The sequence below is a fragment of the Artibeus jamaicensis genome, unplaced genomic scaffold, assembly GCF_021234435.1.
Source record: "Artibeus jamaicensis isolate MK-2021 breed Jamaican fruit bat unplaced genomic scaffold, CSHL_Jam_final contig_466, whole genome shotgun sequence".
Lineage (NCBI taxonomy): Eukaryota > Metazoa > Chordata > Mammalia > Chiroptera > Phyllostomidae > Artibeus > Artibeus jamaicensis.
The window spans coordinates 16710653-16782741 of NW_026521844.1; the positions used below are offsets into that span (position 1 = coordinate 16710653).

A 72089-nucleotide genomic window follows, 5' to 3' on the forward strand; every position below is an offset into this window, starting at 1 on the left:
AAAAATCAGCTGACAGTCTTATGAGAGCTCCCTTGTAGGTAACTGTGTTTCTAATGCTGCTTTTAAGACTCTCTCTTTGTCTTTCACTTTGCTATTTTAATTATGATGTGCCTCAGTATAGACATCTTTAAGTGTATCTTGTTTGGACTTTCTGCATTTTTAAGACTTGTGTATCTTTTTTCCATAACCAGGTTAAGGAAGTTTTCAGTCATTATTTCCTTAAATAGGTTCTCCATCCCTTGCTCTCTATCTTCTCCATCTTGTAGTTCTATGATACAGATGTTGTTACACTTCATGTTTTCCCAAAGGTCCCTTAAACTATTCTCATTTGTTTTAATTTTTTTCTTTCTGGTAATCTGATTGCTACCTTTTTGTTCATATCCTTGATTTGATCTTATTACTTCATTTAACCTACAATTTATTTTTTCTAGTGTATTCTTCATTTCAGATATTATATGCCTCATTCCTGACTGGTTCTTTTTTACAGATTTTGTGTTTTTTCCATGTTATTGAAGTACTCACTATGCTCGATGTAGTTCTCACTAAGTTCCTTGAGCATTGTTATAACCATTTTTTGAACTCTGTATCTGGTAAATTGTTTGCCTCCATTTTATTTAGTTTTCTTTCTGAAAATTTCTCCTGTTGTTTCATTTGGGGGATGTTTATCTGTCTCCAAAATTTGGCTACCTCTTTGTGTTTGTTTATAAGTACATATTAGTCAATCTGCAAGTCTCCCAGTATTAGTAGAGTGGCCTCCTATACTGGGTAGCCTGTGGGATCCATGTTGCAGTCCACATTATCACCTGAGCTGGGTGCTCCAGAAATGTCCCTTGTGGGAATTACATGAGCCCTCCTTACAAATTGTGAGACTTGTAAGAACACATTACAAACAACTGTATGCTAACAAATTAGGTAAGGTGAACAAAATGGATAAATTCTTAGAAGGAAGATCAGAACTTGCAAGACTAAATAAAGGAAGATCAGAAAATGTGAATAGACCAATTATAAATAATGGAATTCAAGCAGTAATAAAAAATAATCTAAACAAATAAAAGTACGGGACTGAATGGCTTCACAGTTGAATTTTATCAAACATTCAAAGAAGTACTAACACCATCTTCTTAAACTATTAAAAAAAAGTCAAGAGGGGGGAGGACTCCCAAGCTCATTATTCTAATTCTAAAACCAAATAATGACACTACAAAGAAAGAAAATTATAGGTCAATATCTATGATGAACAGAGATGCTAAAATTCTCAAGTAAATATTAACAAACCAGATCCAGTAATACATTAGAAAGGTTTATAACACAATTATGTGAGATTTATTCTGTGGATACAAGGTTTGTATGATATGCACAAAGCAATAAGTGTGATACATCAGATAAATAAAATGATGGATATAAATCACATGATTATGTCAACAGATAAAAAGTATTTGATAAAATCCAGCAGCCATTTATGATAAAAAATCTCAGCAAAATTGGAATAGGAGGTACTTACCTCAATATAATAAAGACCACACGTGACAAAACCAACAACCAAAATCATTCTCAGTGGGCTAAAACTGAAAATGTTTCCTTAAGATGACAAACAAAAGATAATTTTACCATTCTTGGTCAACATAATATGAGAGTTCTAATCATGACTATTATACAAGAAGAAATAAAAGACAACAAATTAGAAAGGAAGAAAGAAAACTCACTATTTGCAGATGACATGATACTGTACATAGAGAACCCTAAAGATTCCACCAAAAACTACTAGAACTGAAGCAAAAAGAATACAATAGGATCAAGATAGCCTATCAATATATGTTGTTGAGAAAATTGGACAGATATATGCCAAAAAATGAAACTAGATTACCATCTTACACCATACATAAGAATAAACTCAAAAGAAATGAACAACTTCAATGTAAGACACAAAACCATAAAAATCCTAGAAGAAAACACAGTCAGCAAAAAAGAAAACATCTCTTGTAGCAGTAAACTTTTGATATTAGGGCAAGAAAAACAAAAGAGAAAATTAACAGATGAGACTACATCAAGCTAAAAAGTTTTGGGACAGGAAACAATCAACAAAATGACAAGACAATCCAATGAATGGGAGAACATATTTGCCAAAGGGGTTAAGATCCAAAATTTATAAAGAATTTATACAACTCAACACTGAAAAAGCAAACAATATAATTTAAAATGGGGGAAATTTATAGAAGAAAACTTTTACAAAGAGATCATACAGATGGCCAATATACATTTGGAAAGATTCTTAATATTATTAATCATCAAAAAATGTGACTTACCAAAAGATGTGTAAACACTCAATTTAATATCATGCCAGGAAAACAAGTTTTTTAATTTAGAAAACTGATAAATAAAATGAAGGATTTAAATATTTATACAGCTTTTCCAATACAAACTACCACAAGGTAATCACCTAGTAAACTTTAAAAAAATTTCCATAAAACTTTCATGTAATAAAATAAGAAATGACTATTGAATTACAATATTACCATTTTGTAACCACTAATAAAATAATATTTATGGACATCAGTGGCTGTTCACATTGCAGTAAAGAGTAACAACCAGAAATTATGAGCATCTTAATAGAAGTGCAAGTAATATCTGTAGTGTTCTTGACCTCAAGGAAGGAAGGAAAGAAAAAGAGAAAGAAAGAAGAAGAAAGAAAAAAAGAAAGAAAGAAAGAAAAAAAGAAAGAAAGAAAGAGAAAGAGAGAGAGAAAGATCAAACTTAAATGTGATTAAGAGTCCAGATCTAATTACTAAAAGACAGGAAATAAAAGGAACAGAGGAATATAAAACTGCGCCACAGGAATGAAATCAGCAAACTCCTCTCTGGGAGATATCACAGGACCAGCAAAGGACCTAGAAGCTGGGTTCTTCAACAAAGGCATAGGAAGGGAATAAAAAGCAAGAAGAAGCAAGAATTTGTAGAACAAAAATATTTAAGAGACATATCCACTGGTTAAATTATATGGATCTTATTGAGATTCAGATTTGAATAATCCATTAAAAAGTATGAGAAAAGCAGAAAAAAATAAAACATCTATTAGCTATTTGCTGACACTCAGAGATTGTTGCTAATTATTCAAAGTGGGGTAATGGTATTATAGTTATGTTTTTAAAAAAGACATTATCTCTTAGAGATATACAGTGAAACGTACATGTATAAGTAACACAACATCTAAAAATTTCCTTTAGGATAATTTAGGGGGTTATTTGTAGAAAGAAGAGGCAGGATGTCTGTGACATGCTTGTCCATGAGTTGACAATTATTGAAGTTGCACATTGGATACATACACATAGAGATTTATTATACTATTTTCTCTATTTTTTGTAATATGCTTAATTTTTTTCTTGTTAAACCACTTTTCAAAATAAAAAACGTAAATTAAAATCACAAGTAGATGTCATCTCTCACCTGACAGAATGGCTATCATTAATAAATCAATAAACAACAAATGCTGGAAAGGATGTAGAGAAAATAAAACACTTGTGCACTTTTGGTGGGAATTCAGATTGGTGCAGCCACTGTGGAAAACAGTATGGACGTTCCTTGATAAATTAAAAATGGAAACTGGCTTGTGTGGCTCAGTGGATTGAGTTCTGGCTTGTGAACCTAAGGGTTGCCTATTCAATTCTAAGTCAAGGCACATGTGTACGTTCAGGTAGGCCCCCAGTAGGGGGTGTACTAGAGGCAACCACACATTGATGTTTCTCTCTCTCTCCCCCTCTCTCTAGCAATCAACAAATAAAATTTTTTTGAAAAAATATAAATGGAACTAGTTTGTGACCAAGCAATGCCACCTATGGGAATATATCTGAATAAACACAAAATGCTAATTTGAAAGAATACATGAACCCCTGTGTTCATTGCAGCATTATCCTCAGGGCTACTCCCTATGGTCTCTTCAGAGTATACTTGGATTTAGTACATGGCAACTTGGAGCTCCTCAAGAAAGCTAACAGTCTGATGAGACAAAACTCAATACTGCCATAGTGTTAAATCTTCCATGCTCTACTGATTCAAGCAGTCACAGGCTAGCTCATATTCAACGGGACATGAGCACAGGCCTGCCTTTCAATAGAAGGAGTGTCAAAGATTCTACATACACCATTAATCTGCAAGGAGGTTAAATCACATGCAGCACTTTACCCTGTTTTAAAAATTTTAGATTAGAAATCCTGCCTGCTTATTGTCATTCTATATGTCCCATAGGTAATCTGGGACAAAATATAGTCCTTTTCATTAGAAATAAAGTAAAACTAAATTGTATAGAGATGTTAACCCAAGTCCACAAATTCTAGTTTTGGAGGTAACCGTAGAAGGAATTTCTCTGTTCATTTATAATCACAATGATGAAAATAAATGGTTTTCAATACTTAGTGAGACCTGTCTGGTCTCAAGTCCAGAAATTTTACATCAGAGAATCCCATCATATTTAGTTCTGAAACCAGAGGTGATGATTTTTTGGATTTCACAAAATAAGAAATAAGCTGATAGTAAACCATTTTAATTAACCTATCTGCTTTTTTAGTGTCCTTATCTTTCTTCTCATTGAGATAAAAATGATTGCAGTAAGGACTGTGCCAAAGACAGAAGGCAAAGCTAATCTTGCAGATCTTACAAGTGGGACCCCCTGACATTTAGAAGCAGAAACGAGCAAAGGAAACCAAGAAAGTGTGACCTGCCTGACTCAGACAGGAGCCGCATGATTTGGGCTAATGGAAAATAAGCAAGAAAAATTAGTTTTGAGGACAAAAAAGTCAAAGTTCATAATATTTAAGAAAAATTTAGTGAGATTGTGTGTATTGAATTTTTGAACACTGATGTTTTGCCAACCTTTACAAGAACAGTTTAAACATAGTGGTGAGGCAGGGAGCCTCACTGGGACGGTTTGAGGAGTGAACAAAAATGGGAGAAGAGGATCAGAAGGGAGCAATTATTGAAGGTTTCCCTGGGGAGAGCTGAGAAAGAGGTTTGGAGTTGAGGAGCATGAGAGGCAGATAGGATTTTTGAATTATTAAAAAAACTTAAAAATATAAACAAAACCCTACACCTATAAATAATATATTTGGATGAAGGGACAAATAGTACTTCTAAAAATATTAGTTGTCAATATTTTCATAAGAAATATGTTCTATAGGAAGTTAAGTTTCTAAAAAATCAAGAGATACATACCTGCCACTCCTCTGCATGACCCTATTATCCTCAAACTGACTTTATTCTCTTCATTATTTCCTGCTTTCTCGGCAGTTTTCAACTCCTGGGTTAGAATTCTGGTTTCACGGCAGTGACAGTCTGGAATCCATTTTATATCAGAGCTAGGCACACGTATATGCACATATATCTAAAATGTGTGTTACAAGACCATCTATAGTTTTAGGTATATAACAAATTTTGGTAGTTTACTTTTAGTCCCACATTTGTAATCATACTAAGTCATTATTTCCCTTCTCTCACTCTCATTGCCTCGTGAGCATGCACAGAGGATTGGCTTTCATTTTACAGAAGCAATGTGCTCTTCTGAATAATCGAGAGTATAATTGTGCACTGACAATCTGGGCATTTTAAAGTCTGTAGGTATAGGATATGAACATGTGGGCGTTAAAACATTAAGTCACCCTCTCCTGGGTACTTCTGAGTTCTTGCTTACTGTCTTTAGTTATATCTGTTATCATCTCTGCAATCTCACCCTTGTCCAATAAACGTTAGGGCACGGCAATTTTATAAAATAAAATGTATTTGTTATATGGTTTTTCTAATACTTCAAACCAGATTATAGTTTAAAGGGGGAACTAGAAGACTTGTTTTCAACCTATGTCATTCATGTTTACAGATGCTGAAAGAGAAGCATCAGACAGATCATAGATTTTTGACTATGAAAGAGGAACCAATCTATGCTCCTTCCCCCCAAATGGACAAAGTGTGTGAGTGGTGAATACAGACATGACACGTGCTATCACATTTTAAGACTTATAATTGTTAGTAACTTATTCTGTCTTATGCAACTAAAGATTTTTCTAATAATATGCTGCCAGTTTAGTTGTAGAATGATTTTGAGACCACTTGCCTAGACACATATAGAATGGAATTAAATATTGCAAATGTAAACTTCAGGAGCTCTTAAGAAGCCCTAAATTTTATTTTATAATTTTTCAAACTGAAAATAATTGCCCTGGCTGGTATAGCTCAGTGGATTGAGTGCCAGCCTACAAACCAAAAGATCATAGTTCAATTCCCAGTCAGGGCATATGCCTCGGTTGCAGGCCAGTTCCCAGCAGGGAACACACAAGAGGCAACCATACATTGATATTTCTCTCCCTTCCCCTCCCCTCTAAAGATAAATAAATAAAATCTTTAAAAAAAGAAAAAGAAAAGAAAGCAGGCACATAAACATATTATTATGGTAACAAATCATTTACACTTGAGAAATGCACATGGGAGATGAATGAGTAATAAAGCTTTATGAAGCTGGCATTGCTGAATGTCTACTGGAGGAAAGGTCAGTAATAGAATTCACAAAATTATTAAAATATACATAACAATTTCACATAGCTGTCAACAGCTATTAGATTAGTCTTTCCTAAGGTATTGATGCTTCTTAGAAATATTTAAACTTAATATATTAACTTATTTTGTTAAAAAGAATTAACAATACAATAGCTTGTTAAAAGGGATTTAACAAGCTTGGAAATATATAAACTTAATATATTACCTTTTTAATTAAAAGGGGTTAACAATACAATAACTTGCCAAATTAAAGACTTAGCTACAGGCATGAATTGAAACAGTACCTTATCTGCAGAATTGTAACTTTGCCTTAGCAATAGATGAATCCACAGTAATAGGTAGACTAGTTTTAAAATTTGTACCTGCCACTATGAGCTTGACAGCATATCAGTATGTAAATGTTTTCTGCTAATTTTAAAAATAAATATGGCTATGTTGATGTATAAAATATATTATTAGTTTTTCTTTTAAAAATAATTTTAATTTTTCATTTTGAGTTGATATACAATGTTATATTAGTTTTAGGTGTACAACCAAGTTATTACACAGTTATATACTTATTAAGTGATCAGCTCAATAATCTAGTACCCATCTGACACCATATGTAGTTATAACAATGTTACTGACTATATTCCCTATGCTGTAATTTGCATCTCCATGACTATTTTGTAACTGCCAATTTGTATTTCTTATTTCCTCCATTTTTTTCACCCATTCCTCCAGCCCCCTCCCATCTAGCAACTGTCAAAATGTTCTAAGTGTTTCTGTTCTGTTAGTTTGCTTTATTTTGTTCTTTAGATTCCAGGTATAAGTGCAATCATATGATATTTTTCTATCCCTTTCAATTTATTTCATGCACTAGGTCCATTGATATTGTTTCAGATGGCAAGATTTTATTCTTTTTTATGGGTGAGTTGTATTCCATTGCATATATGTCCCACTTGTGCTTTATCCAGTCATTGCTTGATGGACACCTGCTTTGCTTTTACTACTCGGCTACTGTAAAGTAATACTGCAAAGAATATATGGATGTGTGGCAGACCCTGGCCAGGAGAGTCCACCTGTTGTGGCTGATGGTGAGAATGAATGCACAGGCAACAACAATCCTATGTGGAAAAAGGGAACAGCACGACTAACTCTCTCAAGGGGAGAGTCGCCTATGGTGCCTGGGCAACTCCCTCAAGAGGGGAGCGCCCTGACCCTTGCCTAGACAGGCTTTACTGTTTTCCTGGGGTCTTACATCAGAGAAAGATTTATTATCTATTATATAGAATATTATTGTCTACATTTTATGTACTATCAAGAAATGAAAATAACATGCAGAAGGGAATGGCGATGAGTTGATTAGCTCTGTCCTTGGGAAAACTCATAAAGGCTTTGGATATTACCTTGAAGATAGACAATACACATTTGCTGTTTTAGACCAGGGTGATGGAGTTTTAGCAAGAGCAAGCCATAACAGTCTGTATGCATTTTCTAGGCCTGATTCCCACAGGCGAACTCAGTTTGAAGGTCTGGCTCCCTGCCCACCACCTCACTTCTATAGGTTTTCTATACAGAGCTGAGTCACATTTGCCAGGCCAAAACAAACTGGTCCCCTACATGGATGCATAAGACTTTTTCAATGTATTGTTTTGAATTTCTTCAGGTAGATAACCAGAAATGTAATTGCTGGGTCCTTTTTTGTCTCTGTTTTACAGTCTATTTTGTCTGTTATAAATATTGCTATCATTTTTTTGTTTGTTTGTTTCCATTATCAGGAAATATATTTTTCTATCCCTTTACTTTCAGTCTGTGTGTGTCTTAAGTTTTAAATTATTTGCTCTTCTTTTCCTCCTTCCAGCACCCATTGATACAAATGTTATGATGCTTGTAGTTGTACCAGAGGCTCCTTACAGTAGTTTTATTTTTTGGATTTCTTTTCCTTCTTGCTGCTCTCATTGGGTGTTTTCTGCTTCCTTATCTTCTAAATCAGTGATTTTACCATCTGTTCCATCTACTCTGCTTTTGATTCTATGTAAGATATTTCTCATTTCAGTTACTGTATTCTTCATTTCTGACTGGTTGTTTTTTATATTTTTACCTCCATTTTTATGTTTTTTATATCTTTGTGGAAGTTCTCACTGAGTTCCTCTACTCTTCTCCTAAGTTCATGGAGTATACTTCAAACCAGTGTTTTGAATTTTGCATCTTGTAGATTGCTTATCTCTATTCTGTTTAGCTTTTTTTTCCTGAAGTTTTGTTCTGTTCTTTTTTGGGGACATGTTTCTTTTTCTTCTCACTCTGCCTGCCTCCCTGTGTTTGTTTCTATGTATTAGATAAAGCTGCTATATTTGTTGGTCTTTATAGAGTTGCCTTAGCTAGTAGATATCTTGTAAGGCTCAGTGGTGCAGTTTTCACGATCACTTGAGTTGGATGATCTAGGTATATGTGCCTGTAGGCTGTTGTAGCCTTCAGTATGGATGCTGCATCAATAGGAGGAATTTTTCCCCAGGCCCATATGCTAGAAGAATCAGCTATGTCCACTGTGAAGGATCTGCTATGCAGGCGCCAATCCCATGGAGGAAGTGTTATTACAGAAGACCTCTGGAGCCTACTGTGTCTGCCCCTTGAGTGTGTCACTTGTGGATGTTTTTTGGCATGGTCTGAAGCTTTCCACTGTGTATGCTGACTCTGAGGCCTTCCAAGGGATGTGGGATAAGGTCAACTACCACCTGTGCTCTGCCCAGGGCCATTTGGCAGAAGCTACAGGGTGATCTGAAGATGGTTACTATCTGTGCTAGGCTGAAAGGTGGCCAGGGGAGGCCAATCTGCAAACCAATGCTGGTGCTACTAGTGTTAGTCTTTTGGGCCACTTGGCAAGAGGAACATGGCACCATAAGGCCAGATGTTGCTTGTTTAAAATATTTTAAGAAAGCCTGAAGCATGAGGCAACACTGCACATTTGTAGGAAAAGCTGCTGGAAATAGCTTGAGTGGGACCAAAATTTGGGTGGGGCAGTGTCTCAGGGAGTCATCAAGGTAGAATGAGCAGCATCAGCCAGGTTGGTGTAGAGTCATATATGGTGCTTGCCTGCTGGCTCTGTGGTGGAGGGCTCAGCAAAGAAACACTGGTCTCTACCCACTTCTTTCGAGGAGAAAGCCATCCCTCCAGTCCTTGCTTAAAGCCAGTCAATTCAATTCCTTCCTCTCCATCCCTGATGTGACTGTTGATCTTCTGCTTCAGTGGTGGAGATCAGAAAAATTGAGTCTGAGTAAGTACATGCAATGGCCCTTTAAGAGGAACTCCTGGGAGTCTAGAAGCTCATCACTTCACTCAGCCACAATCCCTACTGATTTTCACAACCAGAAGCTATGAGCACTTCTGTTTTTGGCACTGAAACTCTATACTGGGTATCTGGTATGTGGGTGGAATCCCTTGCTCACCTTTGCAGATGAGATAACATTCCTGATTTTCAACTGCCACTGGTTGGTGTAAGATTAGCTTGTTCTGCATCTCTGTCCCTCCTACTAATCTCAATGTGTCTTCTTTTTATATCTTTAGTTATAGGAATTATCTTCAGCTGGATTTCAGGCAGTTCTCAGTGATGGTTGTACCTTAGTTTAGCAATAATTTTGATGTGGCTGTGGGAGGATGTGAATACTGTGTTTACCTATGCTGCCATCTTCACCTGAAATCCGGATTCTTCTAATAATTTAGACTGATGTGAGAATTTGTAAGAGTCATCCAACTCAGAAACATTTTTGCAATAATAGAAAAATAACTGAAATACTAATCTACTATGCCTGGAAAGATTGTAAAATTAAAAAAAATAGATATTCAAGAAACTAAAAAGAAGCAAATCTGTAGCTAGTTAGACTATATGAGGCAAGTGAAAATATTCAAAATATAAAAAGTAAAAACTTAGAGAAGAAAAAAGAAGAATCTACTACATAGAATTTCACAACACTCAGCAAGGAGAGTAACATTTTATCACTTAACCTTGGCTAAAGAACAATCCTAAATCCATATTCCTGAAATTCTTTATTATTGAATAATTATACACTTGGAATGCAGCACTAAAAACTTATTCAAAAAATTACTTATAGTTGACACCTTTTAGTTTTAACCAACTAAGAATCATAGAAGAAAAGTTAGATGTTACTTAAGTTTTCCTTGAACTTCTATTACTTATTACCTTCAAAACACCTATAAGTTTTATGAAGCACTATTTATATTCTCTTTGGAGGAACAACATCATTGACATGGCAAGTATTAGGACATATTTTAGAGGTTTTTTTTCTAGAGTAAAGAAGACTTGATACTAGGCTGTCAAGTTAATTTTCTCTCCGTGCTCACATATAACCCTGTTAAAATAGTGATTGTGACTGTCAGCTTGGGTATTATCAGGAGTGGTTTCCAGTTGCTATGTTGTTGATTTTCAAAGTAATGGTCAATATTAATAAACAAAATATAATAAAAGATTATTATGTTCAGTCATGTTTCCTGGTAGATCATTGAGGCCTATACTCTGAGCTGTGTAGAATTACTCACACAGTGGATGCAGAATGAAGAGTGAGACCATGGACTGTGCTTGGAAATTCGTCAACATACCAAATTCCCAGGAGTAACAGGCAGAGTTTTATTTTCATTTTTTAACTTAAATATGACTTGAATATTAGAGGATAGGGAATTACCAAATTTAAAAATGGCTTCAAGGTGAATTTCAGGACAGAAGCAATTTACTTATGCTAATGTCAGCTAACATATACATAAGCAGTTTCAAATGACTTTCAACACTTATTACCATAATGCTATCTTTAGGCATTGATGCTGCTTAACAATTTAAACTTAATATATTAATTTTTTGTTAAAAGTGATTAATGTGTAAATATTCAATGCAACTCATATCTATATTATTTTATGTAACATAAATATCTTTTATATCACTGTCAACTTTTCCATTTTCTTTTTCTAATCTTGTATCTTCATTGTCACCACAACACCTGCTTCTGAAATAAACCTGATTTGGGAGGTTTTTTTTCCCAAAATAGAGAAATCTGAAAACACTACTATAAACCTATCTGCCTTAATTTATGTACTGCATGTTCCCTCTTCCACTGAATGAATGTTTAATTTGAGTAAATAACTTATTTTCCTAATTCCAAATTTTCTTTAAATTAATTGGGATTATTTGATGGAATAAATTAAGATATCTTTCTTCAAATAGAAACAGGAAACTGTTCAAATTCAAATTAAATCCAGGATTTTGTTCAGTGTAAGGTAGCAATGTTTGCTGAATTTTTGATGAATGTATCTTAATCATTAACACTGGTAGAAATTGGGTGATTTGTTTATAGAAATTCTCTGTACTATTACAAAAGAAAGCATTTGAAAAATAAGTGTGTAAGGAATAAAATTAAGGTTTCTTGTTATAAAAAAATTTCTACATGGACCTATAAGCATGACTGATAATTAAAAATTGCTATCAAAGATATTTATTGCTAATTTCCACATGTACATTGTCTGTTTCTCATGATGTGTGGTGGTTCAATACTAACCGAGAAATCTTAGAATTTTTTGAGAATTGACAGGTTATAAAGCAAATGGGTATAATATTATAAAAAGCAGTTTATATAGCACTTATGAAACTGAAAAATGGCCCTGGATGGTGTAGCTCAGTGGATTGAGTACTGGCCTGTGAACCAAAGGATCACCAGTTTGATTCCTAGTCAGGGCATGTGCCTGGGATGTGGGCCAGGTCCCTAGTAGGGGACATGTGAGAGGCAACCACACATTGATGTTTCTCTCCCTCTCTTTCTTCCTTCCTTCCCCCCTCTCTAAAAATATGTGTACAAAAAAGACATCTGTAATTATGATTTGTTGCACAATTTTTAGTTATGAAAATATAAAGTCTAACAGTAGTTGACACAAAGTCTATCAAAGTCTATTAATAATCAGCAAGTGTTGAACATCAATTAAATTTTAAAGTTTCCTGACATAAAATTTACCACTTAATATCTTCAGAACTTTTGTTGGAAATTAATTGGGAAAAGATGAATTTTTTGAAGCTAGGTATAAATAATTTAAAATCACTTTCATAATCTAAGAGAATATTGTTTAAAGTTATACAAAATAAATATACCTAAATAATTATTAAAAAATCCTTAGCATAATCTCTAGTACATAATTTATCATAATATATAGCTCATCTTATATTCTGAAGTGGGTATGTTTACTAAGATAAAATCAAAGATTACAGGTAACTAGTAAATAAAACCACAGATTATAGGTAACTAGTTTTAGGTAATTATAGGTAATGAGTCTATTACCTAAACTCATTACCTTGAAGGATATTTCTGCTATTTGCATATTTAAAGATATACATTTTCTATGTGAGATTAACAAAACAAATATGCACATTTTTATTTGAAAATAATTGCTTAGCCATGCAAACTTTACAGTTTAAATCTTTTTAGTAAAGGTTTGTGTGGAAAAGACTACCCCAAACAAGGGGAAATAGCTTACATGTGGTGACAGAATATCAATCATTATGAAAGTTCTTGAATAATTCTTTTATGTTTCATACATATACAGTTGTATGTGCATAGATTTACAGTATATGAAGAACTATTCTAATCATTTCTTATTATTTAAAATAAGTGAAATGAATAAGAAATAAAGAATATTTAAATATGGAATGGATCTTAGTTTCTTGATCAGTTAACAATTGCAGAGTAGAAGAGGCAACAAAGGACTGCTTACATTCTTGAGTGTTCGTTGGAACTCGGAATTAAATTTCAGGTGTTTGTTTCCACCACCATCTAAAAGAGAGATTAACCAGGTTCCGTCAAACCACAGAAGCCTCCACTTCTTATTTACATATGAATTTTATCATCTGTTACCCAAGGCTATGTCACAGAAGCAGGCACTTTTTCCTATGGACTCTGCATTTATCCTAGAACAATCCCTTCTCTCAGCTTCTTCCACCCCATTTATCTGAGGCCAATGTAAATTCTTTCAAAACAATTTTCTATACCTACTTGATGTATAAAAACACTCGCCAACTAAGAGACAATGGACGTGCTTGCCTTTTCCACCTGACAGTGCTGATGGTGGTTCAGAGTCCATGCCTACCAAGCTGTGTTCATATGTTCGTTTGTTTTTGCTAACAATGTCCCAATAAAAATTTTATTTTCAAAGGATTTTTAGTCACGGAACTTAAAAGTTTGTTTAAGACTAGTTTCTGGACTTCTGCCAAGATGAAGGTGTAGGTAGAATCAGGATGCTTACAGAACTGGTTGATTTTAGTCACAAATTAGAGGAACATATGAAGGATAAACTAATTGAAATGAAGAGAAATGCACAGGAAACCAATAGTAATGGAAAGGAAACTGGGACTCAAATCAAAGGAGTGGACCAGAAAGAGGAAAAATATGACCAAACAGAAAAGGATGAAGAAACAAGAATTCAAAAAAAGGAGGAGAGGCTTAGGAACCTTCAGGACATCTTTAAATGCTCCAACATCTGAAATACAGGGCTACCAGAAGGGGAAGAGGAATAGTCACGAGTGGAAACCTTATCTGAACAAATAATAAAGGAGAACTTCCCCAATCTGGCAAAGGCAATAGACTTCCAGGAAATCCAGGAAGCTCAGAGAGTCCCAAAGAAGTTGGACCCAAGAAGGAGCACACCAAGGCACATCATAATTACATTAGCCAAGATTAAAATGAAGGAGAGAATCCTAGAAGCAGCAAGAAATAAGGGGACAGTCACCTACTAAGAAGTTCCCATCAGACTGTCAACAGATTTCTCAGAAGAGACCTTACAGGCAAGAAGGGGCTGGAAAGAGGTATTCCAAGTCATGAAAACCAAAGACCTACATCCAAGATTGCTCTATCCAGCAAAGCTTTCATTTAGAATGGAAGGACAGATAAAGTGCTTCCGATAAGATCGATAAAGATCTCCGATAAGATCAAATTCAAAGAGTTCATCATCACCAAGCCCTTATTATATGAAATGTTAAAGGGACTTATCTAAGGAAAAGAAGATAAAAAGAGGAACAGTGAAAGGACAGCAAACTCACAGTTATGAAGAACCACACCTAAAACAAAAGCAAACTAAGAGGACAGCTAGATCAGGAGCAGAACCATAGAAATGAAGATCTCATGGAGGGTTAGCAACAGAGGAATGGGAGAAGGAGAAGGGTGGATAAGGTACAGAAAATAAGTAGCATAGATGGTAGGTAGAAAATAGATAGGGGAGGGTAAGAATAGTAGGGGAAATATAGAATCTAAAGAACTTGAGAGACATGGTCATAAACTAAAGGGGGGAATGGTGGGGGCAGGGGTGTGCAGGGTGGAGGGGAATGAAGGGGGGAAATAGAACAACTGTAATGGCAAAATCAATAAAATATATTTTAAAAAAGACTATTTTTAGACTTTTCAAAGTATATTATGTTATTTTAACTTTTTATTCCAAATGAATTAAATTTTAGTCACATATCATCCTTTTCTTGAACATTTATAATTGAGATCATTTGTAAAACCTTGACAATTCATTGTCATTAAACCTTTACTTTCTGTTGCTTAACCTTTAAAGCAAAAAACTTATGCCCTGACCAGTGAGGCTCAGTTGAGTGGGTGTTGTCTCACAAAGCAAAAACTTGCTGGTTCTACGCCTGCTCATGCTTCATTAGCAAATTCTGTCTCCCATCACAGGGTGTAGAAGAGGCTATCAACTGATGCTTCTCCCATTGATGCTTTTCTCCCTTCTTTCTTAAACAAATAAAATCTTAAAAAAGGGTTTTATTGAGGCCAAATTACTTTTATCACACCTTTGGACCTAAAAGTATTTGCCTACTTTTTTAAATGTTTATATATGCTATGTTTTACTTTGTGTTTTGAATTTAAATAAAACATTAAAGCAAAGTAAAGATGATGAAAAACAGCTTTACACCAATGTGATATCTCTTATGGGCCTAATAAAAATAAAAAATTAGATTTATGATTTTAAGAACTTACTGAAAAAATCAATACATTTAGTTTTGACTTAAATGTGAAGCTTTTAAGAATTCATTGTTTTTTCTCTTTCGGTTCTTCTCTTTGCAATTGAGTAGGGGATATTGCAGAAGGCCACTGGCAAGAAAGCTACAGGACTGGATTCTGCTTCAAACCAGAGTAGCAGCACACTGCTCTGCCCTCAGCTAATTAGAACACAGTGTCAGCAGTGCCGTGGAACACAGAAGAGATGCACTCAGGCTCAGAGAAAGTCTGTAAAATTGCATGTGCACAGGAGCTCTTGAGATTGTCCTTTTGGTGACTTATGCTCATTGTAATAATAAAAACACACTCCTGAGAAGAGATTTAAAATGCTAATGACACATGCATTTGATATTGGAGCATGTAGCCAGCTCACTCAAAGAGAGACCTGGAAGGTCAACCACAAAGCTGGACTCCCCCTGAGGTATTTACATGGCCTCAGCAGAGGCCAGGGAGCCAGATTCACTTTGAGTGTGTGCTGCTTTGATGGATAAAGTTTTGGTCTCCTCCCTCTAAAGCTTAATAAGCATTTTCTGTTCTAACACTTGTCTCTTCTGATTTCCGTCTGGGGAAAGCCAAGAACCCACCCTTTAGTCTGTGATAGTATTGCTCTTCTTGCTCTCTTCCACTTATCAGATTATATACTTATTTTCAAGGCAAGAGATACTGGAGACTTTTGGTGGTACCTTGGTTTGAATTGCTGATTTACTCTAACTATTCAGAGGATCCTTGCAAGCTGCCTTTGAATCTCTCTAAACCACTTGTCAGCAATTTTCCACAGGGTTGTGGGCTCAACAGACTTATAATATTGTGCTCATTTACACACTTCATTTCCTTCTAGGAATTTCAAATTTTCTGTAAGTTGCTAGCATTATGTGTCCCCTTGTTCTTGTATTATGAGCTGCATAAAGAGATGGGATCAGTAGTGTTTTAACAACCTATTCATCACTGATCACACTGCTGAAAGGAGAGCATGTTTCTCTCATCCCAAGTTCTGGTTTATTGAGTTACTCCTAGGTTAAAGAACTCTTTAAGTTGCTCTGATCACTCCCCATTTGGATAGTATGGGAGGAAAATATTATATTCTGCTCTTAGATTTTTTTCAGCTGATCTAATAGTTAACACAAGAGAGAGTAACAGGAGAAAAACAAATTTAAGTAGATGTGTACAGGGGCCCCATAAGAATATCCGACTCAGGAATACCTCTCAGGCTACTGAAGCTTCAATATATTGCAGCCTGAGATAAGAAATTTGATGGGAACCTGAGACTTCAAAGGAGTGGAGGGTGATTCAGAAGAAAATAAGAAAAACACATATTTGGTAATTAGATGATTTTCCTGTCCTACCAATTGGTCCTCCAGATAAAATTTTTCTCTGGTAATAGCCCCCTTTCTTGGCCTGGCCCTCTATCTAAATTGTTTTAGGCAGTTAAGGGAAAGCTTAAAAGTTTTTCTTAAACTTTGTGTGTCTTCATTGTATTCAGCTTGAGTTCATGTGCCAAACTGTCACATGTGGGAGAGGCTCATTCTGAGACCCTTCAACAGACCATTTTTAGTTTTATAGAAGTAAACTTCGATTGTACAGGTATCACCAACTTTTCGAAAATTTGCCTTATGCTACTCCACTTTTACAAACAATTTACATTTGTAACAGTTTTTTTGCTAAGAAATTTTTAAAAATTACTTTTGTTAAAAGTAAAAGAGAAAACCAAAAATAGCATTCAGCATTTGCTTTGCTGAATATAAGGGCAGCATGCAGGCAGCAGCGAGAGTGGCATCGCCAAAGGCCCCCCAGAGAAACACGCTCAGCACTTCAGCATCACGCCACCACTTCCTTTGTCTGAGAGCATCTTCTCTGTGTTGTGTGCATCCATTAGCAGGATGTGTCCTTGGGTAATTGCTTCTTCAATTTATGCCATTTCAGCTGAGGGAAGATTTCATAGGAATCTTGTACTTTTGAACAGTGGGAGAAAATTTATCTAAGAACACAAAATTCTGAAAGTTAACAATCTGTTTTTTATATTTTTACTTCTTAAATAACATTAGCCTCAGAGTTAGTGATTGAGCAAATTTTTATTTTCACAGGAACAACACAATATTCTGGGTATCCATGCCAAAACACTGGCACATCTGGTCTTATAATTTCCCTATGACAATTCTCTACTGGTACATATTATTTTTATTTATTTTTTTTACTTTTACTAATTAATTGAATGTATTGTTTTATTTGTCTTTAAGATGGTACATAACTTTTGATGAGTCAAGTTAACTCTTTATATGATTGTATATTGTTGAGGATGCTGCTGATATTAATGATGGCATGCTTAAGTGTGCTTATGCTGTAGCAGACATAATGAAAATTAAAACAGATTGTGTAATCCTTCATTACATCATTTAGTAAGGGAGAAAAATAAAAGTTTCTACATATGTAGTCATCCTTCTGTTCCTGGTATGTGTGTGATATGATATTTATTTATTTATTAGATTTTTATTGTTGTTCAAGTTCACTTGTCTGCATTTCCCCCCACCTTCCCCCCAACACCAGCCATGCCCACCTCCCTTCCTTGGATTCCACATCCCCTTGGTTCTTCCCATGTATGGCCATTACTGGTGTCCTAATCAATAAAACCAACAAGCAAGCAAAATATAACCAGAGACATTGAAATAAAGAACAAACTGACAGGAACCAGAGGGGAGGAGGGAGAGGATAATGGGAGGAAAGGGGGAAGGGTTTTCAGGAACAACTATAAAGGACTCATGTTCCTGATATTTAGAAGAAACATACAGATGGAGATTTCCTTTACAAATGTAAAATTACTTCACAAAATGGCAGCTTCTTTGATTTCAGAGATTCTTCTGTGTAACCAGCCTCTTAAAATAACCGACCAAAAATAATCCTTATGTTAAAGTGGCCTCTTTTGGGGTAGCGTGTTGTGCTCCATTTCTTTGTACAAAGAAATCACTCAAAAACATGAATACTGACATATTGTGTAGTAAAATATAAGGCGATCTTAGTTATGAAATACTTCAGGCTGGAAAAAATTAATATATATCTCCATTGTCTGTGTTTGTATCACCCACAACCATGATGCCCATGTTTCTGATTACACTTTGATAATCTAGTAACATTATTGGTGTGACCGACTTTCCTTTGCTGATACTGGCAATGGCCATACTGTTAGTTTTAACTGATATGCCTATATTCACACTAATCAACACTCTATATTTAGAGTCAGAGTCATTCTAAACCAGACAAGATTCATGCAGGATTGTTCTAGAAGAGCTGCTGCAGAATCCTGCCACACTACATCAAGTAGGTATTGATGTAAGAAATGCCCAATCATGTAGATTATTTTTATAAGTGTTCATGTGAGTCAAAACTGACATGTACCTGGGAGTAAGATCTCGCTCCATTAATAAGGCATTTTGATTAAACGCACTAATCATATTTGTGCTGAAATGACTTCCACTGCAACAGCTTTAATTCCAAGCAAAAGGGGTGGGGAGAGATTTTTTATATAACATACTGGAATGTCATTTTTCTAATAATGTACATATTGTAGGAAAAACAGAAATATATCCTTCTAATCTTTCTTTTTCCAGAGTTATTAAGGCATTATTTAGAGTTCCATTTAGTACTTTCTATAAATATTTTATATATGATATGTCATTCCCAATAAACTCCATAGAGTATATTTAGAATTAGTATAAACCTTACTGTTGTAATAGTACATAGTTGAATAGAATTGGACAACTGACCTAGTTTATAGGTTCATAAAAACTAAATGTATGTCGAACAAATTGATGGAAATGTAGCACCAGGGTTCAGATTTTTTAATGAAGGGTTAAATTTCATCTTTTGAACAACTGCACTTTTAAGCCAGTAGAATCAACTCCTTTGGGCATCTCACTGAATTCTATTATTCTGGTGGTTCTGGATCTACTCTACTATTAAAATTGGTTTATTAATTGTTTTTTTCCTTGTTTATATTTTCCATGTTCTTTTGTTTCTTAAAAATTATATAATTAAGTAACTTAATGAAAAAAACACAAACCTGTAGAATTAATGAAAACAACAGTTTGGCCCCTAAATATAAAAACTAGTTTTTCATTTATTCATTATTTACTCATTTATTTTCATTTATTTATTAATTCATTCAAATTTATTTACTATATTCTATTTCATTTTAGAGATTCATGGATGATTGGTATATTGCTACAAAAGTAAAGGAACTTCCCTGAATTAAAAAAAGGGATGGTATTTTAATTTGTCAGTAGGTTGTCTCTTGTATGGGTTAGAAACACCCTTTTTTATGTGGAAAGATAGGCAATGACTAGAGAATTTCAGAGTTAAGAGGTCTCAGTACTAATAGAGATTGTCATTAACTAATCACAATGAAAAATACAATATTTCATCCAGAGAATAGAGTTAGTGACATATGTGAGATTCCACTGGAGAGGCAAGTCGCTACTGGTGTCTAGAGAGCACCCAAAACTGGCTGCAAAGTGGAATAATTAGAATTAAGATGGAGGCTCAAAAACTGCTCTCTTTTTGTGTTTTTGTGCCCATGGTTACAGGGATACAGTTGAAACTGTGTCTAAAGCTATGAAATGTTCTATGCATAGTTATACTTATTCTCTCTGATTTTGAACCTAATATAGTGCCCACAAAATGATGCTCAGTAACTATTTGTTAATGAGTTGAATAAACTAAAATACTTTGTAAAATAACAGTGTGTAAAATTTTAAAAAATCAGTAGTTTTAATAAAGCCTGATATTTCTCAAAACATTTAGTAATAATTCTATACTGGATAATAGACTTTTAAAATATTTTCTCGTACCTGTGACATTCTTTAAGAAGTCAAAAAAATGATTGATTATAGACTGATTATATTATCAGTCTAGACTGATTATATTAGTCTAGTACCAACATTAGGGCACAAATACTTATAACAAATCAACTTACTTAAAAACTTCTTTTGTGTGGCGAGCCCTTATTATAACAAAATGTTCTCAATAACTTTGAAGTTTTCAAGATGCACTGATAATATCTCCTTTGCAAATGACCTTCTGTTTAATATATTTAATATTTTTATTTCATCTTCTGTTCTGTTATTAAAATTTTTAAAAATGACATGTTTGCAGCAGATGGTAAATTGCTTCAAGATCAAAATAATAATCAAGTAATATATTATAAAACAAGTTAAATGAAAACCTGTCTATATTAAGACGAGTAAAAAGTTGATTATAGCTGTATTCAGAATAACAAAAATCAATAAACAATCAAGATATCTATGAAGAAGCAATGAAATGGGTACAACTATTAAGCATTAACAAGAAACATGCACGGATCCCAAAGGCTTTATGTTAAATGGAAGAAACCACTGTGTGCTGCATTTTTTTTGAGTTCGGAAAAAGAGGAAAGCAACAGTGACGGCAGATGCGGGTCGGGACTGACAAAGGGAGACTGACTGCCAAGGAACACAGGGAGCAGATGTCATGACACTGTTGAAACACACAGAGAAGGGAAAAATCAAACCACAGCTAAGAGTGTTGTTGCTAAATTATCTGTCATTTTCCCAACAGAGTCTAATCAAAGCAAACACACACTCAACAACGAATGAGAAGTATATCTATCAACTTTCAGGTCATGGGTAAACCAAAATGGCACAGAGAGGTGGCATATGTCTCCAGCTACCACTCAGGGGTCACTTGTAAAGCTCTAGACTAAATTTTGGCAAAGGCAGTGAGGAAAGAAAATGTGCAAGAAAATGTCTTATTATTCGAGGCATTTTTTTACCCTAGCTAAACAATGGAATAACAGGGTTCAGTGGTTTACAAACTTTGACCTAGGGCCAATTTTTGTAATAATATAAACTCAGAATTATCAGTGCATTTTTCACTCTCATTCTCTTACAATGTATTGTGGGAAACTGACAGACCACATAATGTTACGACATTGTTACTCCAAAGACTGATAGAATGTCTGTTGTATATTCTTTGGTTTCAAATATTTTCTTTTTTGGTTTTAATTACTAATATGATAATACTATAATGAGAACATAAATAAAAATATAAAATGACTTAAATATTTTATTTATTTATCTTTAGAGGGGAAGGGAAGGAAAGAGGGAGAGAAATATCAATGTATGATTGTTTCTCATGCATCCCCTGCTGGGAACTGGCCTGCAACCCAGGCATGTGCTGATTGGGAATTGAACTGCGATCCTTCGGTTCTCAGGCCCACACTCAATCCACTGAGCCACACCAGCTAGTTAAAAATGACTCTTAAGATTAAAAACGTTTGAAAATTGCTAGCATAGTTAAGAAAAAATGGACCACTGACCAAGACTGGAGCTGAATCAATTCTTCCTTCAAGTACAGAAAACTGCATTTGCTGTTGGATTCAAGCTGTGAAAATTACTTTCTAAACACAGCAAATTATTTGCATGAGGAGTTCATATAGTTGAAAAGCAGGACATAGCCATAGCCCACTGTTGCTACAGACCTCTACAGGGGACACAGATGAAAAAGAAAAAAATTATATGGTCTCTTTATTCAGCAACTTAACATTATCCTAAGACATTCCAACGTAGGGCCATTCTTATTTTATTTAGTCTGCTCATTAAACACCACACAAGCTCAGAGAAAGCCCACATGCAGCTAATTCAGAAGAATAAACAGACCAGGAAAACTATAAAGACTATATACTACTTTTCATAGTGCTGCTCTCAAATAGAAAAGTACAACAAAAGACTCACAGATGTTTGAAACATAAAAAACATTAAGGAAAATTTACTATGAACAATGAGAACAATTGGTCCAATCAAAAACTGAATCTATGAATCTGAAGACAAAAAAACATAATATTATTTAATCAGTATTAGAAAAAAATCAAGAGCATGTTGTATTTAGAAAAATTTATGAACTAACTTATTGAAATGAGAGCAACATAAAATTAAGAAACAATTATAAAGAAGTTACTGTATAATCTGGATTAAGCAGAAGTAAGGCCTCTTTGTTGTTATGGTGACTCACAGGTGATCAGCTACTTAAAACTGGAGCTGAACATCTCTTTCCCAGCCACCGGCTGGCAGAAATTCATTGAAGGGGACAATGAATGCAAAATGCGTATCTTTTATAAGATGCATATGGCCACAGGAATTGCTGCTGATGTTCTAGGTGACGGACAGAAGGGTTATGTGGTTTGACTCGGTAGTGGGAATTTTTCTCAGTGAAGCAGGGGGTCATGACCCATGGCCACGCCCACCCGCTGCTGAGTAAGCCAGGTATATGTTACTGACCAAGGAGGACTGGAGGAAGAAAGTGCAAAACTGTTTGAGGTTGTGTTGTGCTTGCCAATCTCAGTGTTCTCAACCTGGTATTGTAAAAAAGGGAGGAGTGGTAGATATTCCTGGTTTTACTGATACTATGACGTCTCATTGTGTAGGCCCAAATGAGCTAGCAGACTCCTCAAGCTTTTCACTTTCTCCACCAGTATGTTGTGAAAAAAAACTCGAAATAGAGAAGGTGAAAAAACCCAGGACCACAGCATCCCAGATCCAGTGTGTTGTTACTCCAAGTGTCCTGAAACACAAATGTTAGTGTATTGCTCTGAAGAAACAACATACTATGAAGAATTATGAAAAGGCTAAAGAATATGCTAAACTTTTGGCCAAGAGAATGAAGAGGGCCAAAAAAAAATGCTGGGAACAGATTATCATGAGATGTACTCTGTCCTCTCTGAGGGCTTGAGTCTGAGTCCAGTCAAAATTGAGATTTTATTAGAGTAACAAATAAATAAGAACAAACATTAAAAAAAGAAATACTTATAAATTAATATGTAATTTCTATAGTTAAAATGTCAATAGAATGTTTAAATAAAAGAATTCACATATCAGTGACCTACAGTTTAAAAATATAAAAATCTCCCAGAAGTTTAAATCACAAGTAAAAAAGATAATAAAATGTAATAGAAAATTTTAGAAATATACAGCGGGAAGTCAAAGGTTTGCACATCTATGAAACAGAACTATCAACAGGGGAAAGGAAGTAAACAGTAGTTGAAAATGTACCTGACTTGAATTAATCCTCACATTTAGATGGTCCACTCAATTGAAGCAGAAAATTATTTTAAATACACATATGTCTGGACATCATATACTCATGAAATAACACAAATATTAAGAAAAAAGCTAAGAATTTTAATATCAATAGTTTATCTTACAAATTAGGAAGAATATGCTGGAATAAGATGTCTCAAAATATTTGAAATTAATTAACTGACAAAGTATTGAGTGCTTTGAAGTTTTGACTATTGTTAATCCTAGAATTACATATGATAACAGTCATATGTAAAGGCAAAATAAGCATTTTTTACATATCTAACAACCCAAAGCATTGCCTTCCTGATAGTCTCTCTAAAAAACTTCAGTTTTTCTCAACAATAAAATAAATTTTTAAGATCTTTATTTTTCTAGTTAATAAAATCCTAGCTGGTTTCAAATGGCTCATTTGTGCTTGATGTTTGCTAACAAAACTAACAAAAATATCAGTTAGTAAAGCAAAAAAGATGATGAAAGTCACTAGAAAATTTAAAAGAGAGAGAGAAAGATCAGATGTAAATCTAACTGAGGAGGGCAAAGGATAAATGTGCCATTAGGAGGGACTGCGGGCCCAGTAGTCTACAGGTTCAAATAATGTTAGAAGACATGACAACTTTGTAGTGAGGTGACTAGAAATGACTCATGGTCCTGGACAACTTCACTGCATAATTGATAAGACCCATGAAGAAAATCTTATACTCAATCATTTATCTTCCAGGGTGCATACATGAAGCAAACAAACAAATGTGCACCTGTCAGGAGAGTCTGTGATATGCAAAAAATAGCTCACTTCAACAGTGGCTGACAAAACCAACATCAGCATCTTGGGAGCTCTACTTTACTTGGTCTTCACCCGGGGCCCAGGCAAAACAGGCTTCATCACTGAACTTCCGTACTTGCTGAGGCAGGAAGGAGTACACATGGCCTCAACATTTGCACATAAAAATAAACACATCATATGTTTCAACTCATGTTTTAATTTTTGAAGTACAACTAGCTTTAGAAGCTGTGTAGTACAGTTCTGTGTCCAGAGGAGAAATAATCACAAAATTTTGCTGAATAATATTTATGACTATCATAATTTATGAATTGACATATTTTGTTTAATTTTATTACATGATCTTTGATATATAAGAATTAAATTTATTTCTGTGAAAGAGAGGTATTGACAAATTTAGCACACACAGGTATGTCTGGACTTCTCTGTCATCGCTGAAGTTTTGTGTAATTAAGGGCAAATCCTCCTAGCTCTAAGATCTACTTCTAAGATCCTTCAATTTCCTTATCAATAAAATTCCACATGGTTTTAGAGAGACTTTCTCTTCTTACTTCACATTTGCTTCTACTTCACAGGCAAGAAGATAAGAAGTTTAATGTATAGAAAGGTTAAGTAAAAAGGAATTTCACAGTGCATGTTAGTGATCAATTTGAAATCTATTACATTATTTTTATATCTAATATTACACATATTTTATTTCAGACAAACACAGATAATCTCCACCCAGAAAAATAAGTAAGTAGTAATAATAATCACAATCATAAATCAAAATCTGTCAGACTAAGTCCAACTTATCTATTTTCTTTCTCAAATCTCTATTTGCATATCATATATTGGGCTCTTGTAGGCTAGTGATAGTAATAGAAATTAAAAAATAAGGCAAATGTGAAATATGTCCTGAAAGTATGTCATGTCATAGTCAGTACAGTGTCTAAGATGTATCACATAAAATATTTGTCAGCAAATTGCAATTTAATCTCTGCAAGATTCTCTACACTGGGAAAAACATGTTCCTATGTTTGATGAGCTTCAGAACCACTGCCTGCATCCACGGCCTGCAACTGAGACAAAACAAGCAGCAAAAAAGTGAAATTCACATGTGGCAAAAGCAGCCACTTAGCCACGAATTTATGTTCTACCTTCCTTGAGTATTCTGTACAGTTCTAGTTACAAAGCACCAAGAAAATATTCATTTTGCCTGAATTTAAACTACTGATTTGCTTAATTTATTTACTCTTAAGAGAGAACATATAAAATGTATACAACAAAGATTTGTACTTTCCTTGATACAAGTAATACAAGAATGATTGCATTCTCCTTATAAAAATGTGGAGCTTGGAATAAAAAATAAATGAGTTAAAAATTAAAATTTTTTTATATTATTCATTTCCCAGAATCAGTTACTACTTTCAGTTTTGTACACATTTATAACACACAATGTGTTTCATGTCTGTCTGTAAATGTGTAGATATATATCACATGTAAGTAAAAATGTTTGTGGTTATGTCTGTTATGTTTGGAATATAAATAAATGGCATTATAGTGTGTTTATTTTTATGCACATTATATTATTCCTACAATAAAAAGATCTTCTTAGATCTGTGTACTAAGCTGACATTCAGTCAGTATGTTCTGATATGATTGGACCAGTTCCCACACTTTAGGAATTAGTATGGTCAGCAGTGTGGTCAGTAGCATTTACCTCAAGCCCTCCTACTCCCCCAGCCAACTTGCCTCTCACTAAGGAAACTCATGACTTGGTAACCAAAAGATTAATGCTTGGCCTTAAGACAAGAAGGAAATCTTCATATACTTTAGAAGTAGCATTATCATTTAAAGAGCTTGAAACAACATGTTTATTTCTAATTCAGATGGCATGTATCACGTGAGCTAGCAGTGATTCCTGCTCCCCCAGAAGGTGGGATCTATTCCTCCACCCTTTACATTTGGATTTGATCTATGACCTGAATTTACCAGGGGATGTTGACAAATGGGATGCAAGCAAAGACTTAAAACAGTGACCCATTGGGGTTTTCCCTTGCATGCTGTATTTGAAATCATAAGTAAACTATATAAACAAGCCCATGATACTGTACTAAAAGGTAAGGGGCACAAGGAAGAGAAATGAGCACCTGTGTCACAGTATACTAACTTCTAGAGATAAAAGGGCAGTCATTTTTTGTCTAGCTCACTGGCCAGCTTTCTACAGTCACAGGTGGAACCCAACAGGAATCATCTGAATTCCCCAAGACCAGAAGAAGCACCTAACCACGGCAAAAATTATGAGGGAAATGAAGTAATTTGCTTTTTTATTAAGCCAAAAACATTGTTTAAGTTTTTCAATTTTAGGTGCTTGTTTTGTACACCAAAATCTAATATATGAACTCTTATGTAGGAATAGGACTCTGCTGTAACAAAAACCTAAACCACTGCATTGTTTGTGTTCATGAGTTGATAATATCTGGAAAAGTTGCAAGGACATTGTTCATGGAACTTAGAAAAGTGGTGATAAAACTGCTGTGTTAGGCTGGAAAAATGACCACTTGTCATGTATAGCAGTGGAAAAATTGTTTTAACTGCTGCTTGAGGTAACATGAAGTACAGAAATATACCCAAGGAACTTGAGAATTTGGCTACATGAGTTACTGGAATTTAATAAAGAGAATTTTAAAATATTTATATCTTTGTACAAACAGTAGTACCATTTTTCTCAAATAATCTCTCTTTGCCCCTCTAGTTATAACTTCTACCTTAGTTCTCCGTAGGAGGCCGAGCCTTGCAGACAACAAATTATTAGGCTGCTTTCCTCCCTGACTTGTATTAGATTAAAAAATCTTAGATGCACTGGCACAAAATGAGAGAATAGGAAGACAGTATATTTAATACTATGGCTCTTTTCCTGTCAGGACACAGATTGATGATGGAGGTTCACTATCAAAGGTCATAAGTTCTGTCCCATTTACAGCTGTAGCTCCCTCTCCATTTTTTTCCCTTTTCTGCCTTTTACCCCACTGGGTTTTAACAGGTTCCCACTGCTGCTAGCCCAAGAATGTTTTAAATCATTGATGGATTCATTTAAAATATTCCTAGGTTTCCTAATGGGACCCTGAATGATATGTCAATTGAAATATTATTAATAATATTATTAAATAATAATACCAGTTAGAAAGCCCTTAAAACTTTGAATTACTTTTGCAGGTCTTAGTTTATACAATGCTTTGTAGTAAACATTATAAAGGCAGGTTTATGATGTTACATACTATTTATTTTTCTTGTAGCTAAAAGGGAAGAGGAGGTATTTTCTCTCTATATTGCAATGCCTTTTTTTATTAAGCTGTTAACAGAACCTGCAACCTTTCAAGGACAAATGGTTGAATTACATAATTAACAAAGGAGGAAAAATGCCAGCCTGAGAAACCCAGTGAGGATTATATTAAAAAATAAATGACAGAAAATGATTATTAACAGATGCCCAAAATGTGGGCACATCTGGTTTTCCATTTAAACATCACTGATACATTTTAAAGCAAGTAAATATAATATTTAAAAAAACACTAATTTGTATAAAAATAGTAAGAAAAGCAAGGGACTGAAACAAAAAAATCAGATTAGGTACCCCTGTGGAGGGAGGGGATATGGCTGAGAAGGATTTCACGTTTGTGCACACAAATGTGTACTTTGCTGTGTATAAATAAGATGGGTGTTAACGTGTGCTTGAGGAAACACAAGAAATAATTATACAAACATTACCTTACATCGGCTTCACAATTCATGTTGTACATGTTGAACTGAAGTGTTATTAAACAAAGTTAAATTTAATATTAGATCAATCTTTTCCCCCTCTCTCTTTGCCTGGTTTTCTTTGCAGTATAATGCCAAACATAGGAGGTAATCGTGCAAATACTTGGCTGTGCAAAATAAGACAGTGCTTAGGTATGAATCAGAAACATGATTCCTTTAAATAAATACTTAAACACAGCTCAGTTCTATAAGCACCTAGGTCTAGGTTGTGGCAAGGTGCCCAGCCGGTGCCCCAAGAAGATGCCAGGATTTCCCTTCTTCCTAATCAATGCATGGAATCAGGATGTCGGGGGTCTTGATCTCATCGAACCCATTCTAGAGCCATCCTTAGCCTTCTACACAAGATCTGGTTGGACAAAGACATTGGAATTTCTGGAATAACATTGGTCTCTAACAGTTAAGTTACATAGGGAACTCTCCTGGACCTGTGTCTAGGTGAGGGGACAGAGGGGATTCACCTGGATGACTTTCCTAGTGGTACAGGCAGAGGGGATTGAAAGCATGTTTAACAGTGGAAAATGCTACATATATTTTCTAGGGAAAGAACCAACCACACAGTAGTAGACAGATTGTCTGATGATGTTAACAAATATTTTCACCCTTATATTCTTGAGCCAACTAAAATTTTGAAGCAGACAACAGATCTCAGCAAAGACAAACAATGAATACTATGTGTACTAGTTAATACAAAATTAACTAAAATACATTTGTTTTCTTACTAGAGAGAGAGAGACTGCACTGGGTCCTTTATCTTGAGGGTTTTTACCTGTTTTTATATGTGGGAATTTTAGTGGAGGTCTCAAGGGAGGGTTTAAATGAAATATTCCTCAGCTTTTCAGGTGTGTCCTTTGTCATGCTGATAGATCCGAATGACTATATAAAGGGGTAACGGGTCATTCTCTGGTCAAATTCACCTTCAAAGAATGTCACACTAGAGGGATCAGGACCTGTGTGGGTTGTCCCTAGCCTGGTGTGGAACTTGTAAACTGCATTCTAAGTTCAACTGTCTGTCTCGGTTTTCCTCATTCCAATTGTTAATGAATTCTCCTAGTATCTTACCAAGCTGCCTCAAAAATTCAAGTTGTCCAAAGCTGATGTTCTGGTCTTTTTGCCTTCTCCCCTGCTACAAGCACAGGCTTTCATATAATATTTAGTGGGAAGCTCATTCTTTCATCTGCTCAGGCCAAAAACTTTGGAGATATATCTGATCTTTTTTTTTTCTCACACTCAAAATCAACTTCATCAGGAAATCCTGTTGCTGTACCTTTAAAATATACCCATCTTTTCTTGTAAATACCCCCATGGACAATCACCGTACTATTGTCCATGTCCATGAGCTCTTTTTAGCTGGCAATAGAGAAGGGTGAAATTTAAATTAAAAAAATATATATATATAATTTACAAGTTTTTGAAAGTAAAGCTAACTCTCACAAATTTTTATCTTCTCACTTTTCCTGAATATAGTATTAAAGTATATGTGAACTTTGAGTAAAAAAACTATTATGCTATATTTTAAAAACATAGCATGATAATATTATGAATAATAATGAAAACATTACATTTAAGGAGATACACACTTTTATTTTTTAATTTACTAAAATGTCATCACTATAATAGATGCAGATAGTTTTTATAGTAGCTTATATATTTTATAGTATAATACTGAGAGATCTTCATTTAAATATTGCCCTTTATTAATCACTTGGCATGAAGACCTAGGCTATGATCCACATTGTGTTGAAATAAATAAGTGGGTAGAAAGAAGGATGATAGATGGTGGTGAGAAGGTGATTTTATTTTATTCTTTTCCAACCTGCCACATGCAGTGGAAGCTTCTCCTCCAGACTGCTGTGGCAGCAGCTGTTCCCTGGGTCCCACTGATGCACAGCAACAACGTAAGGAAGGAGATAACTGTTTCTTCTACTTGGTTCTTTTTTAATAATAGTCATTTTTCCTACAAGTTTCTGACACACATTTCTTTACACATCATTGACCAGAATGAAGTCCCATGCCTGTGAACTAATCACGGTAACAACGTTACCACGAATGACCTTAAGAAAAACTCAGATCCCGCCCTTGAGATGGGGACTGAGTTATCCTTCCATAGTGGGGAGCAAATTGGGAGCTGTAAGCAAAGAAGGTAAATTTATTTTAATAGACAACCATAAGAGACTGGTACAGCCAGTAATATAAAAATGCATACAGTTATATGAAATACAAGAGAACTTAAATAGTAACTTACTTGATATAGCAGAATTTTGTAATTGATACAATAGTTTTGGCATGATTGCTTAAAAATTAGTATAGTTATTAATGGTGAAAGGTGCCAGATATTACCAGCAGAGTCTGACCTCAGTTCTTGAGCTTGCCTAAGAAATAATTCAGAGCTAAGAACTCAAGTAAAAGCAAAAGGTTTGTTTGGAAATCACAGAGGTAGAAGAAGGAGCTAACTGCACTGCATGGACTCAAGAAACGAGTTACAGAGGCAAAAGAACTGTTGAGGCTTAAGAGAGAGAAGGCAAAGGTAGACACCTTGAGGGAAGAAAAGAGGAGGACAGGCACAGGCGTTCTTGAGAGAGAGAGAGAAGGGGCTCACACAGGGCCCTTCATCTTAATCAGGTAGAGACTGTAGCTGATCTGAGAGATACAAACACATTCACATTTTCCATAGTGGCTGACCCAATCTGCTTGCCCACCAACAAGTGCACAAGGGTCACCATTTCTCCACATTCTTTCTAACACTTGTTTTAATTTATTGATGACAGCCATTCTGACAGGTATGTGTTACCATCAACAATATATATTTTGTCTGATATAAATATTGCTACCCCAGCTGATTTTGTTTGTTTTCATTTGCAATAAATAAAAACATAAAATTTAAAAAATAACACCTAGGTTTCTAATAGCCTTCCTTCTCACCTGGATGGACAGAATTCTCACTGATTTTCACAGACTGGCTGGGGAGACTATTCTGGGGCTGGTATCTCTTTCCCCTGATCATGAAACAGAAAGGTTCACAGACAAAATTAAAATGCCCCAATCATGAAGTTTATAAGTACCTTTAATTCACATAGCATGAAGCAATGGGAAAGAGATGGAGTAAGTTAACATTTAGTATGAAGTGCAAGTGAGTTGGAAGGACTGGACTGCCTGAATCTGTGTTATACAATGTTTAATTGTCATGTCTCTTTGCTTTTCCAGTGATGGCTTGGTTACCAGAATGAGAGTTGAATTTCAAGCAAGGGAGCCTACTCTGCAAAGATGCCCTGGGGCAAATGACATACTCTTGCTTTATCAGACAGACACAGGGCAAGTTTCCCTGGTTTATAGCTGTAGTTTGTCATTTAACTGGCTGGAAAATGATGGTTTTGTATTACTTTCATGGGCATAAAACTGTCAGGACCAAAATGGGTGTCATCAATGGGTGGCTCAATTAGGACTTCATGAATAATAAGTGCTTTATATGTCTTATGTATATTTAATGTATCCTGTTATTTAGTGCCCCTGGTACCTCATACATATTTAGTACTTCATGAATAATCAGTATTCTTAATCTCTCCATCCTCTATGTTTAACTCACACATGCTCTACATTCTGACTTCTTATCTATACTTAACACAACTTATGAAATTCATCAATTTTTTCTTGCTAAAATAAAATATTCTCAAATAATACAACAAAGATCTGTCCTTCAGTTGTTGAACTCTGAATTGCTCTAAACCAGCTAAAGCAATCAGGATTTTTAACACACCAGAAAAATAGTACAGGGTGAGGCAAAAGTAGGTTTACACTTGTTCATATGGAAAATGATACAATAATTAATAAATGATAACACAAGAATAAACCCTGTTTCCATATTCACAACTATAACTCTACTTTTGCCCCACTCTGTTATATATATTGCTCTCTATTTTCATGGATGTATTTGTAAACAGACAAATAATTAGATAGATATTAAAGAGAGGGTTGTATATAAACAATTATAAGCAAATAACAACTATATAGAAGTTATTTTAATATGGAAACATGGGAGTCATAAAATACAAATTCATAAAAGGTTTTAAATTTCTTTTTAAAAAAAATTAACTTAAATTTAACAATGATATTATCTCAAAGCAATTATTCATCAAAAAGGATAAAGTTTTCAGAGACACCAAATTATTTTATAAAATTAAATGTATGGGTAAGAAGTTCAATTTTTATCCTTTTATTTCTTGAAATAAAAATATTACATATCACCACTTTATTTCTATACTTTATTTTACTAAAAAGAATACTTTGAAGCAATTTAAAGTGTGATGTATTGTTCTCAAAATAACTTATACAATTATATGAAATCTGTAATACAATGTACAATGTGTTCAGTTTGTACTACTTTAAGTATTAACTAAATTAACAGGTAGGATCCAGTACATGTCAACATTTACACATGTGGTCTGCATGCTGTACTGTCTTGATCATGTCAATTGGTAAAAGTGAATACATTTTAGATTATGGATCAGTCAGTGTCCTGGTTTGTGAGTATGTGTATGTTGGGGATAAAGAAGTAACGATGGATAAGCTTCTCTCTACATCCAGATACCAGCACAGAAGGAAGAAGGTGGTGACGCACCAGCTTGGAAGAAAGTAGAGCAGGAAAGGTAACCATGACACAGAATGTGGATTTTAAGTTGGCAGAATAACATACACATGAAGTACTTTACTTTAAATAGCACAGCTACATTTATCTTTCAATGTTACTTTGTTTACTTTTGCAGTTATCAGAATAAAATGAAACCAGTTATAAGCAACAAGAAATTTAATTTTAGGCGAAAAGTTGAATATGGGAGTGAAATGAGCAGTCAAAACCCTCAAATTATTCAAAGAACAAAAATTATGAACTATATGACAACTGGCTATAAATCTTCAATTCCAGTAATTGTAAACATACTGGTATAAGATTATCATTAAATGCCCAGTGAATGACTACATTTAGCCATGAATTGATTTAAAACATATCAGAGCCTATGAACACGTTTGGGTGAGTGTTGGCAAAGTCAAGTCATCCTGTGATTGCCAGTGTGACAGGCATTACTATGAAGAATGAAGAACAGTTGGTTTCTTGTTTACTATTACTTTAAAATTATCTTACAATGAGCACTTGTAAAGTCTGCTTTCTACTAATATATGTTTATTTAATAACTTCTTATTGATTTCAGAGGAGTTACACAAGACAATCAAAATCAAACTTTTCCATGCTGTAGTTTTTCATGTATGATTACATGTGAAGCAGGAGTCATTTCAGTGAGATATAATTGCATGAAGAGTATAGATCTTCAGGTTTAACACAATGAGTTTTGCCATGTACTCACCCCCATAGCTAGCACCCTCCGCAGGTGCAGAGCACTGCTATCACCAAAGTTCCCCATGTCCCCTTTCCCATCTCACTCCCCCAAGAAAACATTCTTCTCATTTCCATCATCAAGAATTTTTTTCCTGTGTGCACACTTGAAATAAATCTAACCATTCTGTATACATTCTCCTGTCTTTGTTGAACATGTTTCTGTGGAGGCAGAAATATCTTTGTGAATTTCAATCCATAGGTCCTTTTTATTGCTACAGATAATTTATCCCTTCTCCTGTTAATGGACACGCGAGTTGATTCCAAGACTTTACGACTATGAAAAAGTATCTATGACATGTTTGTTCAAGTGTTTTTGTGGTATATTTGGAAAATAGGTCATGAATATATGGGTATAATCCTGAAATATATATTCTGTTCCAATAACCTATTTATTATCTTTTCACTTTAACTTTATGATACATTGTATACACATATTGCTGGACTTCATTTTCTAAAAATTTAGTGTTGATAAAATAGATGTTTGTGATTTTTAAATAAAGTTCTTGCCACTTTTCAGATCAGGGTTACCCTCAGCTCACAAAAAGACTTGGCACATTTATCTATTCTCTTCTCTGGAAGTTTTTTCTTAGTCGTTTGTTTGTTTAAGATTGGTGCATCTTTCTTAAATATTTGGTAGAATTAAATGTGAGGCCATCTAGGCCAAGACTTTTCTTGGTGAAAAGATTTCCTTTTGGAACTTATTTCTTTAACACATATGGAGATATTCAGCTTGTCTTTCTTCTCAGGACAATTTTAGTAAGTTTTATTTTTCAAAGATCATATCTTTCCATCTATGCTGTCAAAGTTATGGACACAAAATTGTTCATAATATATTTTTATTCTTTTAAAATTTATAAGATCTTTTCACTCTTTTCTTCATTGTTGATATTGGTAATTGTTTGTATGGTTTTTTATTTCAATGGTTTCCAATCCTACCTTTATTATATCTTTTCTCTTATTTATTTGCATTTACTTTGTTCTTATTTTAGTTTTCTTGAGATGATAGCCCATTCATTGAGTCTTAAATCCTCTAATTTTATAAGATAAGCAGTTTTAGTTGTGTCTCACATTTTGAAAAATTTTGTTTTCATTAATGTTTTGAAATATTTATAATTTTCTCATTGTTTCTTTTTTGACAAACAAGTTTTTAAAACACCTTTAGTTTCAGTGGCTTGGAATATCTAGATTATTTTCTTTGGATTATTAATTTAACTGTAATAATCTGAATCATATTCTATATAATTTTAATATTTGACAAATACTGAGAATTTTTTTGTGTTCCAGTATATGGTCCATCCATGTACATTAAAAAGTAATGCATTTTCTGTAATTGTTGGATTGAGTGAATTTTATGTCTGTTAAGTCTAGTTGTGTTATAAAGTGCTGAGAGAGAATGTTCATGACTCCAACAGAGTATATAGATTTGTGCATTTCTCCCATTATCTTGATCAGTTTTTGTTTCATGTGGTTTGAAGTTCTGCTCTTAAATTTTTCTGTCTTTGTTTAATTGATCTTTTCATTATTATGAAAGATCTCTCTTTATCTCTAGTAGTACTTGATTTATGTCAACTTTCTATGGTATTAATGTAGTCACTCTAGTTTTCTCATACTTAGTGTTTACATGAATAAAGCTAATTTGTCATAGATAGCATATTGTTAGGTTTTGCTATTTTTAAATTAATCATGACAATCTTTGCCTTGGAACTGGAGCATTTAAATCCATTTATATCTAATTAAATTGTTTATATAGTTGTACTTAAAACTATGATCTTGCTTTTTAAAAAAATGAGTATTTCATTTTTTTCTGTTGCCTTCCTGCCTTATTTGGTACTAATAAAATATTGTATATATTCAACTATTTCTTTTTTAAAAGAGTTTATTTATTTATCTTTAGAGGGGAAGGGAAGGAGAAAAGGAGAGAAATACCAATGTGTGGTTGCCTCTCATGCGTCTCCTGCTGGGAACTGGCCTGCAACCCAGGCATGTGCTCTGACTGGGAATCAAATTGTGATCCTTTGGATCACAGGCCCGTGCTTAGTCCACTGAGCTACACCAGCCAGGGCTCAACTATTTCTTTTCTGTGTCCTTTACTTTTAGTTGTTGTTCTAATAAGTACATCATAATTTTTAACTTACATTTTTAGCATTTGTTTACCATTTCATTTCTTTCTGTAAATTGAAACAGTTAACTGGTATGCTAAGGTATTTCATTTGTCATTTGTTGCTTTGCTCGTCTGCTGGCAATATATTCTCTGAACTGTAATTTATCAGAAAAATAATTTGGATAAATTTAACTAAATATAGAATTTTAATATTACTTTAATGTATACTTTAAAAATGTAATTTCATCACCTTTTGTTTTGCTTTTTTATTAAAGATTTTATTTATCTTCAGAGGGGGAAGGGAAGGAGAAAGGGAGAGAAATACCAATGTATGGTTGCCTCTAGTTCGTCCCCTGCTGGGAACTGGCCTGCAACTGGGCATGTGCCCTGACTGGGAATCTAATCGTGGTTGCTTGGTTCCCAGGCCCGCGCTCAATCCACTGAGCTACACCAGCCAGGGCTTTGTTTTGCTTTTATTATTAATGAGAAATCAGTCTTGTCATTATAAATGATTGCTTTCTATGTGTGTGTTTTCTTTAATGACCAATTTTAGAATTTCTCCTTATCTTTAATTCTCAGTAATTGGACTATTATGTGCCTAGGTTTGCCTTTTCTAGCTACTCATATACGTGGATTGATCATTTTAAGTTATTTTGGAAAAATTTTTTCCATTATTTGTTTAGATAATTTTTTGTTGAATCCTCTCTCTTCTTTCCTATGTAGCTGCAATTACAACTTTTGTTAGTTTGTTTGATATTTTGCCATATCATTCATTGTCTTTTGTGCGTCTTCTTTATTTTGGATAATTTCAGTTGATATTTTTATAATTCAATGATTTTTTACATTGTTAATTTTATAGTTTTGTATTTAGTTTTGATTTTAGAAATTATGCTTTTCTGTTCTAGAATATATTTTTTCTAGTGCTAGTTTTGTTGCTGAGGGTTTCTGTCTTTTCTCTCATCTTTCCATCTTTTCTTATGAATATTTGATAAACATTATAATTCTTTTAAAGTCTTCCTTATGAATATTTGATAAGCATTATAATTCTTTTAAAGTCTTTCTATACTAGCTTCAATATTAGGGTTATTTGAGGAGGTAGTTTCTATTAATTTCCCCCATTGTACATTCTATTTCTTGCTTCTTCAAATTTCTTATAAATTTTTATTGTGTATTGGATATTGTATACAAACAATAAAATAGGATTGTCTAAGCAACACAATTTTTTCATTTTGTTTTTCCCAAAAGTACAAGCTTTTTTAGAACTAGTGGCTAGGTAAAAATTTGATCTTTTTGACTTGTATCAGTGATCACTTTGTTCTGTTTTTGAGTGATCAATTTAAGGATATTTATCTCAGGTTTACAATGGTTTTACTTCACTAATAATATTTGGTCATGTATTTTCCAGTGCGTATAGCTTTACCATGACTCCATTTATTTAAACATAAACATTAGAAATATAAAATACTTATAATTTAAGTACTTCAAACTGTCAGAGTATTAATAGTTCCTTAATGTGATTGCATGTATATAATATGCTTTGTTAGTATAGCCTCAAATGTATGGTTTTAGTAGTATATATTAAAAAGAGCATTCCTAATGGCAGCAAAATAGCAAACCTTTAAGCAGACAAATGTCATTGCAGGATCTAGGGATACTTAGTATCAACATTTCTTTAAAAATAAAGAAATTGCATAGGGTTTATTTTTAAATGTTTTAATATTTATCAAAAGGTCATGTATGTATGTGTAAATGTTAATGTATAAGGATATAATTCATTGACCAACAAAAGTACTGTTGCAAATAATGTTGAAAAAAGTTGTTAATGAGCTAGAAAATTAAAAGTGTATAGAGTATAAACCATGCAAATTTTCAATGACCTGATTTTTTACATTTTTGCCAAATTACAAAGACGACAGAGAACAAAAAGGGTTATTTTAAATGTTACTGGTGTCAATAGGATAAAGCAGAAAAGTGCTTTATTACCACTCATGGGGACAAATTATGTTGATGAGAAATTGTGAAAGAAAAAATAAAGATGAATTCATTTTTCTGTAAACTGATATTTAGATTTATTCATAATTATACTTACATTGTTTGTATTAACTTCTTATTCTGTGATCTCAGCTTAATATTAGATTACCAGGAATCTTTAAAACGTGATGTGCAAAATTATTTGTTTCATTTCAAACTTAGAAATGCTGAGAAAAAAATCACCAAAATATATATAGAGAGAAAGGATGAGAGTTATGAATTAGAGAAGAAAAAATAGAACATAAGAATTGGCAGTACTTCTTATACATTTCTAGAATTTCCTATGGGAGCTTTTTTACTACAAATTTAACTTTTTAAATATATATGGCATTATTCCAATTATCTTTTTCTCCTTGGATGATGTTTAGGAGTTTGTAGCATTCAAATGATTTGTCCATTTAACCCAAATTGCCACATTTATTAGCAAAAAGCTGTGAAAAACATGTACTTGTTATTCTAGCAATCTCTGTAAAATAAGTAATGTTGTGTTGGAAACCACCCTGCCTGGTTTCAGGAGCTGTAACCCCATTATGACTAAGGCTGAGTGAGCGACCTTTGGACCATAAGCCACTAAGGAGACAAAGCTTATCTCCCTGGCAGGAGCACCACTTCTGCTCCTTTTTCATAGCTGGCCCCCAATGCTTAATCAGTTAACCAATGACGGGAAAGATTCCCCAAGGGGGGAATGACCTAAGACAGGCACGATCATGTGGAGGCCCCAGGGAAGGACTTGGGGGGCTATGGAGAAAGGGGGTGATGGACCCTCAGCCCTCATCTTTAATGAAGGCTGAGTCCTCATTCTGTCTGTGAGATGCCTCCTAAATTCCTTGGCTATCTTGCCTCCTCTGCCTGACATAAGCCTGAAACAATGACAGAGGGCAGTGCAGCCATGTACTGGAAAGGGTGCAGGTGATCAGGCCTGAGAAAGGATATATAAAATCCTGTGAAGTCTGCTTTGCTGAGAATACTCTTAGTTAAATGATAAAGGCCCAAGCAGGAAATGGGTTTGTTTCCCAAAATTTTGTAGCCTTTTAGCTGATAGACCCTGAAGCAGAAGAAGCCCTAATAGTCCTTTGTACGCTATCTATTGTTTGATCCTTACTGCCTGACAATGATTAATAACTTGTACCTGTACTTTCTGTGCAAAAAAACCCCAAACAATAAAAGCCTGTCTAGGCAAGGGTCGGCACTTTCCCCTTGAGAGAGTGGCCTGCCCCTTTTCCTCCACAGGACTCAGTAGTTTGTGTGAATTTGTCTCGAATCCCATCCATAACGCCGTGTACACTGTAGGCCAGTGCACGCATCAATGTTGTTTCTTTTTTCATTTGTGATACTAATAAACTGTGTCACTTCTTTCTTTTTTCCTGATCAGTCTTAGAGTTTTATCAATTTTACATATTGCATCAAGGAAATAACAGAAATTCACATATTTTTCTGTATTGTATATATTTTTTGTTTTCGATTTTATTGTTTTCTGCTCTGCAATGTACTATTTTTTTCTGCCTGCTTACATTTGTTCTCCTTTTTCTATTTTTGTGTATGGATGTTGCTATAATGGATGTGATATCTTCCTTCTTTTATGACATTGACTTTAGTTCTGTAATTCTGTATATGTACTGCACTGCCATGAAATTTTGATATTTTTACATTTTTATTCTGTTCAAAAACTTTATAATATCCTTTTGCAGATTTATCTTTACCCCTGAGGTATTTTATAGGTGTGTTACTGAGTAGACCAATGTTTGGAGACTTTCCAGATATCTTTCTATTATCCATCACAATAACTGTTCTTTTGAAATTCTACAGGGCCATAAAGAATAAGAAAACACGTTAGCTTGTGAATGATAAGGAAGTTATCTGATCAGTAGTCTACATTTTTGTCTTTAATATAGATGCTAATATATAACTTTTATAGTAATTTTGTTTACTATAGCTCCTGGATTTTATTAAAACAATATAAAAATTTTTATTAATTAAAATTAGTTTTAGATTTGTCCCTGGCTGGTGTAGCTCAGTGGATTGAGTGTTGGCCTGCGAAGCAAAGGATCGCAGTTCAATTCCCAGTCAGGGCACATGCCTGGGTTGCAGGCCAGTTCCCAGCAGGGGATGCAGGAGAGGCAACCATAGGTTGATATTTCTCTCCCTCTCTCTTTCCCTTCCCCTCTAAAGATAAATAAATAAAATCTTTAAAAAATTATTTTTAGATTTGAAAAAAAAGAGGTGAGATTGAAGATATTACAGGTGTAACAAAAATCTAATCCAAAGGCTCAAAGCCTAAAATAAATAAAATTGCCTACTATTTTGAGATCACGGCAAGAAAATTTGTATACCTATTGATTAATAAATATGCAAATAAGAGTTGAGAAAATAGTAGAGAGTAAATTTCTAGTAAGATAGAATTGTGCCACATTTGAAACTGTTTGTATGATGAAATAAAGACTTAGGACTGATGGAGAACATCACAAACAGTAATGGGAAACAGGACAGGAAATACGAAATACTAGCTGGTAAAGCATATTTCTCCCAGACTATATTCACTTAAGTCAAAAAATACTCTTTTTAAATTTATTTTATTATTATGTTGTTGTTGTTCGAGTACAGTTGTCTCCATTTCTTCCCTCACCATCCCCCCCAGCTATCCCCACTTCCCATCCTTGATCCTACCCCTGTTTGGTTTTCTCTATGTATCTTTGGACATGTCCCTGAAAACCCTTCTCCCCTTTTCCCCCATTTCCCCTCCTCACTCCCCTCTGGTTACTGTCAGTTTGTTCTTCATTTAAATGTTTCTGGTCATGTTTTGCTTGCTTGTTTGTTTTGTTGATTAAGTTCCAGTTAAAGGTGAGATCATATGGTATTTGTCCCTCACCTCCTGGCTTATTTCACTTAGCATATTGCTGTTCAGTTTCATCCATGCTATCTTGAAGGGTAGGAGCTCCTTCTTTCTTTCTGGTACATAGTATTCTATTGTGTTAAGGTGCTATAGTTTTTCTGATCCATTCATTTACTGATGGGCACCAAGGTTGCTTCCATCTCTTGGCTATTGTAAAGTGTGCTGCTGTGAACATTGGGGTACATAGGTTCTTTTGAATTGATGTTTCAGGATTCTTGGGGTATAATCCCAAAAGCAGAGTTTCTGTGTCAAAAGGAATTTCATTTTTAGTTTTCTGAGGAAATTCCATACTGTTTTTCACAGTGGCTGCATCAGTCTGCAATCCCACCAACAGTGCCCCAGGGTTGTCTTTTCTCCACTTCCTGTTCAACAATTGTTTGTTACTTTGTTTATGATGGCCATTCTGACCAGTGTGAAATGGTATCTCTTCACAGTGGTATTTAATTTGCATCTCTCTGATGGCTAGTGATGCTGAGCATCTTTTCAAATGTCTCTAGTGGGAACTTTAGAAATAAATATAACTGCACTTTGGAAAGCATTCCATCAATAATTTAGAGCTAGAATCACATAGAAGTAAAATTTTTGTACACTTATTCTAAGTACTTTCATGGTCATTTTGACAGTTCTGTTCTCATTTTTTAAAAAATTTAAGTTAATAAAAGGATAGGAAAATTAAGGCATCAAAATAAATATATCAATTCTTGTAAAATTTCTAAGTATAAAAATTAAAAAGAAAACTCAGAAATCTGTGGGATCATTTCACAAGGAAGCATTTCTGAGGCTCACTAAATCCTTTTGACAAAAGTTATTGCATTTTACACCTCATATATTTTTAATGATGCATGTTAATTCCATCTGTTTGACTAAAAGCATCATATTTCTTCACGGCCATGTTATTTCACATATATTACCATATGTGAAAATTCAGGTAACAAATTTTAAATCAATGTCATCAGATGACAGTTATGATCTCTTTTTCTGGAAGAAATGAGGTATGCTTTATTTTCTATATTCTAAAATTTACATGTCATATTCTATATTTTTATGTATTCATACATCTTATATATTGTAAAACCTATATTTTCCAGAGAGTACTTATTAATTATTTTAAAAATAAAATTTGCTTCAGGGTTTTTGGATATTCTGAAAATTTTAACATATGTAAATTTTTTAAATTATCAATTTATTAATCCTCGTTTTTTAATTGTATTTTTTTTCTTTTCAAATAAAAGCACAGATCAATAAATATAATAAGATATATTAGGTTATTTTCTTCTATAACAAATGTGTTACCTTGAAGAACACTGGATATAAAGCAGATGCCTTACTTAAAAAGAATACAAAGAAAGTTATGACTTAAAGAGGTATAAATTACTTTTATATTTTCTTCAACTATGTCCACCATTGTCATAAACTTTGAGAAACACCAGTGCATGTGATCAAAATAAATATTATCATAAGACTCAAGATGGTCACACCTGTTACTGAAGGAGTTACTGCTATAGAAATTCCACTCTGTGCAGAAGTAACTGCATGGCCAAACCAAATATGTGAAAGAACTGTTTTCAGATGTGACACAAGAGTCAGCACAAGGCTTTGACCCCTAAAAAGAAGAAAACAAGCAGGGTGGACGATGACTGTACCACTTCACTTCCGGGAGGCAAGTGTCAGGTTGTAGTGTAGGAAGGGCAATAGAAACGCAGTCTAGCAGTTAAAAAGGCAGGGATCTGAGTCGACAGAGAGAGTGCTAAGACCTAGTGCATTAGGTAAGAACCTTAGAAAGGTTTCATCTTACTGGAGGTGATAAATTCACAACGCACTAGAGATAGCTCTATTCACTTGAATCAAAAAATCTTTTAAAGGATCAAATTGATCTCATATTTTTTAAAGATTTTTATCTTTAGAGGGGAAGGGAAGGAGAGAGGAGGAGAAATATCAATGTATGGTTGCCTTTTGTGCATCCCCTGCTGGGAACTGGCCTGCAGGGAACCGCCGGCAACCCAGGCATGTGTCCTGACTGGGAATTGAACCAAGATTCTCTGGTTCACAGGCAGGCCTGTGCTCACTGAGCTACACCAGCCAGGTCTCTGATTTCATATTTTTTACCTGTGTGAAAGAACAGAGGTCCACATTATTTAAGTAAATAAAATAAAATTTCCCACCGATTTATGTAAAATTAATAGTATTTGGAAACTGATAAGATTCTCTCCTTGATGAATCTTTGATCAGACTCATTCGAACCCTTGTTTTGACTAGTCCTGAAATCCTGACCTTCCAAGCTTTCCTTAGAGAGAGGAAAGATTCTGATAAGAACCTTATTTTGTCAGTTCAACAAGAATTCCCACCTTCTTTAGATATCTGATTAAATTCCACATGCCTCACGCTTGATTTGATCATCCTATCTTCCTTTGGCAAGGATCCTGTTAACTTAGTTTAACCAGAATCCCCTTTCACCCTGACTTCTTGATCAGTAAACTTCCATCCACAATCCATGCCCCCTGTCTTAGGGACAAATTTCTATCTTTCCTTATTGTATTTGGAATTGAGCCCAGTGCTATATTGAGGTCCCTTTTCTTTTATGACAACAGTTTTTGTTAATAAAATTAATCTTTACCACTTTTACATCTCTCTGTTTCTGATTTTCTTTGATTAAAAACCAATAAAAATTCATTGGGCATAGCTAACTGCACCTCTAAACTTCCTCTTCAAAACATGAGAAAATGAGAAGGGAAAGGTAGATTCTCTACAAAAGTATGCCTTCAGCACATACTGAAACTACAAACTGAAAGCTGAAAGTACAACTAATAGTGAGTGAAAGGAAAAAATCTCTGATCCCAGCATGACATTGTAATGCTACTACTAACTTAGCTGTACCCAGGCACAAGGCCAAAAGGAAGGAAAGCTGCATGAAAGAAGCTGTGGGAAAGATGGAAGATGAAGGCTAGAAAAGGGTGATTTGACATGCTCCACAGAAATATAAAACTCATCCCGTACCCATTATGCTGCTGAAGCTTCCAGACTTATCACAGCATAGCCTCCACCAGGACACTGAAAAGTGTGTGTGGTTTAAAAGAGCTGGTGCTACTTGCAGAAGCAGACACAATGTAGAAGCAGGCACGATTTAGAGAACAGTCCTATGTAAAGGGTCAGTTTGAAATGCATAACTTTTGGTGGAGGAAAATGAGCATAAAATGAGGAAGAGTGGCAGTTGGGTGGTGATGATAAAATAAGGGGGTTCACAATCCTTCCTCACCATTAAAACAGAAGGGAAAATAAATTCAAAACTCACTAAATTATTAGATATATATTGCAAATACTCTCTCCTATTTCATCAGTGGTCCTTTGATGTTTTCATGGTGATATTTGGTATGCAAAAGTGTCTTGTTTATTCATGTATTTGTTTTTAAGATTTTATTTATTTATTTTCATAGAGGGGAAGGGAGGGAGAAAGAGAGGGAGAGAAACATTAGTATGTGGTTGCCTCTCACACACCCCCTACCAGGGACCTGGCCCACAATCCAGGCCTGTGCCCAGACTAGGAATTGAACCAGTGACTCTTTGGTTCACAGGCTGGCACTCAATCCACTGAGGCACAGCAACCAGGGCCAAAAGTGTTTCATTTCTATGTAATCAAATTTATTATTTAAATTTTTTGTTTATAGTTAGAAAGCCTTTCCCTACACAAAGATTAAAAAAATTACCCATGTTTTCTAATGTTTGTGCAGTTTCTTTTTTTTCTTTCTACTTTCATTTCTTTCTTTTTATTATTTATTTATTTATTTTTTGTATTTAGGTCTCCAACCGAGTTTATTAGTATCTATATGTAATTTGTACATAAATCTAATTTCATCTTTTTCACCAAATTGCTACCATTTCCCAATAGAGAAACTGGAAAAAGATGCAAACAGTTGTATATGTATATGTATGGATGTTTAAATACATACATTATGTACCCATGTATAAATATATACCCACAAATATAAAGTACGAGAAAAACGTTCAATCTCATTCAAAGAGAGACACAAGTAAAGGTAACACTGAAACACCATTTCTCATACAACCAATGTGGAAAATCAAAGAGCAGCACATTTGACTGGCAAAGCCATGGCGAGACAAGCACTCCCATGCAATGCGGGTGGGAATGCCACACTTCTGGAAGGGTATGTGTCAATAGCAAAGCTATATATGTGTTGATCTTTTGCCCAGCAACCCCACTTCTAATATTCTAAAGATGCACCACCAAGAACACGGAAATAATATGAGCCAGGTTATTTATTTTAGACTTGTTTGTAATTGCGAAATATTGGATACAGCCTGAATATACTCAACTAGAAGAGTCGTGAGGAAAATATGCTGCACAATGCAGTGCTATGTGACTCTAAAAAGAAGAAGAGATACCTCTATGAATTGCTTAGAGTGAGTTCCAGAATATACTGTTAAGTAAAAGCTATAGTGCAAAAAATATGTATAATTTTCATGAAAAGTGAAGGGAGTGGAGCATAACAGAGATGTATTTGTTCATTGGTGCAAGAGAATTACAGAAAGTACAATCTATAAGCTAAAGAGATTAGTTACCTACAAGAAAGTGGGTGTGAAAAGGTGGAACCAAGAGTAATAAGGTAGTTAAGGAAAGAATGTTTTTCTGGATGTAATTTTAGGTAGCTTTTGATAGTTTCACATACCTCAAATACATAATTAAAATCAGCAAGATGTGAACAAAACCAAAGAAGACTGCACAGTGTATTAATCAGCATTCTCTAGAGATGGAGAACATAAGAAATATCCTATGTAACTCTAAAAAAATAGCATTTTGTCAGGCTAAAAATAAGAAGAATATACTAGTTAATAAATCTCTTTCTGATGGGGACATGAATGAGCAATTCTGTTATTATGTTTATTAATTTTATTAAATAAGTAAACATTATAGATAATAAAAGTAAGATTTTCATTTCTGGGGGACCACCAAGAAAGAAGTTACACATAAGAACAGGAAGATAGCTAGAGCAAACCTGCAGATTATTAGAATTGGGCAAATCAGTTTGAACTTGTGGTCTTTAAAATAAATAAATGACAGATATAGATAGATGATAGACATGGATACTGATATAAACATAATGGAGATTTTATTGGTTATATATATAGAGGATGCCCCCAAATGGCATTTATTTATAAACATCCATGTATTTACTTTTACATGTATAAACTTTATAAACTTTACATGCAAATATTATGTTATTTATATTATTAAGAATTTTGCCACATTTTTGTGAAACTGTGCCACAAGATAGTGAAACTGCAGTGGAAAAACTCAGCAGGTGATGCCTTAACCATGTCAAAGACTTGTGCAAGAATGTGCATAGCAGGTTTATTCTTACTGGCCAAACACCTGATTGAAACAATCCCACTGACCAGCAATGTGAATAAGTATGTAGACTGTAATATATTGATAAAATTGAACAATATTTAGCAATTAAAAGGAACAATTGATTTATGTAGCCATATAGATGAATATTAAGTGTCTTATTCCCAGTGAAGAAGCTAGACACATGGTTATGTTTTAAACCTGGAAGTTTTGTCCCGAACAAGGCAAAATGACAATGAGATACAGCAGATGTGTGGCTACAAGAGTGGAGTAGGATGGCAGAGAAAAACAAATTAATCGTAAATTGCTGTGGAGAATTTTGAAGTTTTACTGACATTTTATATCTTGATTAGAATAAGTGTCGGAACTAGATATTTTCTCAAAATTTATCAAATTGCATAACTAAAATGGATGAATATTTTTGTAAGTAACTTTTACCCTAGCAGGCAGAATTTTTAAATTGCCATCTATTCCACCGACACTGCCCTGTCCAATGATGCTAAATGAAATGACTTTCTAAAAAAATTGACATGGAGTGTATTGAAATTGATTATGCACATCTGGAGGTTTCTTGAAGTTTTCATTTTTCTTTATTTACTGGAAAATATTCCATCTGCATTCCCACCGGGCACACAACTGTGTGGAATTTTTCTGAGAATATCACATTCCACTCATTCATGACAATGTTAGTAAAGTCATATTAGTATTAGTCTTACTCTGCTAAAAGAAAATAATAAAATGATAGCCTTAAAAAGAAAGATGAAATATAGAACTGGAAAGAACATTGGGAGATTATTTGGTATAATGACAATTTTGTAAGCAGAAAACTAAGGTTCAGAGATGTCAAAGGGTAGGTCAGTGGGCATCCATAGACACCAAGAGAACTCTCAGTGAAACTCATCTTTTCTGAATTAATCAAGTTCAACTTTTACTGTATTTTTTATACTCAACTATGCAGTAAAATTTTATATAAAAGAAGACCTTAGAATCTTGGATTCTACAAGTGACATTTTAAATTAGGAAAACACGGAAAAGGTATAACAAGGTATATACAACCTCTTTGAATAAAATCTGACATTTAGCTGTTGATATATGTTTAAAGGGGTTTTCTGCTCAATGACAGAAAGGCAGAATAGCCTAAGATCCAAAATTGCACTTTTCAGAAAGATGTTGGTAAATATTTCTTAGCATGCTAAATGTTATGTACAATGTTTCTTTAGTAAATACTTATATATTTGATTTTTTACTTTAAAATATCTATTTTTATTTAAATTATATAGATAGCTTGATGGATATAAAGGTTGGTCTCTCATGAAACACCTTCTAATATTAATAATTTTTGGTACAGTTTTCTTCTTTGGTGAACTTTGATGGGGTAAAGAGTTAAACTATAGTGGAAGAAATTATTACACTCACTAACAAGTCGGCTTATTCTCATAAAAGTTCTTTTGGAAAGCCAAAGGGCTACCGTTTATAAAGTTTCTCTCCTGCAGGGATTCTTTTGTGTCTATTCAGCCATGCTATATCACTTAAGCTGGTACTACATGTATGAAAGTTCTTCCCCTCTTTGGTTTCTTCACTGGCTACGAACACCTAAACTCTAGATAAAACCATCACCATACTTACCAGATTGATGGGTTTTCTTCAGTTAGTAGGCATTTTCATAATTAGTAAGATGAGGTTTTTGAGAGAAATATTTGTTTTCAGAACTCAGTTATAGAGAATTATCCCTATCTGATTTGTTTGATGAATAATCAGTTGTCATTTTCATTAGGAAAAATCATTATAAGGTATAGGGTCACGATTTTGCTATTTCATAAATTCTCGTAATTGTCTTGGCAAGTAAAGGCCTTGATATAATGGATCAAGTAGACACTGAACTAAGTTTTTTCTGTATGCCTATCTGTGGGAGGTTTATTATTCGAAGTGCATCTCTGTCATTGTTACCCCAGATTATAAAATGACATTTGCTTTCAAGATAATTCTAATTCATTCATCAAATCATCTGATCTAAGGTCCTCATAAGAAAGTATTTCAAGGGCTCTTCAGGTCCAGTTTTTTATTTCTTCAAAAGAATAGTTACATATTTTTCATTTAAAAATTATTCGTATCTTTGTTCTTGAAGTCTGATAAGTCTCCTTTAAAAATCACTGTATACAATTGGATTTTCTCACATTTGTAATTCACTCTTATGAAGTTTTTAGAAATAAAAACTTAATAGTGTCCATATGTAATTGTGCTTTAAAACTTTCTCATAAAAATACAAGTCTAATTCTGTGCAATGATTTTTAAAATCAACATTCTATTTTTCTGGAAGTTTAATGAACAACACTTACATGTTTATTGGTAAATATTAAAGTAGAAGAACTATTTTTTTGTTCCAGGGGAAGACTTTGTCTTATTTTCCTGAGTATATGTCATTAAATTTTCAAGTCAGAAAGAAGGGAAGTGTATGGATCAGAATATATTCAAAGGCTACCTTTTAACATTATCCATGTATAAACACCATTATAACGATTACAACAACTTACAATTTGGAGTGTTCTAAGAAGATAGCAAGAAATCATCAAAAGATCCCAAAACAGGAAAGAAAAGCAGCTGCTGTAGTTACAAGAGTAGCCAAAGAGAGCCTCCCTAACACATTAATCTCAAAGGGTAACTGTTGCTGCTTTCTGAGGGGGAATGTTATATTTTGGTTTTTATCTGTGGAAAAATTTGAAGAATAATTTTTTATAGCTTCCCATTCTCGATATTGATGGGGGAAATTAAGAAGTGCTTTTTAGTTTTTTCTCAGCAGTGTTTTCTGATTGCCCTACATGACACTGGTTTCACACAGATAGAACAATAAAGAAATCAGAAAAAAAGCAGAAAAAATTTAAGCCTGGATTTCCTTGAGATCAGGGACCATGTATAATTAGTCTTTTGCTATTACTCTTAAGCTCTATGTGTTCAGATGTACTGACCTTCAGCTGTATCTTTCAACATTTATTAAAAGTAGAACAAAGAAATGATCACGCTATCCTCATCTATGAGTGGGATGAAATTATCTTAAAATCATGTATATTATTTAACAATTTAAGAAATAAAATTAAGCATAGGGGTGCACATATGAGGAGTTTTGTTCAAAATGTATCCAGCCATGTAAAATGAAAAATAGAGACATTTATTGAAGAAGATGATACAAAAGACACTGTACATAGGACAATGAAGCCTCATTGCCCTCCAAAGTAGGCACTTTGGGTCCTCACACAGTTCTCCCAGTGGTTCTTCCACTATTCAAAACACTCTGCAAAATCCTTTGTTGGAATCACCATCAGCTGCCCCATCAGTTTCCTGAATTTCATTGATGGTCTGAAGTCTTTTCCCTTTCAAATGTAATTTTATTTTTGGGAAAAGCCAGAAGTCACAGACTGCCAAATTTGGGATATAGAGGGGCTGAATCACTTGGGTGATTTGATGTTTCCTCCCAAAATTCTGCATGAGATGTGATACATGAGCTGTCACATTGTCATAATGAAGCCACCAATCACCACTTGCCCCTAGTTGCTTCCATTTTTGTCATATTACATCTCTCAACCAACAAAGAACGTTGAGGTAGTTCTCCTCCTTAACTGTTTGGCCTGGAAGGGTGTACTCATAATGGACAACAGTTTCCCAATACAAAAACACTGTTATATGAACTTGATATTGCTGTGACTTTGCCACACCTTTTTGGGGGGTGGGGAACCAGGTGACTTCCACTGGGATGACTGGGCCATTGTTTCATGGATCATAATCCTGGACACACAATTCATCTTTGGTCATAATCTTTTTGAAGAAATCTGGTTCATTGGTAGAGCTTTGAATCAAGTCATTAATAAAGGCAGCACAATGTTATTTCTGCTCTGGTAGCAGAAGCTGCAGCTAGAATTTTACTACCACATATTTCATGCCATGATCCTATGTCAAAATCTTGGACACAGTAGTTTTTGGAATCCTCAGATCAGCTTCTCGTTTTCTCACTGTCAGTCACCCATCTTTGTTGATGGCAGCCCATACACATCCAATATTCTCAGGTGCATTGCTTGTTGTAGGCCTTCCAGAGCATGATCACTCTCAACAGATTCTTCACCATCTTTGAAGCATTTGTGCCAAACTTTTATTTGCACTACCCTCATTGCAATGTTCCTGAAAGCCTTCTGAATCATTCCAATAGTTTCTGCCTTGGAATGTTAAAGTTTAACGCAAAACTTGTTGCAGATTTGTTGCTCTATTCACTCAATCATTTTGAATATAATGACCACACAGTACACATACTCACTCAATGGCAGCAACAGCCCCCACTGACTAGTACAGTGAAGTTGTCATTATTAACGCATGCACATTCCAGTTCACTCCCCTTGGCTGCCAGATTACATCAATGTTGCAAAAACCATTCTACTTATATTATTAATGCTGTACTTTTTCTAGACAGACCTTGTATTCTTATGGCATGGCAAACAAGTCAGTCGAAGTAAGACAAATACCATTCAATTTCACTCAAACATGGAATCTAATGAACAAGACTGAACTAATAAGTAAAATAAAGGAAGCCTCATAGGTAGAGAGCAAGCTGACAGCTTGGGAGAAGAGGGTTGCAGGTTGGAGGGATTAAGCAAAACAGAAAAAGAACTCGTGAACACAGACAACAGTGTGGTGATTGCAGGGTTGGGAGGAAGGTGGAAGAAGATATTAGGTGGATAAGTGCTAAGTGAAATAGCATGCAATAAAAATAAACTATTATAATGGGAAATAAAATAAATAAAATTGAAAGAGACAGATTTAGCACTCTTGGCTGAAGATATCATTATATATACATGTGAATTTTTAAGAGATACAATTGATAAAGTATTAGGAATTTAAAAAATGCAATTGAATTTAAATACAATATAAATGCATAAAAATAAAGTTTTTCTATACAACAAAAAAGGAAAAAATATAATTTGCCAAAGAGTAAAAAAACATCCAATGTAACAAAACTATTAAAATATTTATCCATAAATCTAATAGAATGCATAAGATATTTATAAAAAGCAAGTGCATAAATTTAATAAAGGATATATAAAGATATAAATGAAAATTTATGTTAACAAATAGACTGAATAAATGTTATAAAGTTTTCAATTATCCCCTCAAAATAATATAAATTTGATGTATCTCAACCAAAACCTCAACAAAATTCACCTTGAAATTTCTAATCTTAATATCAAAAAATAAAGGTACAAGGATAATCAAAGTGCTGGAAAAGAAAGGAAAATTTCAACACCTAAATCATAAACAAAACTGAATGTAACTAATTAATCATTATAGTATCAAATGTTAATAATTAATTATAGAACCAAATAAAGAGTTAAAGAAAAACAAACATATCTCAGGGTGAAATTCATTGTCCAGGTAGTATTGAAAATCAGCTGAGAAGGAACAGACTGCTCAGTGAAGAGTTTTGAAGAATTTGACTATTTAGAAATTAAAGGAAGAAAATAATCTCAAACTATTATTTGGAACAATTACTCACAATAATAAATATATACTTGGACTAAAGACTATCTAAGTAAAACAAAGTTAAGAAATTACTTTTAAAAATAGAATTCTATGACTATGACCTTCAGTGGAAAGATTTCTTTAATAATCTCACACACATACATACCGAAACACACAAATAAATGTAAAAAATGGGAATATCTGATAACAATTCTTAACATGTATTTAGAATTTATCTTTGAAAGAATAATATAAACAAAGTTGAAAGACAAACAGGAGTAGAAAATATGTCAACTCATATAGCAGACCAAAATTTACTATTCTGAATATATAAAGTAATTTCTTCATGCCAAAGAAAATAAATTTTAAAAATAGCAAATGATTTCAGTTACAGAAACAGTACCAAGGAAGGGAAATAAAAATTGGAAATAAACTGTAAAAGGGACTTACTTAAAGTAATAACATGGGAGACAATCATTAAAATATGTCTAGGACATATATCATCTGTCAGATGGATGAATAATTCTAAGGTGACTAATGCCAAATATTGCCTTGGCTGGTGTAGCTCAGTTAGCTGGAGTGTTGTCTTGTATACTAAAAGGTTGTGAGTTCAATTCCTGGCCAGGGCACATACCTAGATTCTGGGTTCAATCCTACAAGAGCCTACAAGAGGCAACCAATCAATTTTCCTCTCTCCCTACCTCTCTATTTCTTCCTCTTTCTTTAGACAATGAAAGACATCCTCATGGGAGGATTAAAAAAAAAGCCAAATGCTTTCAAGTGTGTGCATGTGTACTGGTAAAGAGGATGGCAATTTCTATAGCTAGGATGTCTTATGGAAATTTGGTCGTGTCTGTTAAATTTAGAAATAGACATTCTCTATATCTCTGGAATTCTTTTATATTTTTTAAACTATCTAAACCAGAGCCACACTCATAGATCTGGATAATCTACAATATTAGGTTCTTAAGCATTTACAAATATCTTTACTGAATTATTATACCAGTGAAAAATCTGAAACAAACGAATTGCCTTGCTATTGAGATGTGTCTAGTGTAATGTAAACATGATGGAGTAGCAGGGAATTTTTGAGAAAATGATATAGATCTGTATTAAGAGAAGTTCTTTATGAGACATTGTTGCATGAAAACATTAATAGTATAAGCATACATATAGTATCTTTTATATATTTAAAATATTTTTCTCCACACTTTAAAACATAATTCTGGACTCTAATAGGGCAACCTAAGAACAGTAGTTATGTCTGCCTAAGGAGTGCAAAGAAAGAGAATTACCTGTGGGGAAACCAAATGAGATTTTGCCTTCTAGGCAATGTTTACATTTTTGTATTATAAGAACTTTGGGGTTTGAAGAGAATTGGTTTAAATCTAATTCTTAATATATTCTTTATACTCCCTCCAAAAAATGTAAAGTCGGTAAGAACAAGGAACATCATAGGCAGTGACTTTATCTATCCCAGGAGACATAGAACATTCAAATTACTTATAAATAAAAAAACAAAATAAATTTTAATATATCCTGCAGCCTTTGCCTGCCATATATTGTAAACCTGTAAGTGCAGCAAGCAAGGGAGAGGCATCTTTAGAAACTCAGTGGAATACAGCAGAGAGGGAGGACACGAGAAAGCACAAACAAACCACAACGACATGAAGTGTTCAGGACCGGAACTTCTAGGAAGACAACTTCCTAGAAGTATTGCTTCTGGGAAAGAATGAGATGCTGAGAGGTGAATATTAAAAATGAAAAAAACCCTGTAAGTGACACCCCCGGGGAGCAACCATAGATATTTCTCTTCTTCCCTTCCTCTCTAAAGATAAATAAATAAAATATTTTTAAAAAATGAAAAAAAATGCTGTGCATCTTAAAGATGAGGTAATAAACATAAGAAGCCTATAAGAGACAAAAATTAAAGATCCATCCTGCCAAAATGACCAGACATCTCACACACCAACATTTGTCACCCCTACCATTATGACAATACTCTCCATACAGAACCCACACAGAAGAGCCCTGAGCTGGCCAAAATAAGAAGAAGACAAATCATATTAGAAATGAAGGCTTAATTATAAGGTTCCCAACTTGCGGGGTGTTGGGGTGGATTCAAATAGAAACTTAATAAAAGACTTGGAATAAGAACAGAAAATCAGCTAAGAAAATAAAAAATGAGATAAAGAAAGAAAAATAATCCAAAGTAAAAGTGTTTGTAAAGGTATATGGGCAGATCAGGTTGAACACATGATATATAGTGACTATGATGAACAAAGTCAAAACAATGTAACAGAAATAATACTGAAAAGATAAAATTCAAGAAAATTTTCCAGAGAAAAAGACAACATGAATCTCCATTTTGAAAGAACCTACTGGTTTCCAGGAAAAACTGACTAAGAATACACCACTCTAAGATACATTATCCGTCTGGAAAAAGTTCAGCCATTGTTACTATAATGAGAACAGTTTGCGTGGCATGGATGTAACTTGGCAGCCGAAGAAAGTGGACTGAAATGCACTTGTGTGAACAATGGCAACTTCACTGCACTAGTCACTGGAGGTGGTAGGCCATGTTGAGTGAGCATGTGTCCTATGTGACCATCACATTCAAAATGACTGAGCAAGTAGAGAAAGGAACCTGCATCAAACTTGTGTTAAGCGTGATCATTCCACCAAAGAAACTATTCAGATGATTGAGAAGGCCGAAGCCATGGGCAACTGGTGATTGGCAGCTTCATCATGAGATGACACACGACTAGTGCAGAATTTTTTTGTGTGAAGCATCAAATTTTCCAGGTGATTCAGCCCTGCTACAGCCCAGATCTGGTGCCCTGCAACTTCTAGCTTTTCCTAAGACTAAAATTATCTTTGAGAGGAAAGAGATTTCAGACCATTAATGAGAGAGTTACAGACCATTCAGGAGAGTATGTAAAGGAAGCTGATGGTGATTAGGAGAACCGTATGATGTCCCAAGGTGCCTACTTTGAAGGGGACTGAGAGGCCATTGTCCTATGTACAATGTTTCTTGTATCTTTTGTCTTCTTTAATACATGTTTCTATTTTTCATTCCACATGAATGCATACCTTCTGGACAGGCGTCATATATTACAGTGAAATTGAAAGATTTTAAAGTTAAAAGAAAATCACAAGGCCTCAGACAAAGAGATAAAATAAATTGCAAAAGTAAAAGAGGAAGAATGACATCCTATTCTTTGAAAAACATGCACTGATATGCAATTTGGGGTAGAGACTTAAACAACAAAGTGAAAAGTAAAAGAAAAAAGAAAAAAGGACAAACTTAAGGAAAATGCAGACCAAGCTCTCTTTCAAGTTTCAAGGGCATAAAACCAGTGTTGAATGTGCCAGAACTTTGGAAAAACTTTACAAATGTTTCCAAGAAACTCTTACTAAAGGAAGAGCTTCAACCAACCAACAGGTGATTGACAAAACCATGTAAAGAAGTAGTGGGCAAGTATTTCATACATTTAATTGCAGAGCTAAATTTTTTTAAAAGGCAGGTTCTTGGATTAAATAATAATGTGCCAATGTGAATAGCACTTTTTATTTTATTGGACAAAGAGGGAAAACACAATAAATCAAATGGAAGGAGTGAAAAGAGGTGAAATAGATGGAATTCAAAGGATACCACTGAAAGCTTTCAGAAGCAAAAGCTTAAACAAAGGTTGTTTAAGCTTCTTCAAATACTATTTTAAGAAACAAATGCTAGAATGGAAAGACAAGCGTTTTTAAAAACCAATAAAAATTAGAGAAAAAGAAAAACAAAGACAACCAGATAGATAAACACAGTAAATATAAAATGCAAATGGTACTTAGAACATAATGTGATGAAATTGAGTCCAAATATGAGACTCATGTGAACAAAGAGAAATGGGTTTAACTTGCCTATTTAAGAAAAATATTTTCAAATTTATTTCTAAAACAAAATGTAACTCTATGCTATGTATAAGAGATACACTTAAAATGCTGTTATTTAAATTAGGCTGAAAAAAGATTTACCAGACAAAAAGAAAACAGAGCTTGCACATTTGATATGTGGATGAGAAGGGGCCTCATACTAAACCTGACAAGTTCATGGAGGTCTGCATGGTGCTTTACAAACTCAAAGACCTAAAGTAGCCATGGAGGATGGTCTGAAATGAAAACTCTCTAACCAAGAGTGAGTGATGGCCGGTACTCATGTTCCAGCTCAGTATCTTCCCAAAGGTTAGTCTTTACCTTAACTGAGGCCTTTTTGCATCTATGATAACACACCTTTAGAAAGTCAGAGTAATTCTCTTTTTCCAGACCCGTCAGGTCACAATCTCCCACAAGAGCAGGAGACTGTAGAATCTCTCATTGCTCACCTGTTCTCAGGAACACCACCTCTGTGTGTTGTAAGTGCTAATTGTTAACCATTCTGTACCCACCAATGTAAAAAAAGTATGTGTGTACCATTTTACCTTTTACCCAATCTCAGATATCCTTACTTTGCTTTCTCCCACCTCTCTAATCTCCCATCAATAGACTTCATGTAAGCCTACTTATATCTCCTCCTTTGACTCTCATAATAAGTGGTAAAACCGTCATTTTCTGGAGTATTTTCTCAGTCCACTAAGATTTTCTGTCCTGGCAATTGTCATCAGTTTGGCTCAAATAAACTCATAAAAATTTTCTACAAGTTTGGACAGTTCTTAGGTTGAGAGATCCAAGGTAGATTTCTAATCATTAAATAAGACAGATGGCATTAAGTGAGACGCAAAAAAAAAGATACTTTATAATGTTAAAAACCAAATTCTAAACTGAAGACTGCAGCTAAGCTTACTTATTCAGTAAATAATACAGAAACTCTGAGTATTAATTTTATGTGTCACTGTGGATCATGGATTCCCCAGATTAAACATTATCACTGGATGGTTGGTGAGGGTGTTTCTGAGAACAGCATTTGAATCAGTACACTCAATAAAGTAGATTGTCCTCCCCACTGTGGGTTGGCCTCAGCTAATTTGTTAAGGGCTTGATTAGAACAAAACCAAGTTTGTCCCCTTTATGACCTGTCTGCCTGCCTGAGGGGGGGACTTTAGTCTTTTGCTATTCTTGCATTGGAATTTACACCCTTCAGCTACCCTGGTTCCCAGGCTTTTTTACTCATACTGGAATTACACTAGCAGCTTTCCTTGACCTCTTATTTGCAGAGTATGGGAGTTCCTATTTTCTGTAGTCATGTGAGCCAATCCTCTTGGAGCTCTGGAGTCTGGGGAATCCAAGGTCAAGGTCCATATTCGTTACCTGGTGAGAGCTTGCTTCCTCACTGACAGTCTCCTCACTGTGTGCTCACATGATGGAAGGGCTGGACAGCCCCGTGGGGCCCTTTTTATAAGCACACTCATGCCATTTGTGAGATTAGCCTAATCACCTCTCAAAGGCCTTACTTCCTAAGGGGGTTAGTATTTCCACATGTGACTTTTGGTGGGATACAAAGTTTTATACCATGGCATTTATTTTATTCATTATAAACCCAAAATTGTATCAAATAATTTTGGCATTAATCTGTTGTGTCCTCCTCATGATTGTAGTAGTAAACCCATTTATTCCTTACTTAATCACACCAGCTTCCTTCCATTTTCACACTCCAAGAATTGCTACTATTTATATCTCCTCTGCCTTTTAGGGTCACCATAAACCAAAAAGGATGTGTCAAAAATCCTAAATAAGAAGAAAAGTAATACCATTGTCTCAAGGTATTGGCAAAATCTAAATGAATGTGTACAGACACACATACACTGAGCCCCAAGGAGAACTGAATAAAAAGCCCTTTCATTTATGCAATTCAACTTTACCAGAAAATATGCTAATGAACCAAGCGAGCATTTCTAAGTCATTGATATCACAGTGTTCTGCGCACAATTTCCAAAAACAAGTTAATGGACCAGTTTTTAAAAATTTAGAAGAAATGTAGTTTGACACATACCAATGAAGCCAGTTGATGTGCTTGCAAAAATAGAGACTTTATCTTGGGTCTTCTCTAAACTAAAGCAATCTTGATATGAGCTGTCATCCTGCTACAAAAATAAAAATTAATGTGTAGCCCTGGACTCTTGATAGGAGTATTATATTATTGAATAGCATAGGTAAATATAGTCAAGTGACTAAAATAATACCTTTAGAACTAAATAGCTTATGGAAAAGTTGAAACTGGTCAAATATTTCTTATTTCATTAAATGTTCTTGAAGTAATTGTTCAAAGCACTTGGATAAGGAGAATACATCCTCCTCCTGAAGTACGTGCATGCCATTTGATTCTGTCTGTGCTTGTGTGTTTTTCTGTTTCTGTATTTGTGTAGGGACAGAATGCACTTGGAGTCTTGGAGTTTATTATTTCAGATTACACATTCTCTAAGGCAAATATCCATATATTTCATGACTCTTGGGAGTGATACAGTTCAGAGTTTATACTTGAAACATTTTTAGATAAATCCAGCAAGAACTATGCACTGCAGATATAAACTCTCTTTAACAATATTTTTCTCTAGTCTATCATAGTCTCTTCTCTTTTGCACTTTCATGCCTCTTAACTGCTACAGTCTATAACCAATTTTGTTCATCTAGGTAATCCCTGTTAGTTCATTTGTGGTTCTTTATTCCTCTACATCAACATCTGTGGAGTCTTCAGAGCTCTATCTGCAAAAACATTAAGTTTCTAGTGCTTTGTTGAGGAAAGCCTTTCCCTGGAAATTTATCTTACCTACTGACTGCTTAGTCTCCCAACATATATATAATGGCATGATGCTTTAATGTTTACTGACCTTCTTATACTATTACTTTTCTATTTCATATTAAAATGTCTACTTCTTCACTTATCTTTGCTTCTAATACTGTGGGTCTTTGTTTCTAGTACTGTGCATACAAGAATATTCTTCACTGCTGCCTACTCATCATCTCTGACTCACTGTTCATTCACCGAGGAATTGTGTGATGAAGTTCAAGTTCTCCACCTTACTCTAATCCCTGCCATTACCATAAAAGATACACAAACCAAAATTCCATACACACCCCATTTAAGCACTATTTATACTCCTCTGCCTTTAGTCACATAACAAAAAGGTATATCTATTTATCTGTATACCTTATATAACACAACAATCTCAAAATTATTTAGCCTTTCAACTCCAAGAATTGTCAACTTTAGTGTATATCAATAACCCTTACCAGGATCATAATCTAGAATTGATCACAAAAAAATCCCATCTTTGAAATAATAAAAATTGCATGCTCTGACTCCAAGTTCTTTACTCTACATCTCTCACTGAGTTTACTTACATTTTACTTGTTTTTTAATTTAAATCAGATAAAATTGTCCACTGATACCTGCTCCTTGGCTATCACACAGCTTTGAGTCTCATGAAAGATATAATTATAGGAAATAATTATATTGCCTTATGATTCAGTGCTGTGATAGACCAGCACTTTAACAGACTCTGTGGATTCTATTTATTTAATATCTCCTGAGAGCATTAAATTATTTTCCATTCTTACTACATGTTTTAAAAAACAGACCATAGTCATTCCTTACCTGGATTACTCTGACATTTCCTTAGTGCACTTCTTCACTCATGGATTGTATATGTTCAATATGTTTCTCATAGTGCAGCCTGAGTGATCTTTCTAAAATGAACAACTTATATTCCTTTCTTGTTTAAAATCTTTCAGGATCCATGCTCTTGAGATTGGATTCAGGAACAAATGGCTTGTCATGAGTTATAAGACCCCTGGGATATTTCCTCTGCTGCCCTCTCTCCCTACTTCCTCTTTATTTCTTCACATCTAGTCCATAGTTCAGTCATGCCACATGGTTTCAGATCAATTACGTTTATTTAAGTGCAGTAACTTGGCACCCACCCACTTGGCACCGTGATGGGAACACACTACTATGCTCAGTTTCCCCAACTTCTTGTTTACTGATGTGTTCTTTGGAAAGAATGACTTTTGTTGTTGTTTTTACTGCATTTTTCAGCAATATAGAAGGTCAGGACTGTACACAACCTGAATGCTGCATAGATTTATGCCTTAAAATAAAATATGCTAATAATTGACCATGTTATCTTATCTGTGCCTCTAAATAGGACGTTCTGTCATTAGTGAGAAGCATTAGGTTCATGTCTAAATTTGTATTTTCCTTTTTGTTGATTTTACTTCATTTATTTCCAAGTGAGGGAACTAAACTGTGTGGAATAAACTGTGATGCCTGCAGCTGGCCCATGGCTAACTGTCTGCCATCTGCCACATGGCTCGCACTGGGCTGTGTGTGTATTAATCACACAGGCTCTACTCCTGAGTTTAGATTTCAGAGGCCTAGACTGTGACTACCACGTGTATGGAGGAGTTTAAAGAGGAAAACCTGAAAGAAAGAACTGGGACTCCTAATTATAAATGGAATGTGCCATCTTCTTGGATACAGTAATGAAAAACATTTCTGAAGTCATTGTAAACCAAAGGCAATGAAAATAATTTGAAACATATGTACTTGGTAGACTCTCTTCCCCTAAATCAGATTTTCATAGGAGGTCAAAGAATAATTGTATTTGCCTTAAAGACATGTTTCTTTAGTTTTACTTTTAAAATGGAAGAAATATGAAGCAGTGTGGGTACAGAAGAATTACAAAGAGAAATGAGCTCATTAATTTGGAAGAAGAGAGAGACTTTCTTAAGAGAACATTTAAGATCTTAGAGAATAAAATAGGTGGATATGACAGAGAAAAAGAAAAGAACCTGAGTCTGGCCACATTAGACCAAATAAGACCACATTATGAAGCCCTGAGGGTTAGGACTTTAGCATATATGCCAGGATACAAAATTACACTCCCCAAATTTTGACGTAATTTCTCCACCCCAGTCTATCTGGTAGATAAAAAGTTACCCTCATTGTTTTAATTTGTATGGCTCAAATATAGTAATATTGAGCTAAGCTTGTTTGTGTTAGGTCTTTTTTTCTGATTAAAAAAACAAAACTGACCCACTGTGTTCCCTCTCAACTCACTTATGCATATTTTTGTTTTTAACTTTTGTTTATTTCTTTTTGCCTTCTCACAAGAGAGCATGGATTTTCATTGTCTTTTGTTCACCAGTGTTTCTTGGTGTTTTCATAGTCCCCAACACACCATGCATAACTAATGAACATTTGATAAATGAGTAAGTAAAGCTGTCCTTCCATGCATATATTATTTGTAGTTCTTCCTCATACTTACATAATTGTTAGTCTTGTTCTTATTTACTTTTAAATTTCTCTTCTTATTGTTTAAAAACTAATCATATATTTGATGTAAATATTTTTCTCCAGTCTTTCGTCTTTTAACTGTTTTGATAATTTGGAGTTCTTTGTTCATATAAAATACTTGTGGAGTTGATATAACAAAATTTACTGAAGTTTTCATTTATGTGTTTGACTTATTTTTCTCTCAAAATTATATGTTTTCTTCATTTTATTTTTTATATCTTTATAAATTGTGCAGTCCATCTTAGTATCACAAAGTGCCCAGTGCATAGTAGGCCTTCGAGGATAACCGATGACTGAGTAACTCAGTGGGAGGACAGACCAGGTAGTGGCAAAGCTGAAACACCTACTACCTGCCACAGTCAGGGTGTTCCCTGGCCTGGGTGACAGAAAACTAAATAAAAGTAACTGGGAAAAAAGTGGGACATTCCATTGAATAAAAGCTGGAAATACCTTACAGACGAGAAAAAAAATCACAATTCCTAGACACCAAAATATACTTTAACTCAGATGGACTGCAGAGTGGTGACTTTGGATGTTCTATGCATCTTAGAGTAACATTCTACTCATGGCCTGCCCTACAGTTTAGTACCCATCCCTGGGAATTCTACTGTGATGCTATCAACAAAATTCTGAGAGAACCAGAGTGCAAGGAAACAAAATAGTGAGATGCCTGGTTATAGAACCTGGGCAAACATATTGATGATTGCAGAAAAAACATGAATTAGTGTGCAAGTACATGCTAGGGGCTCAGCAAAGCTGTCCGTGTGAGATGCAAGGCAGCAGCACTTAGGACAGGCCTCTCGTGGATGGGGAGGAGTCAGAGGCCACAGAACCCTCTGTGGAGAAACTAGAAAGTGCCCTCAGCCTCCCAATGATCAAAATAAAAATTATTTTGAAGTAAAGAGGAAACAAAGTGTCACAGTATTAAAAAAGATTGAATCTGAGGCAAACACGTTACCTGGTAGTGAATTAGTCTTTAGCAAACTCATTTTTAGGTCACCTATCCTGTTCATAATTATATAAACAGCACTTCTCTTTCTAGTCTTAACATTCTATGGTCTAGAAATAGGAGAAACAGCTAAAATCCAAGGACATTAATGCCTAGGAAAATACATAGCAAATAAACACAAATCAAAGTTATCTTCATTGCTAATAATGAATCCTGATGGTATGTAGCCTTCATTCAAACCTGCTTTGTGCTGTGTTCCTCCAGAGGATAGGATTTAATTTCTGAGCAACAAATATATTGCAGCCAAAACATTTGTTTTAATGTGAGGAAAGAGAGAAATAATTTTAAGGCATTGCATCTTTTCAGTCATGTTTGTGATTAAATCGAGCAGTTTCAGCCCACTGTTTTTTTTAAGACTACATAATGCAAAAATTATGCATAGAGCAAATAATAAAGGATGTGACAGGAAAGATTAAAAGTTAAATAAACCTGCAGAAATTACATCATGACAACAGATTCCAGATGGCTGCAAAATCCCCAGGGTTCTTGAGAAGTTTTGAAATGGCAGGTTGCGTGTCATTGAACAGATTTCCATCCCTGTAAGCCTATCATAAGCCTATCAAGGAAGAAAGGCATATTCCTGCACATACATAACTGCAAAGAACAATTGTTTTGAACTAGGTGTGTGGCTAGACCTAGTTCATGACCCAATCACCCTGGGAAGCCCATGGCAAGGGGTCAGAGTGGTTCTAACAAGACCTCAACTTTGCCCTCAATACTATGATTTTGTGAGGGTGTCCAGAGACAGTTCTGAAATCAGATCTGCATTGCCTTCACTTTTTAATAGAGGTCACAAGAAAAAGTGGCATTGGATAACACAGGCACGATTTGGGGCCCCAAGTGAGATTGGTGCTCCTGATGCACGGACAGCCTGGGCTTGGGGGGAGAGTCTGCTTCTAGAAACATTTAACATTCGTCTTTATAGAACATAATAATTTTGCAGCATGTAATAGTTGAAAAGCATGGAGTTTTTGGAAAAAGACAGACTTGGATCTTGGATGTGCCACTTTACTGGTTCTATGATCCTAAACTGCAGTTTTCTTGTGCTTTGAAAAGAGGGAATACAGGCCCTGGGCAGGTAGCTCAGCTGGCAGAGCATTTTCCCTGCGCATCAAAGTTGGGGTTCAGCCCTGGTCAGGGCATTTACAAGAATCAGTCAGTGAATGCACAAATAAGTGGAACAACAAATTGATGTTTGTCTCTCTCTCTTTCTCTCTCCCTCCTTCCCCTCCCCTCTAAAATCAATTTAAAAAGTGAATAACAACTCCTATTTTAGGGGTTTTGTGAGAACTAAATGAAACATGCCACTCATATAGCACCTGGCACAGGTGCTTACAAAAGCACCCACTAAGTGTATCATTGTCAGTCAGTCTCCTTTTCTTTATATCTACGTACCTGTGTGTATATGTGCTCCTGCACACTGCCCCTCTAATGTTTCACTCTGGTGCAAAGTAGTCTGGCATATGCAATTGAGAATCAAGTGCAACACACATACTACATACAATACACCTGAAATCTTCCCTTTCCCACAACACATAACACATGCTATTCACATTTCATTTGCTCAACAGCTACATGTAGCTACCACCTACTTTATCACATTATTGGAAAGGTTGATTAGATTGAGTGTGAGAGATACAAATTTAATCTTGGTGGGGAAACAAATGTTTTGTTATGTTAGCTCAGAAAAATATTCCTGATACATTTAGAGTTAATCTTATTCCGCCTTGCTAGCAAATTCATTCAACTTTACTCCAAACTGTGTTTCATATTTTTATTGCTTTTTTTTTTTGTTTTTTTTTTTTTTTTTTTTTTTTTATTTTTTTTTAAAACTAGCACTACCCTCACACCTCATTCAGCTAATGACCTTGCTTAATAATTTATAGAAGTACAATATCAATGTCTTGCCTTCTCCATCCTCCCACTATCAATAATCACATGTGTCACCAAACAAAAAGAGGGGTTTGTCTGCCTGCTGTCACAAAAGCCAAACCCGTGAGGCAGTTGCTGGTGAAAAAAGAAATTTTATTCAGATGCTGTGGGATCTAGTAGAATGGTAACTCTTGTCTCAATGCTAATTTCCTCAGCAAGAACAAAAAAAAGGCAGTGTCCGGAGTTCCTGCTCCAATTTAAAGTACAGTCTTTTGGTCCTGACTGGTGTAGCTCAGTGGATTGAGCGCCAGCCTGCAAACCAGAGAGTCGCCAGTTCTATTCCCTGTTCCAGGCACATGCCTGGATTCCGGGCTGGTTTCCATTTGGGGGCTAATTAGAGGCAACCAGTGTTTCTCTTGCACATTGATGTTTCTCTTTTTTCCCTTCTCTGAAAGAAAAAGAAGGAAAGGAGGGAAGGGAGGGAGAGAAGGAAGGAAGGAAGGGAGGGAGGGAGGGAGGGAGGGAGGGAGGAAGGAAGAGTGTTTTGGAGCTGGCAGGAGGCTGCTAACAGGTCTCCGTGTTCCCCATCCAGGTAGTTCAGGTTGTTCCCTACTGCTGTCTGTTTCAGGCTCCCTCCTGGAGTCCATGGGCAATGTGGCTGCTAGGGCCACAAGGTCATGTACTCCCAGATGACAGAGAGTTTGAACATACCAGACTGTGTATCACCAGGTGGATGAGAAAGCAAGAGAGATTCCCTCCTGGAGGCCACAGGCCGTGTGGCTGCTATGTGGTCATGGAGAGAACTGGCCAATGTGCCATGCCAATGCAGGTCACGAGCTGCAGAGCCATGAGCAAGAGGACTTTCTTTGTTCCCCTGGACTTATATTAGCTTAGGTGTGGGATGGACCAGATGATTTCCCAAGATGACCAATCAACATCCCAAACTTTTGCATACTTCAGGAGGGTCTACCTCCTATTTATCCCTTCTTTTTCCAGGCTAGAGTGAAAGGTTTCTTTGGTCTAACACCTCACCCTGCACCTTTTTGACCTTTTGGCCAGTGTGCCCCTGGTCCCACCCCGCAGTCTGGTTTGTCGGGGCAGGGCAGAGGGAAGGGCTTTTTGCATGCTCAGTGTAATGTTTGTCTCTCTCTCTTTCTCTTTCTCTCTGTCTCTCTCTCCCTCCTCCCCCTCCCCTCTAAAATCAATTAAAAAGGGAAATAACAACTCCTATTTTAGGGGTTTTGTGTGAACTAAATGAAACATGCCACTCGTAAAGCACCGTGCCATCCTGGCCAGGGGCAGACTCCCTGGTTCTGACCGACCATCCACCAGTAACACATGCATATGACTTTTTTGCAATTAAAACAGATGACCTGCTTGTGCTATCATTTAAGATAAACTTCACCAATTTTAAATGCATCCTATCTCCTCCTGTCAACTGAACAATTTATATTCTAAAAGTTATCTCCCGTTTCTCCTCTTTAATTTAAAAAATTAATTTTTCTCCTCTGTGCAGAATCATTCTCACCAGCTCAAAAACATGCTTAATAGCTTTCCTCTTAAAGAAAAATGAAATACCCACAATCACACATCTCTTACAATCATTGCCATATTTTTCTGTTTCCCTTCAGAGTGAAACTCCTTTGATACATACTAAATTTTTTTCCTCTTGCTTTCCATTGAATGTATAATAAAATTCTATCATGTTAAATTGAAAATATATAGCATGAATCCAACCAAGCTCAATAAACATACTATACTTCCTCTTTAAAAAGGCAAATAACCCTATACAAATTTGTGCTTTTAGCACTGGGTGTTATTTCAACATTTAGAATTCTGTGCATGAAATATCTCATTAAATAAGAATTGTAGTACCAAGGAAACTTTGGTACTACATTCTTATTTAATTCTCTCTCTTGAAGGAGAAGTGAGAATTTTCAGATATTTTTCATCTTTGATCAGGTTAATTAATTATCCTTCTCAAACACCAAAAATTACAATATAAATTTTATGAAAACCCTGAAGAAAGTTTTTTTTTACTTAATTGTAATTTCTTCTTCCAAATCATCCTAGTTAGAAGGTATTTCCATGATTTGATGAGAGAGGGATTTTTATTATTTTCCTTAGTCCTACATTTATTCTGTAGCATCTGAAAAATACATAGTGAAATACCCAAGCTGTGTCTCTCCTGCTGTTGGCAACTGCCAGGTTCTGAGAGATGACTAACACTGCTAACAGGCTTGACATCACACATAAGACTCACTTGAGCCTAACTTGAGTCTTAAAGTACTTTTTATTTTGTATCTGAGATGACATCTGGTGGCTATAGTTTTCTCTGTGGAAGAACAAATCCTTAAAGGATCAAACGTTGGGTGCTTAACAGTGACTTGTGGCACCACAACAATAAATGTCATCTTACTTTTAAAGTCTTAACAACAAAAATAGGTAAAAAATATATTATTTTGTAAAGTATATGGTATATTACATCTATAGAAAGGGGCTAGATGTTATTATAAAAGAAAATCCATTGACTGCTGCATTTATTTTTAATTTGACATATGCTCAGTCTTGAGCTGTGTTTCAACTCTCTTAATTTATCATTTGGAACATGTACTATATATAATGTCTCCTTTAGGTAAACAAAACAATATTTTATTTAATGTACTAAATATGCTCACGTACAATGTCTGTCCAAAACATACCAGCCATGCAATATGAAAATTAGAGACCTTTATTGAAAAGATACAAGGAATATTTTACATCGGATAATGATACCTCAGTCCCTTTCAAAGTGGGCACCTTGAGACCACACACAGTTCTCCTCATCACCATCAGCTTCCCTGTCATATTTTCCTGAATTTCATAAACAGTCTGAAATCTCTTCCCTTTCAAATGTGATTTTAGTTTTAGAAAAAGCCAGAAGTTGCAGGGTGCTAAATCTGGGCTGTTGGGGGCTGAGTCACCTGGGTGATTGGATGTTTCACCGTAAAACTCTGCAGGAGATGTGATGCATGAGGGGGCATGTTGTGGCGATGAAACTGCCAAGGACCAGTTGCCCATAGCTGTGGTGTTCTGAATCATCTGAAAGTTTCTGCAGGGGAAGGTTCAAACTTAATACAAAATTTGATGCAGGCTCATCTCTACTCACTCAGTCACTTTGAATGCAACAGCCACCAGGACACACTCTCACCCAATAATGTCTGCTGCCTCCACTGACTAGTGCAGTGAAGTCACATTGTTCACACATGCACATTCCAGTCCACTCTCCTTGGTTGTCGGGGTACATTGATATTGCGCAACCCATTCCCCTCATACTAACAATGGTTGAATTTTTTCCCAACAGGCCTTGTGTATTGGAGCTTAATAGGTGCAAATATATGAAAATGTATTTCTGTTGATAAAGATCTCTGACAGTGTAAAATCAACCCTGACATTGTTTACATTTGAAACTACTGATTGCATCCTTGTTTCTGTGACAAAAAATATGCAAAACAAAATAATTTCTATATTCCACATTTATACATCATATCATTTAGTGATATATATCAGATTTATTTAAACAACTTTATCAGATCAAAGTATTTAATTATTCACTTTTAATAATTTCATTAGATAAGAAAGCAAAAGCTTCCTATAGGCTTTAGTGATTTTACAATTTGTGATTAAAACCAAGAGAAATATTTTAACATAGGGTCAAAAATGTTAGTTTTGTTTAATTATTCATTCCTATACAACTATTTTAAAAAATGCAAATTATTATGGAAAGAAATATCTTGGAAATGAAATCTTATAGTTTTAAAATAATCAAAAATACTTTCAGATAAACTTGCCTTGAAATGCATTTTTTCAACATTGTAAAAATTTCAACAACAAAAGTAAATAAATAACAAGAACACATTACCTATCACATAAAAACAGAGAGGAAAAGAAAACATATGAAGTATATTAATGATTATTTTATGAGGATGAAAAGTGCATGGATGAATGTTACTTGACTTTCAGAACAGAGAATGCTGATATTTAGATGCCAGGTGAGGGCAAAGCTAATAAAATTCAATTCGACGAATAAAAAATATTTAAAAAGAGGTTAAAAATAAAAGGCAATAGGTGCCATGCCTCTGGTGGAGTTGCCAAGTAAAATAGACAACACTCAGTTAAATTTGAAAATTAAATAAATGTTTATGGCAGAAGTATGTCACATATATTGCATGCGATGCACTTATTCTAAAAACTTTAGCTGTTTCTCTGAAATTCAAATGTAACTAATACTTTCTAATGTTATATACTATCTATATAGAATAGATTTTAGATAGTATAGATTTTAGATTTTATATAATAGATAGATATTATATATTATATTTCCAATCTATTCTTAGAGTGTGGTGAGAAGTGGTGTTAGATCTGTATATGGATTACCTGAGTCTGAGTAGAAGAAGCAGTATAACCTGTAAATTTACCCTCCCACTTCACCCACAAAGGAACAACTTCTTTGCAGCCCAGAAGACAATGGGAATTTACTCTCTGGAAAAACTGACCCAAATGGACTGGATTCAGGAACAAGTACTCTCCATGGAAAATTAGGGTGGGTTACCATTCTGAAAAATCTGGGATTAATTGAAAGGCTAGATGATGAAGAGTGAGACCTTCAAGCATGCTTTCTCAACACAAGCTAGAGAGTCTAGAAGGCAGAATTACATATCTTCATTCCCATCAAGCCAAATATTAAATTGGCCTCTAAGGGACCAGACCAAGAGAACAGGTTTGAAGATATTGATGTTTGAGGGTAATTTTAAAAATGGTCTATCTCTTGCCTTGTTACCACTCCACAGTAAAAATAAGATGTTGACCAATTGAATCCATGCTTGTAGAAATTCTTAGAATATTTTTAGTATCTCCTTTTTAAAGAGACAGACTCCCGAGGACTTCCAGTCAAGAAGCTGAAGTAGCTAAATGCTATGTACACCTTCTCCCTTAATCATATCAAAATTAAAACTAAATTATAAACAGAACAACTACCCTTGAAAACCACCCCAAGACTAGCTGCTGGTAAACCTCCCTAACAGGTGAAGGAAGTATACATTCAACCTCAGGAAATTCAGAGAATTCCAAACAGGATGAATCCAAAGAGGTTCTCTGCAAGATGCAGCATAATAGAAATGCCAAAAGTTAGAGAAAAAGAAGAATCTTAAAAACAGCAAGAGAAATTCAGTTCATTACCTATGAGGAAGCTTCCATAAGAATGACAGCTGATTTTTCCATAGAAACTTTTTGGACCAAAAGGGATTGGCATGAAAATTTCAAAGCGATGAAAAGCAAGGCCCTACAACCAAGATTACTCTACCCAGCAAAGCTATCATTTAGAATTAAAATAGAGATAAAGAGCTACCACCAAATATGTATTAAAAGAAATGTTAAAATAACCTTTTTTTTTAAAATAAGAAGAGGAAGAAAAAGAAGGAGAAGCAGGGGAAAAAGATAAAACTGTAAATAAGAAAATGTCACAGGGGGGAAAAAACCTCTCGCTGACAAAGACAAGTGCATATTAAAAGCAGTGGATCAATCAGCACTAAAGTTAGTACAATGGTTAAAAGGCAAAAATAAGAAGATTGTGTATAATTACAACTGTACACACATTTACATACACACACAAAATAAAAAATGACATGAACCTAAACATTGAGGAGGTAATAAAAAATGGTAGTTATTCTAGAATGTGTTCAAACTTAGGAAACCATTGACCTAAAGTAGAATGCTATAAGCACAGCTTGGTGTATATGAAGCACCTGCTAACCACAAACCAAAAATCTGTAAGAGATATAGAAGAAGTTAAGAGAAAGGAACCCAAAGACAATGTTACAGAAAGTTATCAATATACAAGAGAAGAAGGAAAGAGTAAAAAAGGAACATAGAAGAACCAACACAAAAGGAAGAAAACAATAATAAAGTGGCAATAATTACATATTTATCAATAATTGTGGTAAACGTAATAGATTACATGTTCTGATAAAAAGACATAGGGCGGCTGAATGAGTAAGATAACAAGACCCATACATATGATGCCAAAAAGAGACCTACTTCATACTGAAAAACACAAAGAGTCTAAAATGGAAAGGATGGAAAAGCCTATTTCATGCAAATGGAAATAAAAAATACTGGGGTAGTGATAACCTAGGATAAATTTATATCAGAAAAAATAGACTTTAAAACAAAAGCTATGGCAAGAGACAATGAAGATCATATCATAATGACCATGGGATCAATTCAGCAAGAGGCTATAACTCTTGTGAACATTTATGCACCTAATTATGTAAAACAAATATTGTCAGACATGAAGGAGATGACAATAATAATGTAATCATAGTAGGAGACTGTAACATCTCATTAACAGGGATAGATAGGTTATCCAGACAGAAAATCAACAGGGAACATTGGCCTCAAATGACACATTAAATCAGATATATTTCATTGATATTTTCTGAACATTTCACTTCAAAGCAGCCAGCATAATATACATTCTTTTTATGTGCACATAGGACATTTTCCAAGAGAGACCATATGGTAGTCCACAAAAGAAGTCTCATTAAATTTTAGAGGATTAAAATCATATCAAACATTTCTCTTATCACAATAATATAAAACTAGAAATCAATTATAAGAAAGAAGATAAAACACACACACACAGAAGTTAAATAGCATGCTACTGAACAATGAGTGGATAAACAACAGGATCAAGGAAGAAATAAAAAATACCTTGAGACAAATTATCATGAAAATGCAACAACCCCAAATCCACAAACACAGCAAAAGTAGTTTTGAGAGGAAATTCGCAGGAATACAGACCTACCTCAAGAAACAAGAAAAATCCAAATAAAAACAATAGAAATTTACATTAAAAGAGACGAGAAAAAGAACAACAAAGCCCAACGTGAGTAGAAAAGGAAATAATAAAGATCACAGCAGAAATAAATGTAATAGAATCTAACAAAAACACAATGTAACCAAGAGCTAGTTGTTTAAAAAGATAAACATGATTGATAAATCTTTAAACAACTCTCCAGGGAAAAAAGAAAGAAGGTCCAATTATTAAAATCACAAATGAAAACAAAGTGATGAGTGACATCACAGGTACAAAAGATTTTATGTATATCTTTCAAACAGTTATATGCCAACACGTTGGAAAACCTAGAAGAAATTAATAAATTTCTGGTAATATACAATATTCCAAGGCTGATACAAGAAGAAACAGAAAATCTGAACAAACCAATTAGTGATAACAAAATAAAAGCAGTAATAAAAAACTCCCAAGAAACAAGTCCTTGACCAGATAGGTGGTTTCACAGATAAAGTTTATCAAACATCCAAAGAAAAATTTATACCTATCTTTCTCAAACTATTCCAAAAAATTGAAAAGGATGGAAAATCCTCCAGCTCATTTTACAAAAAATGTATTCCCCTGATCCCAAATCCAGACAAAGATGACACACAAAAGAAGAAAAAGAAAATTCAGGTAGATGTTTCCGATATACACAAATGCGAAAATCCTTTACAAAACATTAACAGACAGAATTCAGCAGTACATTGAAAAAGCATACATGCAAGTTTTATTCAATAGCCACAAATCACTTCATGTGATGGACCATGTAAATGAAATGAAGGTTAAAAACCACATGACCATATAAATAGATGTAGAAAAAGCATTTGACAAAAGTCAGCACTGATTTATGGTAAAAACTCTCAGCAGAGTTGGAATAGAGGAAACATACCTCATAATAAAGGCTGTATATGACAAACCCACAGCTAACATCATACTCAACAGTGAAAAGTTAAAAGCATTTTTCTTAAGAGCAGATATAAGACACAGATGTTTACTTTCACCACTTTTATTCAACATAGTATTAGAATTCCTAGCTAAGTAACCAGATAGGAGACAGACATAAAAAAATCTAAATTAGAAAGAAAGAAGAAAAACTGTAATTATTTGTACATAATATGATACTATATAGAGACAGCTTTAAGATTCCACCAAAAAATTATTAGAACTTATAAATTAATTCAGTAAAGTAAGACAGGGTACAAATAATGTTCAGAAATTAGTTGCATTTTTATATACCAATAAAAATTATCAGAAATGGAAATTAAGAAAACATTCCCAATTTACAACTACATAAAAACTATAAAAATATTTTTAAATACCTAGTAAAAAATTTAACCAAGAAAATAAAAGACCTGTAGTTAGAAAAGAAGTCATGGAAGAAAGAGATTGAAGTCATGGAACAAATAGATAGAAGGATATACTGTACTAGTAAGAATCTACATCATTAGAATGTCCATACTACCTAAAGCAATCTATAGATCCAATGCAATCCCTATCAAAGTACTAATGCCATTTTTCCCAGAACTAAGACAATTCTAAAACTTATAAAA

General features: G+C 34.6%; 1 long non-coding RNA gene across 1 annotated transcript; it reads right to left on the minus strand.

The window, feature by feature from the left end:
• Positions 1-13049: 13049 nt before the first annotated feature.
• On the minus strand, positions 13050-59278 carry LOC128627739 (uncharacterized). The gene is made up of 3 exons (XR_008392037.1): positions 59084-59278; positions 57482-57572; positions 13050-13337 (listed from the first exon to the last, which is right to left on the minus strand). It is a non-coding gene; the product is annotated as an uncharacterized LOC128627739 (long non-coding RNA).
• Positions 59279-72089: the final 12811 nt, after the last annotated feature.